The sequence below is a fragment of the Rhinopithecus roxellana genome, chromosome 13 (assembly GCF_007565055.1).
Source record: "Rhinopithecus roxellana isolate Shanxi Qingling chromosome 13, ASM756505v1, whole genome shotgun sequence".
Taxonomy (NCBI): Eukaryota; Metazoa; Chordata; class Mammalia; order Primates; family Cercopithecidae; genus Rhinopithecus; species Rhinopithecus roxellana.
Window position 1 is genome coordinate 25,625,521 of NC_044561.1, and position 71,289 is coordinate 25,696,809.

The following is a 71,289-nucleotide window of genomic DNA, read 5'->3' on the forward strand; positions in this document are numbered from 1 at the left end:
TCATCTATGGCTGGAGGCTTCGTCTATGGCTGGCGGCTTCGTCTATGGCTGCGGGCTTTATCCATGGACTGTGGGCTTCATTCACGACTGGGGGCTTTATCTATGGGGTGGAGACTTTATCCACCACTGGGGGCTTCATCTATGGCTGGGGGCTTCCTCCACGGGCTGGGGGCCTCGTCCATGGCTGGTTTGCCGGATCTCTTTCTGAGCCACAGAAACAGATTATTAAACAGATAATTTTACTGAGTTCCACTTTTATAGTTTTTTTATACATTTTGTTTCAAAAGTTGTTTGTTGATAATTGTATGAAATAACTAAACCAGAATTACCCCTTTTAATTATTTCCTTGTGTCAATATAGAAAGACTGGATTTAAGGAAACACTGAGATGCCCGTCTGTGTTTGTGAACAGGTGTGTTGGGTCTAAAGCCTTTGTCTGGTAGCTTTCCAGAGGATCGCCCCGCCTTACACTTGCTTTCTGCGGGTTCCAGAGGCTTCCATTTGAAAGGAGCCTCTCTCCCTACTCTGCCTCACCCCACACCAGCTCACCTGCCGCCCACTGACTTTGTAAACACTTTCTTCCACCTTCACCTCATTGAATTCAGAACTTTGGAAAATAAAAAATTCTAAAAACGTGGGAGTGGGTATGATCTGGAAATCCCTGCTGTAATATTTTTAATGGAATCTACTAGAAACTATTAGTTTATGTTTTAAATAAAACCATCCCTTAGCACTAGAATATCAAGCCATTTATTTTTTAGCAGAACTTTTAGATATAATTCAAATACCATAAATTTCACCCCCATATAGTATACAATTCAGTGGTTTCTAATATGTTCACAGAGGTCTGCAAAAATTACCACAATTGAATTTTAGACATTAGTATCATTTGTTGACATCCTTACATGCATACAGATGTAGATAAATGTAATTCTAATATCTTGAATATTATCGTATTTAACATTGTACTATAATAATATCTGTTTTTATATTGCTGTTTTATTTTGTTATTCTGAATGACGATGATCTCCAGGTACCTTTATACAGGTTTAAAATACACCTTTTTACAACTCAAGAAATTAAATTGTTTCTAGTAAATCACGTAAGAAACACATATGCTATTGTTATAAAAATGCAAATACTGCTTAGGTCTGTAGAATGAAATGTTATCACCACCAGCGGCCAGCCCACTCAGTCATCCACATCCACTTACACACAGATAGACACGCCCATGTTTTTACATAATGTAATCCTGCTTTGTGTGGTGTTCCCTGACTGGCTTTTCCACATAAAATAGAATTTGGTGATCATTGCTTATCAGCACATATAGGTCTCTCATTTATAGTTGCATCATTATTCGACAGGGTATTTTACCATAACTTGGTCATTTTTCACTGTGGAATTTTTATGTTAGATTCAGTTATCTGTTACCATTACCTACACTATCATGGGCACACCTGTATATTCATCTTTTTGGTATCTTAGTTAAGTGGGTTTTTTCTTTTATGATTGATTTCTAAAAACGGAGGCAAAGTATGAATATTGAATATTTTGATAAAAAATTAAAAATCTATGTTTCAAAAAAAGTAATGATCTTACAATCCCATCATCAGTATATGAGAGTTCCTATTTCCACACACCCTTGATTAATTGCAGAGGAAATGACCAATGTTAATGTTGGCCAATTTTGTAAGAAATATTTGCACTATTAATTTGGATCTTTCCACTTACTGGAGAGATTGTGCATTTCTGTGTATATTTATTGGCCATTTGTATTTCTCAGAATTTCATAATGATATGTTTTACTAGTTTTCTAATTCATGTAATGATATTTTTAATATATTCTGCAAATTTATTTCGTATAATTAGCAAGTTTCTTAAGGTCTGTCATAACTTTTGCATTTGTTTTGAAGAAACGTTCACTTTTACATAGTTAAATTGCTCAATATTTTTCCTATCATGTCTGGATTTTGTAACTTGTTTCCAACAATATGTCCTTTTAGGGCTTTATTGATTTGTTTAAAGAACGTTCTCAACTCCTACATTATTTAGTAATTTACTTTCTCCCATTATAGTACATGGACATCACTAATTCCAACTAATGTAGATCAAATTATCATTTGAATTTCTGTGTAGTAATGCTCATTATAGATATGTTCTGATTTCTTTATTCCCTATTAGATGGATATTAAGGTTGTTTTTAAAAATTCCCACCACTAATGACTTTTCAATAATCATCAATATACATGGATCCCACTGATGTTTTTATATTTCTTCTTTTCTGTAGTATAGGATTCTCATATACTGACCTATGATACATTTTAATTATAATTTTAATTATACTGGCAGATTACTTTCCAAAAAATTGATCAGTTAACAGTGTTATCAACTACATAAGTAAGTCTCTTTCTATGTAGGCTAAATAACACTAAAAGATTTTTTTTTTTTAATAAAAATCCTGGCCGGGCGCGGTGGCTCAAGCCTGTAATCCCAGCACTTTGGGAGGCCGAGACGGGCGGATCACGAGGTCAGGAGATCGAGACCATCCTGGCTAACACAGTGAAACCCCGTCTCTACTAAAAAAAAATACAAAAACTAGCCGGGCGAGGTGGCGGGCGCCTGTAGTCCCAGCTACTCGGGAGGCTGAGGCGGGAGAATGGCGCAAACCCGGGAGGCGGAGCTTGCAGTGAGCTGAGATCGGGCCACTGCACTCCAGTCCGGGCGACAGAGCGAGACTCCGCCTCAAAAAAAAAAAAATAAAATAAAAAAAATAAAAATCCTAATTTGACTGGTGAAAAATCCCACAGGTGCTTTAATCAATTTTTTTCTATTTCAATGAGTTGCCTATTCATAGCCTGTGTGTATATGTGTGTGTGTGTGTTTCTATTTGGCAGTTTATGGTTGGAAACACTCTTAGGAAATCTAAAAAACACACAAAATACAAAAATATATTTGATTAGTAAGAAATTTCTGCATATCCAAAAAATTGCTAAAAATATTAAAATTGTAGTCAAAATAGCAGCTCATGAAACAAAGCAAACAAAAATGCTAAACAAAAGAAACAGGCCAGGTGCAGTGGTTCATGCCTGTAATCCCAGCATTTTGGGAGGCTAAGGCAGGCATATATCACCTGAGGTAAGGAGTTCAAGACCAGCCTGGCCAACATGGTGAAATCCCATCTCTACTAAAAACACACAAAAATTAGCTGAGCATGGTGGCAGGTGTCTGTAATCTCAGCCACTCGGGAGGCTCAGGCAGGAGAATCGCTTGAACTCAGGAGGCAGAGGTTGCAGTGAGCTGAGATCACACCAGTGCACACCAGCCAGTCTGAGGCAGACTGTCTCAGAAAGAAAAGAAACAATAACAAAAAAACTCCCACAGGATTTCCAAGGAGTAAATACAAAAAAAAGACAACTTTGATTTTCAAATTTCATGTGGATGGAGAAGACTTCATAAGAAATAAAAATAGCAAGTTGGAAAGAACAGACGGGCTTTCCTGAATGTGCTGTAGCTATTGTAAACCAGCATATTCCTTGCAGGGACCTGAGTGAAATAAGCTCACCAGCCACTCCAAGAGACTGCATCATTGGATGAAGGAAGTTTGATTTCTTCCTGGTTTACGTGGAACAACTCATATAAAACCGTTAGGGTGATTTATCATGTTTTTAATTTTTTATAGTTAGCAAGTTTTAAGAATTTCCGTTTGATTTCTAATTTGTTGAGACTCAAAATTACAAGCAAATGTTGAATTTTTATCAAATGGTTTTTTGTATCTTAACATCACAGGACTACTGTAAGAAAATCATGAAAATTTGTCCCTGCCATATCCCAAATGCAAAAATGATTTGACTCACACTTTTCATATAAAATGAAAAAGTATAAAGATTCTGGAAAAATATGAAATAGCATCTTTATATCCTAAATGACACATATATGATATATATGTATATTTATATAGTGTGTGAGTGTGTGTGTGTATAGTTGTTTTAGGACACAAAAATACTAATCTTGAGAAAAAAACATTGGTCTACATAATTATTGAAACTAGCTGGCATAGCAAAAGTCCCCTTTAAGAAAATACCTTACAAAGCACGGAAGGATGGAAAATGCTCACAGCGTGTACATGTGAAGAATGTGTAATGTTGGTCCCGGCTGTCAACACTGCCAATGTTGCTGCCGTCCTCACTGCAGACAACTCTGGCTTTTGTTGAGAACCCTCAGATGCTGAGGGTGGCTGAGCTGACCCTGCCTGGGCCACAGACCCTAAACAGGACAGAGGGGAGGGACTGTGGGTCAGAATCGCAGGCCACTGAGGAGAGGGGGTGTATGGAGCAGAGTGTGGATCCCCCGTCCCCAGGTGAGGTCCCCCGTCTCCTGTACAGTGAATGAGGAGGGTCAGGATAGGAGCCCAGGGTATGGTTCAGATGTTCAGATGTGACTCTGCTTCCTGATGCTCTGCTGTGGAGCCTGGGCTCCCTGAAGCCTCCTTACATCTCCCAAAACTTCATGGGGGCAGAGCCACTGTCTTCAAATAAGAGCTTGCCACCTGTCTGCTCCTTGGCCTTTCTGCCCTGGGTTCTCACAGCTGACCCAGTGGGTGGGAGGTGTGTCCTGGTAGGTCAGCGTTGCCACCCAACCTACCCAGTGGGCACCCTGATGGCCGAACTCCCATGGAGACTCTGAGTCATTTCCCAACTGGAAGGGGCCGTCTCAGGAGTGTCTGCCACTGTCCCACACAGTCCTCAGGCTCCAAAGCTGTCCTGCCTCTCTGACACACCTGGGCATCTCAGGTAGAGGCCCCTGACCATCCTGATCTTCCTTTTTTTTTTTTTTTTTTTTGAGTCAGAGTCTTGCTTTGTCACCCAGGCTGGAGTGCAGTGGTACAATCTTGGCTCACTGCAAGCTCCGCCTCCCGGGTTCAGGCCATTCTCCTGCCTCAGCCTCCCGAGTAGCTGGGACTACAGGCGCCCGCCACCTCGCCCGGCTAGCTTTTTGTATTTTTTAGTAGAGACGGGGTTTCACTGTGTTAGCCAGGATGGTCTCGATCTCCTGACCTCGTGATCCGCCCATCTCGGCCTCCCAAAGTGCTGGGATTACAGGCTTGAGCCACCACGCCCAGCTTGTTTATAACCATTTCAGATCATGTTTCCCTCCGTCTCTCTGAGTCAACTCAAGAGTAAATAATGTGGTTTCACTCTGACTTCCAAATCATCTCTACAGATACTTAAAGAATTCCTAGTCTGTTTGCATTTTTTAAGTAAATAATTTTTCCTCTTTGGACCTCATCTGGTTTTTTATTTTTTGTCAGGCTTAAACATTTAATTTTGTCCATGTGTGCATATGAACCCCTTCCATTACTTCCAACAGGTCAGCACTGTTTGAACTATACTTTAGTTATAAACCCTGGTGCTGAGCAGCCAGGTTGCTGCCGATACAATGTTACCAGTGAGGACTTCCTCCTGTGTATTTCCCTCCATCTCTGAGCCAGAGTGGACTTGCTGCGTGGGGGGTGCACACTTAATGTTCTATGTGCTGAGGCACTTCCCTCCGGATGGCTGACCCTGTTAATACTCCAGTTGTGAGCGAGCTCTTCTGAGGCTGCACAGCCTAACTGAAAATTTGTTTTTATTTTTTAAAATTGCAACAGTTGTCAGCTCAACACTCACTGGTTTCATGCCTCACTCAGAAGTAACTGCACGATTCTAGGGCATCCACAGGAACCTACAGGTTTTGCCTGCCTCTGCCCTGGCTGGCTGATCTCCAAACCCTCTCCCTGGCTCCATACACCCCCCTCTCCCCAGTGGCCTGTGATTCTGACCCACAGTCCCTCCCTGCTCTGTCCCGTTTAGGGTCTGTGGCCCAGGCAGGGCCAGCTCAGCCACCCTCAGCATCTGAGGGTTCTGAACAGAAGCCGCAGTTGTCTGCAGTGAGGACAGCAGCAACACTGGCAGTGTTGACAGCCAGGGCCAACATTGCACATTCTGTGCTTTGTAAGGCATTTTCTTAAAGGGGACTTTTGCTATGCCAGCTAGTTTCAATATTTATATAGACCAATGTTTTTTTCTCAAGATTAGTATTTTTGTGTCCTAAAACAACTATACACACACACACACTACATATATTTAGGATATAAAGAAATTGTTTTATATTTTCCTAGAATCTTCATACCTTTCATCTTATACGAAGAGTGTAATTCAAATCATTTTTGCATTTGGGATAAGGCAGGGACCAATTTTCACTATTTTCATACAGTAGTCCTGTGATACTGGAGTGCAGTGGCGCAATCTCGGCTCACTGCAACCTCCGCCTCCTGGGTTCAAGCGATTCTCCTGCCTCAGCCTCCTGAGTAGCTGGGACTATACATGCTCACCAACACGCCTGGCTAATTTTTGAATTTTTTTAGTAGAGACGGGTTTCACCATGTTGGCCAGGCTGGTCTCAAACTCCTGATCCCGGGTGATCCGCCTTCCTTGGCCTCCCAAGGTACTGGGATTACAGATGTGAGCCACAACACCCAGCCTCTATCTCATATTTTAAATAGAAATAACTTCAATTTTTTTTGTACAGGAACACATACTGCTCTCTTTTAACTGGGAAAATCATGATAGCAAATTGTGTAAAAGACATGTCAAAAAAACATGAATTAAAAGCCAAAGTCTTCTGAATACTGTTGCCGAAATCCAACACAATACACTAACAATCTTGATTCCCAGGTGTTTTGGGATACATGTGCAGAATGTGTGGGTTTGTTACATAGGTATACATGTGCCATGGTGGTTTGCTACACCTATCAGCCCGTGATCTAGGTTTTCAGCCCTGCTTGCATTAGGTATTTGTCCTGACGCTCTCCCTCTCCTTGCCCGCAACCACGACAGGCTCTGGTGTGTGCTGTTCCCCTCCTTGTGTCCATGTGTTCTCACTGTTCAACCCCCACTTATGAGTGAGATCATGAGGTGTTTGATTTTCTCTTCCTGGGTTAGTTTGCTGAGGATGATGGCTCCCAGCTTCATCCATGTTCCTGCAAACCACACGAACTCACCATTTTTAATGGCTGCACAGTATTCCATGGTGTATGTGCCACATTTTGGTTTTTTAAAGGAAAGACTGGGGTTTTTGATGTGGATGTAAATGCGGTGGGATGAGGACACGACCCCTACTGTTTAGGGTGCTGCTGGGGAGGGTGGTGAGAAGGGACAGGACCATCAGGTTAGTGGAATGAACATTTGGGGAAAGAGGGTGGAGGACTTGGGTGGTCCTCAGGGGCAGTCCTGGGGTGGGGTCTCCAGGCTGTAGCTCTGGAGGAGTCCCTCTAAGAGGAGAAGGGACTGGACTCTGTGCCTTGTCCCTGCAGGGCCCAGGGATGAAATAGGAGTCTGAAGACACTGATCTTTGGTTTGGAAGAAATGAACACTCTGTACCGGCGCAGCCACTGCCCGTCCTCAGCCAGGCCTTAGTCCAGGTGCACAGACAGTGGCTCAGATCAATACTGAGTGAAGCGGGAAGCTTTATAAACTGAGTCCATTAAGCTGCCACTCCAGGTCAGGTGCCACTTATCAGTTAAAGGTCATTAACTGCTCACCCAGGGTTGGTCAACTGGAGGGAAGCTAAGCGGTTACGTGACAGTTTGGAATGTTGCTGTCTAATACAGTTGGGTATTAGAAAATCTAATAAAATTAGGTGTCAGTTGGCTGCAGGGGTCTGTTGCAGACAACTGATCACTGGGAATATGTAGGCCATGGCAGCTGACTGGGAGCCTGCTAGGAAACGATTGCCCTGTTTTGAATCACCCTCGTCCTTCAAAGGGGCTTCATTTGAGGTACACCACATCCTGTTTTGGGTCTGGGATGGAAAGGAAGAGACAGAGGCCAAGTCATGTGTCCAAGCTCTTTTCCAGGCTCAGGCACCTATTCCAGGGCATCGGCCTTCCCTGAAACCTTGGGTCAGGATGTCTTGAGACAGTCAGGGCAGTTCATGTTTTGGGGGTTCCAGAGCACGATCTGGAGGTCTCAAGGGTAAAGACATCTCTGGCCCCAAGGCCTCAGGTGCATCACGCACCAGTGCGGTGACTGGGAAGTTGGGGAAGTTGCATGACCCCCTTAAAGAGAATGCCTTCAACTGTAAAGTGCAGGCCACAGCTCCCGCTCTGCCTGCCCACAGGGCTGACGTGGGGCTCACAGGAGACGATGGCACGTATTGTCCATGAGTTGTAAAGCCTCCCACACAGGCAAATGAAGAAAAGCCAGCATCCATCCTCCCCTGCCCTGGAGCATCCACGTCCCCTCTCTGGTCACCTGCTAGCAAGTGTGTAGTTTTTCTCTCAGGCATTTAATGATGGAGAGATCATGGAGCATTGAAGAATCAGCCAGTTTTTCTAAAGCTTTAACTCTGTTCAATGATGTTCAGCCTCATAATGCTAACAAGTCGACCCTAGTAAAGTGTTTAGACAGCAGTGCAGAGAACCGGAGGCTGTGGGGGTTGCAGGACTGTCTTGGGTCCATGTGGCTCTAAGTGGGATTGAGCCCAGGCCCTCAGGCCCCAGCCCCCATGCTCAGTCACTCTGCTCAGCTGCCTTTCTGGACCATTTCATCTACATAAAGGCATTTTCCACACAACTTTTCTCTTAGGTGTTTTTAGTGCACACGGAAACACAAGATCTTCCTGAAGCCCAGTGTTGGCTCAGAGGCTCTGTCAGGGAGTCAGTGAACAGTGGGATCAACCATTTGAGCTCTGCATAAATTATGGTCCATTTTCTCTGGTCTTCTGCCAACAAGATGTCAGCAGCTCTCTTTACTGTGAGTGCGTTTCCCAGGATCTTAGCTGATGAATTTGAGGAGAAAAACATTTTCCTTCTTCAAGAATCTATGCAGCCTGAGTCCAGCAGCAGGTCAAGAAAGGGCCCCCGACCAAGCACAGGTGCACCTGCAGATGGTGAGCTGCCGGCACTGTGGGTACTCAACGCTTACGCTGATTCAAGAATATTGATTGCAGGTTTGTTCCAAAGTTGCATCTTTAAAATAAATCAATAAAAATGCTGAGCCATATTGTTATTCATGTAAGAAAATTTTAATTTACTATTCAATTAGTAGTGCTTCAACCACATAAAGATACATTCATAGCCCAGCTTTGGTTCACATTTAATAGCAAAATGCATCTGAAGTTCATGTTTAGACATTAACTGATTGTTAAACATTTGCTGAAGTAGTTCTGCCCCTACAATAGCATTGCCAAATGACTCTTTAATAGACATTATTATTTGGATAAGTTTTACATTAGCAAAAATATAGAGCAGATACTGAAGTTAGCAGGTGCCCTGCCCATTTCCTCCACTTCCCCCATCATTGACATATTAGTATGGTGCATTTGTTATGGTTAATGAACATATATTTACACGTTATTAATTACATTCCTTTTTTTTTTTTTGAGACGAAGTCTAACTCCATCACTCAGGCTGGAGTGCAGTGGCGCGATCTTGGCTCACTGCAAGCTCCGCCTCCCGGGTTCACACCATTCTCCTGCCTCAGCCTCCCAAAGTGCTGGGTTTACAGGCATGAGTCACTGTGCCTAGCCTATTAACTAAATTTCTTAATTGGCATTATGGATTTCTCTATTGTGCATTTTCAGGTTTTTTTCATTTTTTTTTAAATTTGCAATGTCTTGCTCCACCTTGCATGCACTCATGGGGAATCGTTCTGCTGCTGAGAACCCCCTGTGCTTCACCTGTTACTCCTCCTCTCTTTTCCTGCTGAGTTTTTGCTTTTCTCTTAAAAAAAAAAAAAATTATTATTTATTTATTTTTGAGACGGTGTCTTGCTCTGTCACCCAGGCTGGAGTGCAGTGGGGTGATCTCAGCTGACTGCAAGCTCCGCCTCCTGGGTTTACACCATTCTCCTGCCTCAGCCTCCCCAGTAGCTGGGACTCCAGGTGCCCGCCACCTCGCCCAGCTAATTTTTTGTATTTTTACTAGAGACGGCATTTCACCATGTTAGCCAGGATGGTCTTGATCTCCTGATCTTGTGATCCGCCCGCATTGGCCTTCCAAAGTGCTGGGATTACAGGTGTGAGCCACCACGGCCAGCCTTTTTTTTCTTTTCCTTTCTTTCTTTCTTTTTTTTTTTTTTGAGACCAGTCTCACTCTGTCACCCAGACTGGAGTGAAGTGGTGTGATCTTGGCTCACTGCAACTTCTGCCTCCCAGGTTCATGCCATTCTCATGCCTCAGCCTCCCAAGTAGCTGGGATTACAGGTTCCTGCCACCACATCTGGCTAATTTTTGTATTTTTAGTATAGATGGGGTTTCACCATGTTGGCCAGGCTGGTCTCAAACTCCTGACCTCAAGTGATCCGCCCACCTCGGCCTCCCAAAGTGCTGGGATTACAGGCGTGAGCCATTGCACCCCACTGGAAACAGCTGATTTTTTAAATTGTCTCTAGAATTTGCCTTTTTACAAAATGACACATGGTTTGAATCATAGAGTACGTAGCTTCCTCAATAGACATTAAAGGTCATGCCATGTAGGTCCATGGTGCCAGCACCTTGCTCGTGAACGTCCCAGCCTCCAGAACTGTGAGAAGGAAAAATCTGCTGTTTAAACCACCTAGCCCACGGTATTGGGTTTTTTGTTGTTGTTTTTGTTTTTATTCTTTTTTCCTGGAGACAGGGTCTCGCTGTGTTGCCCAGGAAATCAGTCTGTAATCTGGGATCACTGACTTGCTGCTGAAAAATCCAGATGGAAAGAAAGGCAGGGCTTTCCTGCTGGCTTCAGTCTGGAGATCTGACTCCAGCTTCCTGCTGGGCACGAGGCAGGTGTGGTGAGAGGAGTGGTTTTTGCAGGTACAGAACCGTGGCCTCATTGTACAGTCCCTGGAGCAGCCATGTCCCTCTAGGTGGGTGGGTTTGTGTGCATGGGGCTCTGGGGGTCTGCGTGGGTGTCGTGTGGTGTGACTGTGAATGTGAGTTGGAGTGTGTGGGCGGGAGTGTGTCTCCTCAGGGGACGTGTCCTACCTACAGAGCACAGGTGCCGCGTCAACATTCTCCAAGGGAACCCCACCGCCACTGTGTGCTTTCTACACATTGACCGTTCATGGCTCACCACAGCCGTGCCCAGGGGTTCGCTTTCCAGCTGCATAAAATGAGGCAAAGAGAATGACCCACGCTCCTGAGCTTCTCTGCGAAAGAGCTGCAGGGTGAGTGGTGGGGGGCTCATGTGGAAGCTCAGGACGACTGGGTGGCATTCATCACTCAGCAGCGGGCTCACTGGTCACAGTGCAGGGGTGATCCACCCCCATGCCTGTGCCTGGAAATACCTGGGCATGCGGAGTTCCAAGACACCACCTGGTTAAAAGGCGGCCCCTGTGCTCACATAGCCCAGGCCTCTGTCCATATATCACAGATTTGCACCCAGCCATTAGCCTAAAAAGCCCAAGTCATGGAAACAATAGAAGGGCGGCGTCAGAGAGTGAAAAAAATGAGGAAGATGGTGAAAGGCGCAAAGTTTCGGTGATGCGAAGAGTACATTCTGGAGACCTGGCACGCAGGATGGTGACCACAGTTCATAGTGATGAGCTGCATGCTCGAGATCTGTGAGAACGTGCACCTCGAGGATCCTCACCACACATACAAATGGCAGCAATGTGAAGTGATGGGTACATTCATTAGCTTGATGGTGTCATCATTTCTTTTTTTTTTTTTTTTTTTTTTTTGAGACGGAGTCTCGCTCTGTCGCCCAGGCTGGAGTGCAGTGGCCGGATCTCAGCTCACTGCAAGCTCCGCCTCCTGGGTTTCCGCCATTCTCCTACCTCAGCCTCCTGAGTAGCTGGGACTACAGGCGCCCGCCACCTCGCCCGGCTAGTTTTTTGTATTTTTTAGTAGAGACGGGGTTTCACCGTGTTAGCCAGGATGGTCTCGATCTCCTGACCTCGTGATCCACCCGTCTCGGCCTCCCAAAGTGCTGGGATTACAGGCTTGAGCCACCGCGCCCGGCCGGTGTCATCATTTCACATTGTTTGCACATATCAACACTTCACATTGTACACTTTATATATACACATTTTTAAATTTTTCTATTATGCCTCAATAAAGCCAGGAAAAAATCCTCAGAAATATTCGAATTCTGTGAGCTACCCATGAACACTGATGAATTAGAACCGGCAGGACCCCTGGTGGTCAGTGAGGCCCATCAGCCTGGTTGAAGCTCCCTGGTGTAGCTGAGTTAGAGCAGCAGCTCCCAGCCCACACCTCCCTCTGGAAGGAGCCGCCCTTCCTGCCTGTGTGAGCAGGAGGGCCCCTGACCAAGGAGCACACATGTGGGATAGAAACGCAAGCCTGCGAGCAGAGCTATCGCATGGGAAACAGCGGGTATTTTTAAATGACCTGACATTGCATTTTCAAAATATCTTAACTGATTATCTTGAAGAAATAGGCTTAGTGAATAAATATAATACAATGTTTTCTGGGGAATTAGACCCAGGCCCCCAAAGTAAGATTGCTTTCCATCAATCACAAAACCTTATGTGGCAAAGGAGAAATGCACTGGTGGCATATGCAGGTCCCTGGAGGCTGAGATGGTCTAGGGAGATGTCAGGGAGATACTGGCAATTCAGCAGCAGTTCAACGTGGCGGGAGAGGTGAGGGGCGCTCTTGTTGCATCACAGTGTAGAAATGGGCACAGGGGAGATTGAGCATTTCTTGTTTTTTTTTTTGGATGGAGTCTTGCTCTCTCGCCCAGGCTGGACTGCAGTGGTGCCATCTCCACTCACTGCAAGCTCCACCTCCCGGGTTCACGCCATTCTCCTGCCTCAGCCTCCCCAGTAGCTGGGACTACAGGCATCCGCCACCATGTCCGGCTAATTTTTTGTATTTTTAGTAGAGACGGGGTTTCACTGTGTTAGTCAGGATGGTCTCGATCTCCTGACCTCATGATCCGCCCACCTTGGCCTCCCAAAGTGCTGGGATTACAGGCTTGAGCCTCCACTCCTGGCCCATTTCCTGTTGCTTTAGGTGGCCTCTAGCTCCATAGCTGAGGACTCTGAGCCTCATCCCAGTCCTACTCCTCTTTTCTAAGCCTCTTCCACCCAGGAGGATGGCCCAGCAGCAGCTGAGCCCATGCAGCAAACCCACCACACCCATGCACGCCAGTGCTGCGTCCATCTCAGGCTAGGGCCCCGAGTCATCCAGAAGCAACACTGTCAATACACTGCCAGCCAGCCACTCTGTCCTCCTGGCCTGCTGAGAGGCTGCTGGAGGAAGAGTCCCACCTCACAGCAAGGAAAGATTGCCCGCTTTTGTCCAAAATAGACACGACACTTGGTTGTTTTATTTCATTTCCAATTGATTCATGTATGAAAATCAGGCAATATGCACAACATGTGATACCTACTGTTTCCTGACAAGACAGAATCAATCACGAATGGCAGCCTCAGCTAATAAACTGCCTGGGAGAGGGCCTGTCCTCAGCACCTGTACTCCTTTCTTCTGGGACTGAGAATTTTCCAATTGCCGCCAAAACAGACTTGGGAGACCCATCCTCCAGGGAAAGCTCCTGCACGTCCTACGGGTGTCCTCACACTCACTGCGGGGTTTTGACCCAACCACAATTTCCCATCTATTTTTCTAAAGCAACCAAGAGAACAAAAGACCTTTTCCGACAGCACACAGCAGCACCTGAGCCTCAGTTTGCTGTTCTGTGATTATGACACAGAAGCGCTGAGAAGGGAAGAACGTGGTCCCTTTAAATGATATGGAACAGGGGAAGGAAAGTGCTGGGGAGAGGAGGGTGAGGTCCCTGGCTAGGGCTCCACCCCTACAGACCTAGGTGAGGACAGGCACTCCTGCTTTTGTGCCCAAATGTTGCATTTCCCAAGACCATCCTGGCCTGCGGCGTAACCATCCTGTGCCTAGAAAAAACCCCGAGACTCTAGCAGGCACACACACACAAGCGGCTGGATGTCAAGAAGAGCAGATCAGGCAAAAGAAGACACAGAGGCAGCTGGACGCTGAGAGAAGCATATTGGTGGAGGAACACACAGGGGGCTGGACGTCGAGGGGAATGCACTGTCAGGCACCAGCACGTGGGCAGGCTACCTACAGAAGCAGAATAATGCAGAGTTTGGCCAGGGTGGTTGGAGAAGAGTCCCACCACTGGAGAAGAGTCAGGCTGCCAATAGCCTGACTCCAGGGGAAAACCACCTCCCTTCTGGCTGCCCAATCTGCTGAGAGCTACTTCCACTCAGTAAAAGCTTGCACTCATACTCCAAGCCGACGTGTGATCCAATTCTTCCGGTACACCAAGGCAAGAGACCCCGGGATACAGAAAGCCCTCTGTCCTTGTGACAAGGTAGAGGGTCTAACAGAGCTGTTTAACATAAGTTGCCTATAGACGTCAAAGTAAAAGAGTAAACAGTAGCACACGCCAACTGGGGCTTCAGCAGTAAACATCCACCCCTAGACACTGTTGCAGGGTCAGAGCCCCTCAACCTGCCCACCTCTATGCTCCCCTAGAGGTTTGAGCAGCCGGGCACTAGAGAGGCAAACTGCACCCCCATCAGACACCCTGCGAGGGGGACAAGGGAACCTTTCCCATTTCAATTACAGATCATCCCAAGAGTGAGTGAAAATGGGGCATGTTCTGGAATCACTCACTTGCTGAGAAAAAGTCAAGGTGTCATGGAAAGTGGAACTTTCCTTTTGTCTTTAGTTGGAAAAGCCTCCTTGATTTTGGGTTACTGTTGGGGGTGAGGATCAGGAAAGTGGTAATGGAAGTTGATTTTCCAGATAAAGAGTGATGGCCATGTTTCAGGGAGCAGCTGTACTCCCCTTCGGATGGTGGGAGGCTGGCGTATGGGGCAGGTGCTCTGTGTGTGAATGTGTCCGCTGTTCTGAGTGTGCCTGTGTAGTAGTCCCTGGATTCATTTCCCCTCTAGCAGCACAGGCACTACTGTCAGTTTCCAAATGAAAAACTCCAATCTCCATGATTGGAAGTACATACATATTAGGAGATATATTTAACATTTATCCAATCTTACACTTCTTTTTTTTTTTTTTTTTTTTGAGATGGAGTCTCACTCTGTTGCCCAGGCTGGAGGGCAGTGGTGTGATCTTGGCTCACTGCAAGCTCCGCCTCCCAGGTTCACGCCATTCTCCTGCCTCTGCCTCCCAAGTAGCTGGGACTACAGGCGCCCGCCACCGCACCCGGCTAATTTTTTTGTATTTTTAGTAGAGACGGGGTTTCACCGTGTTAGCCAGGATGGTCTCGATCTCCTGACCCTGTGATTCGCCCACCTCAGCCTCCCAAAGTGCTGGGATTACAGGCATAAGCCACAGCACCCGGCCCCAATTTTACACTTCTTATGTGTGCAGTTCATGACACTCCAGGCTGTGGCACAGGGCCAGGGGAGACGAGGGTGGGCTCCTGGGGACAGCGAGGTGTTCCCTCCCCTCTGCTGCAGCTTCCCTAATTTTCCAGCATAGGGTTTGCAGGGCCATGCTCTTCACTCTGCTTACAAGTTGCCCCCAGCTGTGAACCCCTCTAAGACCTGGATGTGACCCACTGTTTAGCCCCCACTAGGGCCTCACAGAATGACCAATACTTGTGCCTGTGCACAGGAAGTGTCTATTAGATGAAAGGTAACACTTGTCCATTGATAGCTACTCTGCAAGGAAAAACCAGGGGAGGGGAGGTGATGTCTCCCGCATCTCTGGATCCCCAGCGCTATGCTCTCCAGGGTGGAACTCATTAGCCAGGGGTGTCTATTTAATTTTTTTAAAATGTAATATCTAGTCCCTCATCATACTAGGCACATTTCCAGTGCCCAGTAGCCCTGCACCCAATGCAGACAGGACATTCCCATTCACACAGAACAGTCTTGCAGCAACAGCTCTGACCTGCCACAGGGTCTGTTTATTGGATCACGGACCTGAAGCCTGCCCATTGCGGCTGTAGCCCCACATTGATAAGGCTGGTGGTGAGAGCTGTAATGATCCGGAGGACAGGGGAGTGGCAGGTTGAAAGGGGGTCCTCTCTAGATGTGAAAGTTTGCAAAAGTGAGCAGTGACTTGGGGAAGGCCTCTGACTCCAGAGAGCTCAGGTAAGTTCTGAGAAGGTAGAGGACGGAGCAGGGAGTTGCTGTGGGAGCCAGCGTGGCCTCTCCTGCAGCAGGGAGGCCGGGTGAGCTCCTCTGGGTAACACCTTTCTTGCTGGTTTGTGTCTCCAGAGTTTGGCCACAGGAGACATGATTCCAGCAGTGACAATGAAGACACTCCAGGTAGATGTGCACACTGGAGAGAGGGCGCCACGAAGAGGCTTCCCAGGGGCAACCCAGCCAGGCCTGCTGCTTCAGAGATGAAGAAGGAAGAGGGGGATGAAATCAGAAAAGAAGGAAATATGTGTAATTTGTAAAATGTTAATGATACAATTTAAAAAGCGATTATGCTTGTGGCTTCTGAGTGTCATGTTTGTCATCTTTTCTTGCTTTACTTCTCAAACATTATCTTTCCCACATGACCTGCTCTTTTGTGCCTCTGCCACCACCAAATATCAAACATTAGGGTTTTGTTGGTTATATCTCTTGAGAACTGAGCATAGAGAGATTGGGCTGGGTTTGGTGCTGGCCTGCATTACAGGATATCCATGGGCACAGTTCTCTCTCAGACACTAGAACCTGGGGACCCAGCTCTCCCAGTGCGCGTCAGGTGGGGGTTGGACGTGGACCTCTCCCATCTGCACTCCCAGGTCTTGTAGCAGCAACTGGGTGTTTCAGTACCGCCTGCTTACTTCTGGTTTAACAACACTCCTGTGGTCGTGGAACTTCAAGAATCAGCCTCAGTGTGGAGCTGTTATAGCAAACTCAGCCCCTTCTATGATGACCTCTGGAGCTGGGCCAGCCCCTCCAAGTCCTGAAGTGGGTGGGGGGCTCGGCCTTCATCCCTGCACACAACTCGGTCATGGAATGCAGGCTATTTCTGGAAGAGCAATTGTGAGTGATCCCAATCCAATTGTAAGAACCATAAGGCATCTCAGATGACACTGGTTGACCAGTAATATTCAGGCATTTGGGAAAGCATGTTCAGCTCTGAAGAACCATTGTGATGGACACCGTCACATCCACTAATGTCCACTCCTTGCACTGCCTAGACACACTCAGTTCATGGAGTAGTTTCTCCAGGAATCTCTTTGGCCTTTTTTCTCAGGAAAAAAAAAAATTGTCAAGAGGTTGTCAGTGGAAGGAGTCACAGGCCCTGCTGGTCTCCAGCTGTAACTGACACTCACTGCTCTCCTCCCCCACTGCCCTTCAAGCTGCCCCTGCCAGACACTGAATGTGCATTCACAAAGCCATGTGTGGATATCCTAACCCCCAGTGTGATGGCCTCAGGAAGCACAGCCTCTGTGCAGTGATTAAGTCATAAGGGCTGAGCCCTCAAAGAGCCTCCTGTAGCTTCTCCCATGCCCACTCTGCAAGGACGCAGCAGAAAGACAGCGGCCCATGAAGGAGGAAGCTGTCCTCATCCGGCATGGCCTCACCCGGTGCCTCCATGTTGGACTTCCCAGTGTAAGTAAATTTCTGTTGTGTGTGCGCCACCTAGTTTACGGAATTTTACTACAGCACCCTGCATGGACCATCTACGTCACTGTGGAGAGACTCGCTGTGTCATGGAGCACAGTAACACCCGGCCTCCTGCTTGGGCTGGGCCGCGTGATGAGAGGGCAGCCTTGTTGCCAAGCAGGCAGCCTAAAATCAGACAGGGACCCCTGGGCCCCGGTTGCTGGTGTCACCTATGAGACCCCGGGCTAATAGATTAGACTGGGCTTCTGTTGGATGCAGTGGGCAGAGCGGCTGGTGATGATGGCCCCAGCACTGCAGCCACAGGGGACTGTGACCGGCCCTCCAGGAGCTGTGGATAGTGATGCTTCCTGAGTCACCACAGCCTGGGAGGTGGCTCCTGAAAACAGATGCGAGACCAAAAGGTCAGGAGAGGAGACGGGGCGGGAAGGCTCAGTGTTGTCTGCCCTCACCCAGCACAGAAGCTCCCCTGAGCTGTGCAGGCAGCCAGGACCATGAGCAGGAGAGGAGGCCGGCCATGGCGTAGATGGCCCAGTACAGTGCTGTTCTGGACCTGCTCCCGCAGGGCCATCCCCAGCTCCCGGGGTCACACCAGGTCCTGCAGGATAGGAGCTTCCAGACAGAGGGCCCGCACAGGTGGGAGAGATGAGTGACAGCCAAGCTCAGTGGCTGGCTGGGAGGCAGGTGCATCCTGGGTGAGTTTATCAGGGCAGCATGGCAGGTGCTGGATGACAGCTATGCAGTTGGAGGGGTGGGAGACAGAGCACAAGTCACTTCTACAGGTTTGGGCTGAAAGGGGCAGTAAAGAGTGAAACTTTTATTTTTTAAAAATCTGGTTTTCTTAGAATACAATTGAACATTTAGAAAACTCCAAAAAGTATAAACAAACTACTTCTTTTCATCCTTGTTTTGAATAATCCATATTTTCCTGTCATAAGTAAGCTTTGTTTGGAAACTGGAAGCCACTGGCATGTGCGGTCTGTCCTCACATCAAGCAGACACCTGATTTGTGCTGAGGTGAGAGAAGCAGCACCTACTGACCCCAAGTTCCACATGAACCCCAAGTTCCATTCTGAAGAGCAAACCCCAAGTTCTGTCTTCAGAATGGTGACACTACATCAAGGTTCTCTGACATTTTAAGGAATTGGGTACTGACAGCTTTTATTTAAGGGCTTTTTACTACATAAAAAGCATTTTTTTGCTAGCTTAATCACCCAATACTATCAAAAGGTTTTAAAATTATTTCACTGATGAGAATTGAGAGGTTCATATCGGTGGATGATTTGCTCATCTCCACAGTGGGGAGGTGGCAGCTCATAGGTGTTCCTTCTATTGGTTAGCCTGCAGATTCATGAAAATTGGAGGGGAGTAGAATTTATTTGTAAATTCCCTAGTACACATTTTATCATGACCACTCTGAAGTAGAACTGACATTTTATTGTGGAGTGGCGTGTTTCACACTGCACCTCCTGTGGCATGTATGATGAAGTGATTATGTATGAGAGTGTACCTCTGTGGATGGCTCCAAAAAATATCTGCTGAGTCAGCCCAGAGGAACCAAACCATGGCCTGGACTTTGACAGTGTTTGAGCTTTTCTTTGCTTTTCTTCTCCCTCCCTCCCTCCCTTCCTTCCTCCCTCCCTCCCTTCCTTCCTCCCTCCCTCCCTTCCTTCCTCCCTCCCTCCCTTCCTCCCTCCCTCCCTCTCTCTCTCTTTTTTTTTTTTTTTTTTTACAGGGTCTGGCTCTGTCACCTAGGCTGGAGTGCAATGGCACATTCTCAGCTCACTGCAACCTCTGCTTCCCGGGCTCAGGCCATCCTTCCACTTCAGTCTCTTGAGTAGCTAGGACTACAGATGCACGCCAGCATATCCGGTTAATTTTTTGTGTATTTTTAGTAGAGATGGCGGGGGTCTCACTATGTTGTCCAGCTGGTCTTGAACTTCTGAGCTCAAGCAATCCACTGGGCTTGGCCTCCCAAAGTACTGGGATTACAGGCGTGAGCCACCACACCTGGCCAAGTTTTAATCTCATTGAGCCTAAAGTTATGCTATTTATTCAGCCAGAGCACAAACTTTGTATACAGGGATAGTAAATCATTTAGGCCTCGCCATATGGTGTCCGCTGCATTCATTCAACCCAGCCCCGGGAGCCTGGAGAGCGGCTGAAGCGGAAGGCGGCGCAGAGAGAGGCACGGCGGCAAGGCCACAGTCACAGGCCCCGAGCTGCTCCCGGGCCTGGGCGCGCAGGGCAGCTGCGGAGACATGAGAGTTCCAGGCCGGCCAAGCTCGGCCCAGCACGGTCGCCAGGGGTCTGCAGGGGCGGCAGGAGCTTGGCAGTCGGTAAGCCTGCGTCGGCGGGCAGGGAAGAGTGCGCTGCAGCAGCGGAATTCTAGGGGCGCCTCCTGCTCCCGAGGAGGCGGCCTCTTCCTCGGGGGACAGGGGACTGTCCCAGAGCCAAGGTTGGGGCTGGGATGTGCAGTGGACGCCGCCACCCTCGCCACCTCCCGTGCAGCGGCCCCCGGGGTCTCCGCCAGAAGGGCTCTCCCCAGGGTGCGTGTCTGCCGCCTCCAAATTTAGCAGAGGCGCCCCAGGAGGCTCGGTGAGGCCATTCAGCCCAGGACTAGTCGGAGTCGGGAGCCCGGACTCAAGATTCCTTGCAGACTAAACGTCTCCGGCCAGTGAAGGAGCCGCAGCGGCGTCCTGGGCTCCTGGAGACGCGGTTCCACTCGGGCTCGTCCGTACCCGGTCCCTTTCGCCCCGGCCCTACTGGGCAGGCAGGGAGGAGGAAGCAGCCCTGGGACGGCTCCGGGCAAGGCGGCGTGGGATTGAACCCTGCGCCCCTCGGCTGCCCGACGCTGCCGGGGACACCTGGAAGCGAGGTGCGCGGGCTGAGGGCCAAGCTGGCGGGTTTCCCTGAGTGTTCTGGCAGAAATGGGGACGTCTTTCTAGAGGCTGGGGCTCCTGGTTCCCGCCTCCCGAGCGCCTGCGGGAGAAACGGAGTCTTCCTCTTGCCCAGGGCCTGACGGATCCGCTTCCCAAGGATCGCCTGGGCTGGGGCGTCCAGGGGTAGGCGCGCAAGTGAGGAAACCTCGCTCACAGACAAAGCTGCGCGGCTGCCGGCATGGGGCGTGCCCCTTTCCTTCTTCTGCTTCCTTCCCCAAACTTTTTTTTTTTTTTTTTTTTTTATACTTTAAGTTCTAGGGTACATGTGCATAACGTGCAGGTTTGTTACATATGTATACTTATGCCATGTTGGTGTGCTGCACCCATCAACTCGTCAGCACCCATCAATTCATCATTTATATCATGTATAACTCCCCAATGCAATCCCTCCCTCCTCCCCCCTCCCCCCTCCCCATGATAGGCCCCAGTGCGTGATGTTCCCCTTCCCGAGTCCAAGTGATCTCATTGTTCAGTTCCCACCTATGAGTGAGAACATGCGGTGTTTGGTTTTCTCTTCTTGTGATAGTTTGCTAAGAATGATGGTTTCCAGCTGCATCCATGTCCCTACAAAGGACGCAAACTCATCCTTTTTTATGGCTGCATAGTATTCCATGGTGTATATGTGCCACATTTTCTTAATCCAGTCTGTCACAGATGGACATTTGGGTTGATTCCAAGTCTTTGCTATTGTGAATAGTGCCGCAATAAACATACGTGTACATGTGTCTTTGTAGTAAAGTAATTTATAATCCTTTGGGTATATACCCAGTAGTGGGATGGCTGGGTCATATGGTACATCTAGTTCTAGATCCTTGAGGAATTGCCATACTGTTTTCCATAATGGTTGAACTAGTTTACAATCCCACCAACAGTGTAAAAGTGTTCCTATTTCTCCACATCCTCTCCAACACCTATTGTTTCCTGACTTCTTAATGATTGCCATTCTAGGGTTCCAACCAACTCAGAAACCTGAGAGGACTCTGCGCGCCCTCTCTGGCCTTCTCCAGACCCACAGGCCTTAGCTGCCTGCACCCCCCTCCCCGCCCCCCGCCAGTGGAGTGGCTTCTACTTAGCAATGTGGGGCGGGGACACTCCAGGGAGAGGCCGTCGCCACTGCCACAGCTGCCAGAGGCCCTGGTGGCGGCAGGGGCGCGTTCACGCCCTCACCGCCCATTCTGCCCGCTGCGCCCAGGGGTCCCCGCTCCGCCCGGGCCAGAAATGGAGGCCTGCCCCACCTGGGGACTGCTGCCCTCGCCCTGAGCACCTGAGCCGCTCCGAGGCCACAAGGGTTCCTCCTGGCCCGCCCTTCCCAGCGGCCAAAGCCGGAACCACAGGCCTGGACGGGGATGGGTTCATCTGGGTACCTGGAGCTCGATGGGACTTGTAACAGAAGATTTTCAAGGCCAACTTGACCTTCACCTAAGTCAGTAGTTCTCAAATTTCGGCGCGCATCCGAATCCAGACGGCTTGTGAAAACTGGTGGCAGGCTCTTCATAAGATTGTGGCCGGACACGGTGGCTCATGTCTGTAATCCCAGCACCTTGGGAGGCTGAGGCCCGCGGATCACAAGGTCAGGAGATCCAGACCATCCTGGCTAACGCGGTGAAATCCCGTCTCTACTGAAAATTCAAAAAATGAGTCAGGCTTGGTGGCACACGCCTGTAGTCCCAGCTATTCCGGAGGCTGAGGCAGGAGAATTGCTTGAACCAGGGAGGCGGAAGTTGCAGTGAGCCAAGATCGTGCCATTGTGCTTCAGCTTGGCAACAGAGTGAGACTCCATCTCAAAAGAAAAAACAGATTAGCTGGGCATGGTGGCTCAAGCCTCTAATCTCAGGTACTTGGGAGGCTGAGGCAGGAGTATCTCTGGAACCTGAGAGGTGAAGTTGCAGTAAGCCGAAGTTGTGCCCCTGCACTCCAGCCTGGGCAACAGAGCCAGACTCCGTCTCAAAAAAAAAAAAAAAAAAGAAGAAGAAGAAGAACACATCGGATTCCTTTAGACAGTAACGCCCTGCTCCTGGGCAGAGCTCTCACACCAGTCCCCTCCCGAGATGGAGTCACCCTATAAACAAGCTCCCTTTGGGGCCAGCACCTTCTTCTTGTGCCAGAATGGTGAGAAGGCACAGGCTGCTTTCTTAGAGAGCCTGTGGGCATGGGACTCACTCAAGTCACACCACTGGGAGCTCCTAATAGAGGAGAAACAGATGCCTGAAAAGGCAGGGGGAGCTTTCCTAGGGGCACCTGTGAAGGCCGGCAGTGATGCAGGTCTCTGCAGCACATGCTCTGTGCACCCTGGAGAGGACTTGCTTGTTTGCCTGTTTCCTTGGACCTGATCCAAATGTTTGGGTTAAGCCTACAAAAGCCGAATTAACAGACCAGTCTGGTTTAAGGAAGACAGATCACATACACAACATACCGCCAGGATGTCTTTTGTCACAATGGCTCCTGGCTGACATTTGCTAAGACATCACCTAATGTACTTTATTTTATTTCTTAGTTTTTAATTCTCATTATTTATTATTTAATTTATTGAGATGGAGTCTGGCTCTGTCGCCTAGGCTGGAGTACAGTAGTGCAATCTCGGCTCACTGCAACCTCCTCCTCCTGAGTTCAAGCGATTCTCCTGCCTCAGCTTCCTGAGTAGCTGGGATTACAGCTACATACACCACTGTGCTGGGCTAATTTTTCTATTTTTAGTAGAGATGGGGTTTCACCATGTTGGCCAGGCTGGTCTCAAACTCCTGACCTCAAGTGATTCGGCCTCCCGAAGTGCTAGGATTACAGGTGTGAGCCACCGTGCCCAGCCACTAATGTACTTTAACAACAACAACAAATAGATGAAGTCTTGCTATGTTGTGCAGGCTGGAATGCAGTGGCTATTCATGGGTGCAATCATAGCTTACTGGCCTCAAACTCCTAGGCTCAAATGATCCTCCCGGCTCAGCCTCCCAAGTAGCTGGGACTAAAGGTAAGTGCTAACACGTCCAGCTACCTAATATAGTTTTGCTGTCCTAGATCCCATGCAGATCCCATGTGACACTGAGTCATCAGGCTGCTCCTGGCTGCAAGAGTTTCTTAGGCTTTCCTTGTATTTGATGACCTGGATAGTTTAACGAGGACTGGTCAGGAATTCTGTAGATGCCCCTTGACTGCACTGTCTGATGTTTTTCTCAGAGGTAGACTGAGGTTCTGTGGAGGAAGATTGCAGAAGTAAGGGCCCTTCTCATCTCATCTTACAAGGCGACATGCCATCAGCATGACTCCTCACTGCTGGTGTTGACCTTGGTCACCTGGCTGAGGTGTGCTTGTCAGTTTCTCCACTGCAGTGTTCTCCTTCCCATTCTGTACTCTTCGGAAGGAAGTTGGGACAGCGACCTTGGTGCATTTAAAATTTTTGGCCAGGCGCAGTGGCTCACACCTGTAATCCCAGCACTTTGGGAGGCCAAGGCGGGTGGATCACAAGGTCAGGACATCAAGACCATCCTGGCTAATACGATGAAACCCCATCTCTACGAAAAATACAAAAAAATTAGCTGGGTGTGGTGGCGGGCGCCTGTAGTCCCAGCTACTCAGGAGGCTGAGGCAGGAGAATGGTGTGAACCCGGAAGGCGGAGCTGGCAGTGAGCCGAGATCACGCCACTGCACTCTAGCCTGGGTGACAGAGCGAGACTCCGTCTCAAAAAAAGAAAAAAAAAATTATATATAGGCTGGGCACAGTGGCTCACGCCTGTAATCCTAGCACTTTAGGAGGCCGAGGCGGACGGATCACCTGATGTCAGGAGTTCAAGACCACCCTGGCCAACATGGCAAAACCCCATCTCTACTAAAAATACAAAAATTATAGGCATGGTGGCAGGTGCCTGGTAATCCCAGCTACTCGGGAGGCTGAAGCAGGAGAACTGCTTGAACCCGGGAGGCAGAGGTTGTCGTGAGCCAAGATCAAGCCACTGCACTCCAACCTGGGTGAAGAGCAATACTCCATCTCAATCAATCGATCAATCAATAAAATTGTTATCTATATAAAACACCATTAAAAATTAACATTATTCTATGCAGCCAATAGTTACTTAGATTTACCCACGTATTTAAACTTTTACTATCTTAGCCATTTTGAGGCAACATGAAGTACATCCTCATGGCTGGGATGCTGATACAGTGTGGATGTTGTCCTCTCCAAATCTCAGGTTGAAATTTGATCCACAGTGTTGGAGGTGGGGCCTGGTGCGAGGTGTTTGCATGATGGGGGTGGACCCCTTATGAATGGCTTGGTGCTTGCGTAAACCGTCAGTTCTGCCTTTATTAGTTTCGATGAGAGCTGGTTGTTAAAGAGAGCCTAGCACCTTCTTTCCCTGCTCCTCCTTCCTTTCTCTCTCCATGGGATGCCTGCTCCCTTTTCCCTTCTGCTGTGAGTGGAAGCCTCCTGAGGCCTCACGGAAAGCAGATTCTGGCACCACGCTTCTTTGTACCAGCCTGAAGAACTATGAGCCAAATAACCATCTTTTCTTTTTCTTTCTTTCTTTTCTTTTTTTTTTTTAGAGACGGAGTCTCACTCTTGTTGCCCAGGCTGGAGTTCAATGGCAGGCACGATCTCGGCTCACTGCAACTTCCGCCTCCCAGGTTCAAGCGATTCTCCTGCCTCAGCCTCCCGAGTAGCTGGGGTTACAGGTGTGCACCACCATGCCTGGCTAATTTTGTATTTTTAGTGGAGATGGGGTTTCTCCGGTGTTGGTCAGGCTGGTCTCGAACTCCTGACCTCAGGTGATCCACCTGCCTTGGCCTCCCAAAGTGCTGGGATTACAGGCATGAGCCACCACGCCCAGCCACCATCTTTTCTTTATAAATTACCCAGCCTCTGGTATTCCTTTCTAGCAATGCAGGAAATTAAGACAGATACCAGCCCCACCATCCATCTCCAGGACTGTCCTGGGCAGAACCTGTGGTCCCCTCTGCTGGCCTCTGTCGCTGCACAGTGGGTCCTGGATTGATGTTACTCATTCCCTTTAGATTCTCCTCTTGGAAGGAAAGGCACCAAGGGCCTTCCCCACTCTCTGCTCAGCATCCTCTAGATAACTGGCCTCCAGGCCACCCACCCTGGGACTGACCTCCAGTCACCTGGGGCCCTGCTGCACCCCCAGGCTCCTCCTCTGAGGTCAGGTGGTTTTCACTTCTCTGGCCTGAGTCAGGGGCTGGTGGGTGGGGCAGTGGCTCCGCACTGGGTTCATCTGTTAAAGGGCAGGGGTGGCGTAGCTCCCTAAAAGGAGGGGCAACAAGGATGGGCACACAGCAAAGTTGTGGGCGTGTCTGTCACAGGCCAGTGTCCCTGGGTGCCTTGTCTTGGGCGGGGTGGGGCTGAGGCAGGAAGCCTGGCAGGCCAGAATGCCTGAGGCCCTGGCCTTGGGCTTGTGTCCCTAGGGATGCAGTAAGCACAGACCTCCCTCTAGGGGGGCCTGCCCACCAGAAGCCCAGCCCTGGCCCCTGCCACCAGCCTGTCCTTCCTCAGCCCCTAGCTCCAGCCAGATCCCCAGAGATCGGCGACCCTTATGACCAGCAAGGCCAGCCCCGCCCTCCTTCATCTCCCTCCTCTTGTCCGCACAGCCTGGACAAGGAGTGAGGTGTGAGGGTAGCTGTGACACAGTCAGCTCCCCTGGGCCAAAGCCCCAGAAACCCTGCTTCAGGGCCCAGGCAGTTCCAGGGGCACAGCCCTCAGCACAGAAGGGCCCAGGCTGTAGGTGTGGCCTGCGGCGGAGGGTGGAGGCCTGGGAAGGGCTTGAGGGACTCAGAGGTTGGGTGGAGGCCTGTTGAGAGCCAGCCGGTGACCACCTGCTCCCGAGCCAGCCCTCGGGCCCTGTTCTGCAATGGGTTCAGCTGCCCTGTGTTAGCCTTCCGGGCCCCAGCCCAGGTGGGAGGATCCTGGCACACCTGCTGGCCGCAGGCTGCCCTTCCTCCTCCTCAGGCAGAGGAGATGCCCACTATGCACTGTGCAGCCAGGAGCCAGGGTGAGCTGAGCCCCCACCTGCTGCCCCAGGGGGACCCTGCCACATCTCTCTTAGCCTAACTTAGCTGTGCATTAAGCTCCCACAACCCTGCACTGGGCTCACTGGGGCCCCCTTGTGGCTGCTCACGGCCTTGGCCCCACAAGTGGGGTCCTGATTTCCACACCGCCTGCTTTTGTCCTCTGTGGACTTTTGTCCTCTGTGCCACCTCCTTGGGTGGCAGCCACCACTTGCTGTGCTGAGCTACTTCTAAACCCCATGGGGGGCCGGGTGCGGTGACTCACACCTGTAATCCCAGCACTTTGGGAGGCTGAGGTGGGCGGATCACCTGAGGTCAGGAATTCGAGACCAGCCTGGCCAACGTGTTGAAATTCTGTCTCTACTAAAAACACAAAAAATTAGCCGGGCATGGTGGCGGGCACCTGTAATCCCAGCGACTCGGGAGGCTGAGGCAGGAGAATCACTTGAACCTGGGAAGTGGAGGTTGCAGTGAGCCGAGATTGCAACACTATACTCCAACCTGGGCAACAGAGCGAGACTCTGTCTCAAAAAGAAGAAAAACAAACAAACAAACAAAAACTAAACCCATGGGGGAAAATACATTTTTTCATTTATAGGGTCTTACTGTTTCACGTGCGGAGCATCGCAGGACACATCTGTTCTGACATGAAGGGCCCCAGGTCACTGGAGGCAAGAAGAGGGATCCTGAGAGGCCACCTGGGAAAGAGAACCGAAAGACAGTGACAGCGGTGACGACGATGACAGCAGTGATGATGACGACTCACACCTCCTGTGTGCTGGGCACCGTTCTGGGCACTTTATACAAACATACAAACCAATGAAGAGAGCAACTGTCAGTGTCAGAGGAGCTCTGGGGACATGGAGATGTCTCACAGTGGGGCTCCTTCCTCCACCTCCCCACAAAGCCTTCGGGTGAGTTTGTGTGGGAGTAGAGTGTGGGGCATGCAGGCCTGAGAGCAGGGGCAAAGCCTGTCCCTTTGGGGGTCACTTCACATTCACAGGGACGCTGGGGCAGGCCTGGGATCCCCCATCACATGAAGGGAATGACCAGGGCTCCCAGAGTTGGAGCACAGTGCCCAGGCCGTGGCCGCAGCATGACCTGGGCTGGCTGGCTTGGACTGGTCACCCCGTACCCGCTGCACCTGGGTGAAGCACAGGCCCTGTGGGCACAGCTGCCCTCCCTGGGGCCCTGGGTGGTGCTGGAGGGTGGATATCGTGGCCTTGATGGTGATGCTGGAGTGTCTGCATTTGCCCTGAGCACACAGATCACCCTCAGATTTGCCCCTGTCCCCTAGAGCCCATACTGGTGTTTGGGAGGGTGGGAAGCAGCTCAGCCTCCATCCTAGCTCCCATGTTGTACCCCAGCCCCTGCGGCTGCCCGGGCAGGCTGCCTTCCTGAGCCCCAGCTTGGCCTGCAGCAATGGTGCCTGCATGGGACGGTGGTTCTTCTCCATCCCAGAGGGTCACAGTGCCATGCCCCCTTTCGCAGCTACGGGGTGCAGTGTGTCGCCCCTCTGCCTGCCCTGAGGAAGCAGGTGTCTGGGGCCCTGGTGGAAGCCAGAGTCTGGGTTTGTGGAGGAGGCTCTGTGGAAAGGATGCCCTACACCAGACGGACTCGGTGCCCCGGAGCTGAGCTCGGTGTTGATGGGGACTTTCTATGAGCTTAAAGGGCTTCAAAAATGGACCTTGAGTCCGCTCGGCCATGGCTGCCCCGCCATGATAGTCATCATGGCAGGGATGACCAAGGCCACTCACAGGGGCCGGGTCATCACTCAGGGTGCTGCGTGGCCAGCCAGGAGGATGGGCTCTGGCCACAGTCCCCAGCAGGAGAGTAGCCTCAGCCAGAGGTCAGTGGCAACAGCCTGTGTGGGCCTCTCAGGGCCCAGGGCCCTGAGGTGGGCAGGTCTAGAGTTTGGTAGGGACGCAGGGAGGTGGCTGCCCTGGCTGGTGGGTGAAAGCTGCTAGGGCCCCAGGGCCAGAGATGCCGGGACTCACATCATATTTCTGGTGTTTCATCTTCTCCCCAAACTTGAACTTACCAGTCTCCAGCCGGTGCAGGGTCCCCCAGGGCTCCTTGGCCTTGGGGCAGAGGAAGTGGTGAGGCTTTGCTGAATAAGCCTCAAAGGCAGGGCCAGGCCCCTGGAGTCCTCCAGCCACCGAGGAGCACGGCCCTTGGCAACCTGGGGAGCAGTCACCAGCCCCTGCAGGGCCACCCCCTGGGGCTGACCCCTGCAATACCCACCCCCACCTCACTTTGTCTTCACTGAGGTGGTTGACGTTGAGTGGCTTGCATCTCTCAGCAAGAATCTTGTTTCCCATCTGTTTCTCGCCTCCCTTCTGGTCAGCCTGTAGGGGACAGGCCCAAAGAGAGGGACTCGGTCTCAACAGACCGCAGGGCGTAGCCCAGGGTGAAGACTGCCACCATGCTCCCAGCAGCGGTATGCACCTTGGCCAGATAGCTGCTGTATTTGGCTCCCATGGAAGACAGAACCTTCTTCAGGTCATTCTCTGCCCTCCTCATGGCGATCTCCTCCTCCTCTCTGACCCTTTTCTCCATTGGAGACCCTGCCCCCAAGACACTCAGGGATGAAGGGAGTGCTGTGCTTTCTGGGCAGGCTTTAAAGACCCACCCTGGGCTTAGAACTGCCTGGAAGGGGCCAGGCGCGGTGGCTCAAGCCTGTAATCCCAGCACTTTGGGAGGCCGAGACGGGCAGATCACGAGGTCAGGAGATCGAGACCATCCTGGCTAACACGGTGAAACCCCGTCTCTACTAAAAAATACAAAAAACTAGCCGGGCGAGCTGGCGGGCGCCCGTAGTCCCAGCTACTCGGGAGGCTGAGGCAGGAGAATGGCGTAAACCCAGGAGGCAGAGCTTGTAGTGAGCTGAGATCCGGCCACTGCACTCCAGCCTGGGCGACAGCAAGACTCCATCTCAAAAAAAAAAAAACTGCCTAGAAGGAAGTTCCAGGTTTAGGCCAGGATTTATTCTCTTGCAAGGGTTTCTGCAGGGCATGGGGTCCTTAGTCAGTGGCTCTGATCTTTGGCCAATGACAATGGGAACCCCAGGAGGAGGAAGGCCTCAGCACCCTGCATTTCTTTGGGCCTGGGGCTCATTAGCTGATGAGGCAGAACAGACCACCAGTCTGTTCTGGTGCTCCCTCTCCTTCTCTGCATGAAACCTCTGCTGCTCTGCTCTCTGCATGGTGCTTCTCCTACGGCCAGAGAAGGCGGTCTGCTCAGCCCTGCCCCCAGCTCCTCCAAGGGTGCCCACCAGCCCCTGTGGCAACCTGAACTGCCCCACTCATGATTCTGTCCTTGAGAGCAATCAGCTCCTCTTCCTCCTTCTGGGCCTCAAAGTGGCTGTCGATGAGGGCCTGGAGCTCCGTTAGGTCTTTGTTCTGACGCTTCTTCTGGATGTCCTGTGGGCAGGGCAGTGGGCATTAGCCCCGTCCCTCTCTCCAACCTCTGCCCTGCCTGGCCTGCCTTGCAGCAGGAGGCCCTTTCCCTTGTTCTAGCAGAGAAGCCCTGTCTCTCTTGGCCATCATGAAAATGGCAAGTGGCAAGGAATGTTTTGCCTTCTCCATATTGCCATGGCTGCTATCCTCATAGGGGCCAAGGGTGGCCTGATTCCAGATCAAAGAGCCGGGATGATGCCCAGTTATAAGGTCCTCAGCACCCTTGAGATGGACTGGCTCTGCCTTGACTCTGTCATCAACCTCAGAGACGCCCTGCATGGACCTGGCAGAGAGAAGGCTGCTGAGTGAGAGAAATTTGTTGGATAAATAGACGGGTGTGTGAACAGATGAACTGATGGATGGGCGGATGAGTGATACAGGATGGAGACAGATGAACTGATGGATGGGCGGATGAGTGATACGGGAGGGAGACAGATGAACTGATGGATGGGCGGATGAGTGATACGGGATGGAGACAGATGAACTGATGGATGGGCGGATGAGTGATACAGGAGGGAGACAGATGAACTGATGGATGGGCGGATGAGTGATACCGGATGGAGACAGATGAACTGATGGATGGGCGGATGAGTGATACGGGATGGAGACAGATGAACTGATGGATGGGCGGATGAGTGATACGGAGGAGACAGATGAACTGATGGATGGGCGGATGAGTGATACGGGATGGAGACAGATGAACTGATGGATGGGCGGATGAGTGATACGGGATGGAGACAGATGAGTAGGTGAAAGGATGGATGACTGGGGGAATGGAGGGACAGATGGATGGATGGAAGGTAGGATGAATGCATGGATGGATGGATGGGTAGATGGGTGGAGGGATGGATATGTGGATTAATGGTAGAGGCTGAGTGGATGGGTGGGTGAGTGGGTGGATAGAGAGGGGGGTGGATGGATGAATGAATGGGTGCATGGGTGGGCGGGAGGGTGGATGAATGGATGGTTGCATGAGTTAGTGGATGATAGGTGGATGGATAGATAAGTAAATGAATCAGTGGGATGGATGGATGGATGGATGGATGGATGGATGGATGGATGGATGAATGAGTAGGTAAATTGATAGATGAGTGGGTGGATAGATGGGTGAGTATATAGATGGGTGGTTGGGTGGGTGGATGGATGGATGAATGGGTGAGTGGATATGTGGCTGGTTGGATGGATGGAAGTAAGGATGGATGGATGAATTGGTGGATGAGTGGGTGGGTGGGTGACTGCATGGGTGAGTAGATGATGGATGGGTGGGTGGGCGGGTGGATGAGTGAATGGGTGGGTAGTTGTATGGGTGAGTGGATAATGGATGGAGGGATGGATGGGTGAGCAGGTGAGTAGATGGATGGAGAGATGGATGGGTAGGTGGGTGGGTGGGTAGATGGATGAATGAAGGGATAGATGGTTGGGTGGATGGGTGGGTGGGTGGCTGAATGAGTGTATTGATGGTAGGTGAATGGGTAGGTGCTTACGTGGGTGGATGGATGGATGGATAGAAGGATGGATGTAGGAGAAGGGAAATGAGATGTTTATTTTTGGAGGGGTTTCCTCTAGTCCAGGAATATATTATGGTAGAATTCCCTGGACCAAGGGGGCCCAGCTCTGGGTGCCTGGGAGGAAGTGACCTTCTGAGGCCTAGCCTGGAGCCCAAAAGCTGGGGTACGGGGAAATTCTGGCCATGTTGAACAGAGTCCTGTAAACTTACATCGAAGTCCACTTTCTCCTTTCCTGGGATCTTAGGAGCAGTGAGTCTCAAGAGTAGACAGACAGGCCTGTGAGCAGAGACCCGGGAACCCATCCCAGAGGGTCAGCCTGGCCCTCTGCTAACCCTGGTGCCCTCCTGCTCTGGCCTCCAGCTGAGGATGCCCCACCTAGCGGCACGTTTGCCCCAGCTTTATGCTTATGAGCTTTATAGCCCACTATCCCAAGAGTGGCTTGAGCCCCTCAAGAAGGCTTCAGCTTCCAGTGCTGCCATCTGCCTTTTGGCTTCTGACTGTTGCAAGTGTTGCTGTACCCCAGCTACCAGGGAGGGTACCTCTGTTTCCTTCTCAAAGAGACAGACGCAGCCAGGTCGGGTGAGAAGCTATGGCCACTGTGGGCGGTAGTGGCCTCCCTGGTCAGGAACGGCTATTGTGAGCCTGTGCCTTTGCCCAGCCCCTCTTTCTCCCCAGCCCCTCATTTCCTCATCTTTCTCTCTGGGGGCTCAAAGGAAAGAGGAGAGGGGGCTGGGAAGAAAGCAATCTGAAGGGGAAACGAGGCCCCCTCTCCGGCTGGGTGTGCGATCCCCTCCTCTCATCAATACATTCCAGATGCAGCAAAGAGTTAAAACAATAAGACATTTTTCCCAACAAACCACAAAAGAATGTGGAACTAAATATCAGTCAAAAACTGGAGGAGGAAAGGGTTTCCTAAGCTCAGAAGCATGAGAAGGTGGCTCTAAGGGAAAAAAGGCCAGATGACTCCACGCAAATGAAAAACTTATGTATGTGGGAAAAAAAAAGGAAAACGGAAAGGCAAAAAAAAAAGACTAAAAATATATATTTCAGCAAATACAGAGAAGACGTATATCCTTAGGCAAACTGATGACTAAGAAAACGCAGAGACGCTTCCACCATGACACAAATGAGCAACAGGCACAGCTGTGAGTTCTCAGAAGAGATGAGCCATCCACAAACACAGGGAAACGTTGGCCCTGAGTGACTACTGGGGCACAAAGCCAAACCGTGAGACGCCGTTTCTCATCCATCGGAGGCTGTGAAGTCAAAGCACGTTTCTGTCCTTGGGTGAGGAGGGTGTGGGACACAGACCCACTCACATCCCACGGAGGAGACAGCGTTGGCCAGGCCCTTGTGGAGAGCAGCTTGGCACTGATGTCAAAGCCTTAAGAACATTCACAGTCTTTGACCCAGTAATTCCAGTTCTGGGAATGTGGCCTACGAAAATAACCCTGAAGACGGAAAATGCTTTCCAACCAGCGTTATTTATGAAAGTAAAATATTGGGGAAAGCCTGCAATAGGGGAAAGGTTAGGAAAGTTATGGTTTGTCCAACTGATGGAATATTATGTGGTCACTGAAAATATTTAAGAAGACTCTGGGCCGGGTACGATTACTCACGCCTGTAATCCCAGCACTTTAGGAGGCCGAGGCAGGCAGATCATGAGGTCAGGAGATCAAAACCATCCTGACTAACATGGTGAAAACCCCGTCTCTACTAAAAATACAAAAGATTAGCCGGGCGTGGTGGCAGGCGCCTGTAGTCCCAGCTACTTGGGAGGCTGAGGCAGGAGAATGGCATGAACCTGAGAGGCGGAGCTTGCAGTGAGCCGAGATTGTGCCACTGCACTCCAGCCTGGGCGACAGAGCAAGACTCCGTCTCAAAAAAAAAAAAAAAAAAGTCTCTGTAAAAACATGGAAAAATACTTATGAATAGTGCTACATTTAAAAAAAGCAGAATTCAAGGCTGCATAGACAGTACGATGTTTGAAAAAACAGCACTGAGTTTAAATTTTCTCGGTACGGGAAAAAGGAAGAAAAAAGGCTTTTTATTTCTTTCTGCTCTTTTCCACATTCTGGCTGGCTGGGTGGGAGTATTATAGATGAAGTTTTTTCTTCATTTGACTTTTATATATTTTTCAAAAATTTTTTTCATGAGGAATTTTGCTTTCATAATGAAAACACACAATTTTTCTAAAATGAGAAAATATCTCATGACCTGGCATTACTTTACTTAAAATCACGGAAAAATAAAGTGCAAAGGGTGGAAATATGCCAGCTATACCCTTTAGATGCCCTCACTCTGCTTCTGAGACTCTGCAATGCTCCTCGAGTGGAGCCAACAGTGAGCGTGTGCTAAGATACTCTAAGACCACACCTTGTGCAGAGCAAAACGCAGGCAAGAGCACTCAAGAGGTAAAAGGATGAATCACGTAGTGGGTGCTGTGGCTCGTGAGTACTGATTGAAAGCAGAAAAGTCAGAAGAGCTGCATTAAAAAAACAAATCTGGCTGGGGATGGTGGCTCACACCTGTAATCCCAACACTTTGGGAGGCCAAGGCAGGTGGATCACAAGGTCAGGAGATCGAGACCATCCTGGCTAACATGGTGAAACCCCATCTCTACTAAAAAATACAAAAAATTAGCTGCGTGTGGCAGCATGCGCCTGTAATCCCAGCTACTCGGGAGGCTGAGGTAGGAGAATGGCGTGAATCTGGGAGGCAGAGCTTGCAGTGAACCGAGATCGCGCCACTGCACTCCAGCCTGGGCGACAGAGCGAGACTTCGTTTCAAAATAAATAAATAAATCTATGAAGTGCTCACAAGCAGGTATGATGAGGACAAGCTCCTCCAAATTCTGCCCCAAAGGGGAACGGGGACCCCTGCACAGCAAGCTATTTTGGACATAGTCAAGGTGTCATTCTGAAATGGGTTTCTGGGCTGAGTCCCCCACCTTTCTCCCACTTCCTGACTCACTTTCCTGTCGATTTTCACATCTAGGGCTCTGGGAGTCCTCAAAGTATGGAGGGGTATGGTGTGGTCCCCCGAAGGCCATGGGGTGATGCAGTCCCCAACTCCCTGCACCCCACCTTCCTTCCTCAACTGTCTCCCACTCCCCTCTCCTCCTTCCTTCCTCGTGGGTAGCCCCCTCCTGTAGGAAGCCCTCCTTGTCTGCACCAGATGACCTTGGGCAAAATCACACCCTGCTGGGCCTCCCATTCGCATCTCCCAGGTGACCCTTGTCCCTCCCACCCTGTGCTCTAAGCATCCCTCTGAGCATCCCTCCCAGTGCAGGCTCCAGGCATCTGGCCCTAGCCGGCTCCTCCGCCCCCACCCGGAACACACTCAGCGCCAGGCCTGCCAGGACCCCCCACTCACTTGGGTCTTCGCTTCTCCTCTGGTCAGCACACCACCACCAGCGTGGGGGAGAGGGAGAGAGACAGCTCGGGTGAGACTGGCTGGCCTGGGGCCCTGGGTCCCCCCTCGCTGAAGGTTGCCCTCCTTTTCAGCTGAGTGTATCCCCAAACCCCAGAAACAAGAGGGTCCTGCTTCTGCTCCAGGCCTTCAAAAGCCCCTGGTGGGGTCGGAGAGGAAGAGCTCAGGGCCTGGGGCTGGGAGGAAGGGTGCGGAGGAGGAAGGGTGAGGAGGAGGAAGGGTGAGGAGGAGGAAGGGAAGAAATAGGAGTGAGACAGGCAGCGTCCTTGAAAGCCAGGAAGGGAGGAGAGGGAGGAAAGAGGCCAGGGGCTCAGAAAGAAGATAGGGAAGGAAGGGGCTCGGGGGAAAGGGGAGGGGGTGCGCACTGCCCAGTCTCTGGCAGTGCTGGCTGGTCCCGCTTGCTCCCCTTCCGCTGTGTGGCAGAAGCTCGGAGCGGTGGCACCCGCAAGGCCCGGGCAGCCCGACCCCTGCGGCACTTTGTGGAGCCGCAAGGCCTGGCCCTCCGAGGCCCCCGTGCCAGGGGAAGAGAAAGAGGACAGAGGGAGCGAGAGGCAGGGCAGCGAGAGACCCCAGCCAGTGCTCTTTTCCTCGCGTCAGCCAGAGCCAGGGTCCTGCACCTCCGGCGGCAGGGGTGGGCCCTTACCTTCCACGTCCTCTTCTGTGGTGTCTTTGAGGTGGCAAAAAGCACAAGCACACGTGAAAGAGAAAAGCCAGCGCGGCTGCAGGGGAGCAGCGGGCAAGGGGCCCACCCCTCTCACTCGGACCCTCTTCCCCAGGGTGTGCCTATGGGGGCCTACAAGTGCCCCGACCTGGGGGCCGGTCAATCGATGCCTGGGGAGGGGGTGGAAGGGACTGGTTGCCCAGTGGAGCCCCTGCCCTGAAGACCTGGTGGAGAATAGGAGGGACACGGGGACCTCACGGGGCAAGGTGGGGGGCTAAGGGCACTGGGTCTCATCTGTCCCCCGGTCTGTCCTCTTGGGTCTGGCAGGGCCAACCTTGGAATCTGAGACCCTCCCCACCAAGAGGGAGTTGCAGCGAGGGTGGGTGCAGCCCCTTCGCTTGGTGCTTTCCGCAGCCTGACCCCTGCCTTTGAAGTGGAACTAGCAGGTCATGGAATGACTACAGCCCTCAGGCCTCAGGAGCCTCCACCGGCAGTGTGATGTCTAACTCCTTGCTGGTCTCAGCCCCAGGAGCCTTCCCTGTTTTGACTGCCTGGGCAGCTGGGAGAAGTTTTGGTTTGGCGGGGATTAGTGGGAGAGCTGCAGCAAGGGCCTGTGTTGAATGCTGATCCAGAAGCCTAATTTAATGATCAGCATACAGCTGGATTAATAAATCCCAGCTGTCGAGGGATGGATGGAGGTGGGCTGCAGTCCGAAGGTGCTCAGCTCCCCAGAAGTCACCACTAAGCTGCTCTAGCCTTTGTGAGGTAGAAGGGAGACTCCACTTCCATATCTAAGGTCTTAGAACCCAGATACAGGGACTGCCCGAAGGCTCTCCTCTCTGAGGATCCGCCAGAATGTCACCATTTAAAATCTTCACATTTAGAGCAAAGGAATAATTTGCCCTGGGGAAGCTGCCATCTATTTGTAACCCTGGCAATCCATGAGTGAAATATCTGATGAGAAGCATCAGTGTCAATGGTGAACTTACCAGGTCAAGGTATCAGGGTCTTTATGGGCTTGACGAAGCCACTAGGCTATGCCCAAATTGCCATTGGCCTTCCCCAAGCTGAGCTGGTTCCCAAGGAAACTGAGCAGGATGTGGGGCTAAGGGAGAGGAGCTTGGGCAGGGGTGGAGTGGGAGGGATGGGGGAGCTGGTGGAGGCCTCCAGAACAAAGGCTTCTGACTCTAGGGAGAGAGGCTATTCTCTCCGGAGAGGGCTGGTGTTTGAGGGCCTTCTGCCCACTCTTTCGGGCTTCTAGGAGGGGCTCCCTTGTAGGAATAGCTCTTCCATGCATGCCTGGCTTCTGGCACTTTCTGCAAACTTGCATTGGACCCTTGACTTCTTCCCTTTATCTTTTCGAGATATGGACCCCAGCTTCCTAGGGGGAGACTCTACTGCATTTCCCTTCAGAGTGTTCCTATCCCCGAGAACCAGCCACTCTCTGAGACTCCACATCTTCAGGGAAGCAGAGCCTGATGGGGACATGGGTCAGGCACACCAGGGAATCCTGTCCAAAACAGAGCTCTCAGGAAACAAGGTCCACTCCCTCCTCATTCCTTTAGGTCTAATCTCATTATGTTTGGACCACGTATGACTTGTTTCCTCACAACCTGGGCAGCTAAGCACACTTCTCCATCACCTCTTCAGAAACCCAGTTTCTTCTACAGGCAACAAATGGACAGTCTCTGATATGAAGTCCCCCAAATGAAAAAGGAAGCGAGACGCAGAGCCCTTCCTCTGAGACCCATGCGATCATTTTAATAATGTTCCCGTTGTGCTAAGGGCGAGCAATACCAAGCATAATCTATTCAAATGCACAGGAGAATCTCACTTTGGAAAATTAGGAATCTGCATTAAAAAATTCCCAAGCCCCGGACCTTCTTTATAATAAATTAGAATTTTTTTTTCAAAGCAAGTTCTTAACTTGGCAATTTCATTTTTGAAGTTTGGGGAATAAAGTTATTAAAAATGAGGGAGGCCTTTTTTTTCTTACCATTTTAGTAGAGAAGCATTCATGGTTATGGCCTCGTGCTATTTGGGCACAAGCCAAGTGATACAATGGTTAAGCGGCTTCTAGCCCCTCGGTTCTGTTGCAGTCCATCCTGGAGAAATTTTGTGATTGCTTGTAAGGTCGTCACTCTGTTGATTGTGCACCGAAGGATGACTGTATGTTTAGAAAGTGCAAAAGCAGGGCCGGGCGCGGTGGCTCAAGCCTGTAATCCCAGCACTTTGGGAGGCCGAGATGGGTGGATCACGAGGTCAGGAGATCGAGACCATCCTGGCTAACACAGTGAAACCCCATCTCTACTAAAAAAATACAAAAAACTAGCCGGGCGAGGTGGCGGGCGCCTGTAGTCCCAGCTACTCGGGAGGCTGAGGCAGGAGAATGGCGTAAACCCGGGAGGCGGAGCTTGCAGTGAGCTGAGATCCGGCCACTGCACTCCAGCCTGGGCGACAGAGCGAGACTCCGTCTCAAAAAAAAAAAGAAATTATGGTGTATATATACATATGATGGAATACTACTCAGCCATAAAAAGGAACGCCAGCTAAATCTGAATTCTAGATAAAGAGCAAATTATTTTTTTAGTTTCAATACCAAATATTGCATGGGATATACTTATACTAAAAATTATTCTTTATCTGAAATTCAAATTTAACTATACATTCTGTAGTTTTCTTTGCTAAATTTGGCAATGCTAGGGGGGACAAATTCGCCCTGATTTCCTCCCACCTGTGTTGTAAAAATTTGTTTATGCAAAAAAGAAGGAAAGCAGTCATGTTATTCCAGACGGCATTCGTTCCATTTGCCAAATAAATAGAACTTGCACTTTCCTTTTTAAAAAATAAAAATAAAGCTTTGTCACATTTCTTTCTTTCTTTTTTTTTTTTTTTTTCCAGAGACTTGGTCCTTCATTTTATGCTGACACCTTAACTCTTTATCAAAGGCCATTCCAATCTGTAATGGAAGGCATTCAGGGATGCCTTCCCTTTCTGTGTGCATTGTATAAAGATAGAATTGGAGATTTGCTGGCAGAAATACCCTCAGCTACCTCTCTGATCTTTTCCAGCAACTCCCAGAAGGGCCTTGATCTCAGGGCTCTTGTCTGCCCTAAGCCTGGGAAGCTTTACTCAGGGAAAGAAGAACAGAGGGAACTGGGCTGCAACAGAGATGGTGTTAATTGGAGCAAAAGATTTCGCTTACTGGAAATAGTAGCTGTAAGCGAGATCAGATCCAAAGAACCCAGTGCAACACTACGGACCCTCCTGCAGCCTGGCTCCCCCAGGGAAAACAAGACTGAACCCCCATTGAGGCAAGGCAAAAAAGGCTCAAAATGAATCAATTAACAGCACATACAAGACAATAAATGCCTGTATTTTTTTTTCTTCTGTCTCTGTGTGAATGTTAAAGTCTTATTCGAAAAGGAGAAATATTTGCTCCACAGCCTCAGGATCTGCCAATTCAAGCTTCAACACTGAAGGGTCATGGAGGATGACCTCGGCTGGGAGATGTCACCTTACTGTCTGCAGCCTGCTAGAGCTGTGCTGGCCCCTGGGTTGGGTACTCTGCAGACCCCCGAGGGGTTGGTTTTGGTTAGGTCTGGCTTCCTCAAGGCAACGTCTTCCCCTATCTCAGGAGCCTCCCAGCTGAGACCATCCCACTTCTGAACCCCACAGCACAGTGCTGCACCTCTCTTATGTAACCTTGCACCTCTCAGCCATTATCAGTGGTGTGCATCAAGCCTACCAGACACGTGAGGGTGGGAGGGGTAAACAGTGCCCATCCCATCATCCTTTCATCCATGCATTAGCTAGCCCAGTGCATCGCTCTGAAATATTTGATGGATGAATGAGTGAAGAAATAGTGACAACCGCCTTCCCTTTAAATATACATGCTTACTATCTCCTTCCTCTTTCCCATTGCCTCATCGGAGCAGAAGGGCTACAATTATTAAGCTCATCTTGCAGCCTAGAAAACCAGATTGGGAAAAGTGACTTTCTCAAATGGGTTTTAACTCACTTGTGGCAAAGCCAGATTAGCAGTCCCCACCCTGGAGTCCTGCCTGGGTGTTCTTTCCTGGCACAGCACTGCCTCTTCGCCAGGCTGCTGAGAGGAAGACACATTGGAGATAAATCTCCCAATGCTTGAGAGTTTATCAACAAAAACATGGAGACCTGATATGGTCCATCTCTGCCATAACAAATAAATAATACATAGTAATAGTTGTATCAAAATATTAGGGAAAGGACAGAAACTGCAATGCATGTTTTCTGGGTAAAATACACAGACTGTATCCTTTTGAGTAAAAATTGTAGTCAGCTAGAACTTGTTTCCCAAAAACGAAATCAAAGCTTTCCAAATCAAACAGCATCTCTTTGGGGCCCATTTATTTATTTAGACGTTAAGTAAAGACTTGCTGTGTGCCTGCTCTGGGCCAGGCATCACTTTAAAGGCTGGGATAGAGTTGGGGAGTGAGTCAGGAGGGCTTTCTGTCCTCATAGAGTTTCCATGCTGGTGTGGGGAGATGGAAAATAAAAAACAAACCCAACAAACAGGCAACACAGTGCCAGGGTGTCATCAGTGCTATGAAGAAAATAAAGCAGGGTAGTGCAGGAGAGAGGATGAGTGAGGGGCTGCTTTAACCGGGTCTGAAAAGGCCTCTTGGTGGAAGTGACATCTGATCTGAGACCTGCCTGACAGGAAGCAGCCAGCCCTAGGAAGATGTAGAGCAAGAGCATCCCAGGCAAAGGAAACAGCCAGTGCCAAGGAACCGAGGTGGGGACAACCTCAGGGTCTCTGAGAAACAGTAGGTGGAGTGGGATGAGCAAACAAGGAAGCAGAACAAGAGATGACATCAGAGAACCCAGCAAGGGCCAGACCCCAGGAAACTCAACTACGTGGGCCAGGATAAGAAATTTGCATCTTATCCTCGGCATAGTAGAAAGACCCTGGAGGGTTCTGAGCAGAGGAGTGCATGGTTTCATTTATGTCCTAAAAATACCATTTGACTTTGTGAAGAGTGGATTTAGGTAACAGGTGAAGGCAAGGGGATGAGTGAAAAGAAGATTTTGCAATGTTCCTGATTGTGAAGATCGTCGCCTGCCCTGGGTTGAGAGAGAACAATTTAGAAGAACGTAGACTATGTTTTTAAGCAAAGTCAGTAGGATTTGTCAATGAAAGATATCCAGGGAATAGAAGGATGAGATAGATTAGAATTAGGCTTCTGCTTGGCTTGAGCAACTAGGTATATGGTGGTGGTGGTACCATTTACTGAGATTTGGAAAAGAAGTTACAGAAGGAAGCAGAGCCTCCTTTGGGGATGTCTGAGGGTTGGGATTCCTATTAGATGAACAAGTAGAGGTGAAGAGAAGACAATTGGGTACCTGAGTCTCAAGATCATGGAAAAGGCCAGGTGTACACACTTGAATAATTTTGGAGTTACTGATATAAGATTAGTAATTAAAACCACAAGGTAAAGAAATTTCCCCAAAAAGAGGAAGTGTTTGTAAAGGAAAAAAGAGAGCCCAGCACGATGCTGTAGGTATTCCAACATTCGGGTGGGTGGGAGGAGGAGTGAGTGAGATATGGGCAGTGAAGCAGGAGGAAAATCAGAAGAGTCCAGAATCCAAGAGAACTGGGAAACTAAAGATATCATAAAAGGCTTCCTGCAGTAAGTGGTATTCAAACCAAGCCTTGGAGACTGGGTGGTGTTTAAATCAGTGTAGAGCAGTGAAGGGCACTCTGGGTGGATGTAAAGGTGTGAGCAAGGCCTTGGAGTGGGGCCCAGGCACTGAGGATCTGTGGACAGGAAGAGGAGCAGGTGATAGTTACTAGGATCACTGCCCTAATGTTGGGGGCCCCAGGTGAGAGACAAAGCCAGGGTTGTGTGAAGGCAGGAGGAAACCAAAGCTGACTGCATCTTCCACACCCCTTGTCCTGCCTGCGCTTCAGATACCTTAAATACCCTGGGAGTCGGGCATGGGCATCCAGTGCTGTTGCTTTTTCTCTCCTCCAGGCCCATCAGCAAAGAGCCATGCAGCAGGCTGTCCAGGCCCCAGGGTCCTTTGCCCACTGTGCAGCCAGACCATCAGCTTCCCTGGCTCAAACCTGCTCCTTTTACTGCTATCTGCTTTGGGGAGGGATGCCATGGGGAGTCTTTAACCCAAGAATTCAGGAAATTAGCTCTACTTCAAGCTCCACTCTCTCCAACCAACTTTATATAAACCCCTCTCTGCCCCAAATTAAGGTGCTTTCTTAACTAAGGTGATCTCCTAGTTTCTCTGTAAGCAAGTGTGCTTTGTTTTCCAACTTTCCTTCTCATCTACTTCTAAAAATTTGCTTAATGGTCTCAGTTTCTCTAGATTCCTCTTATTTTGAAGAAAACTTAGCCTTTACCCAGACAAAGAAGCTGAGTCCAGCCTGGGCAAAACACACATCATCGGCAGTGTCCTCTAACACTTGTGGACTGGAAAGATGCTTCTCATCTTGAAGTCTGGAAGCAAGGAGAAGTCTAGAGCTGGAATGGAGCTCCAGCTCTTCTGGAGGAACCTGCATCTCACAGGGAAAGCCAGCCAGACCAACACAGGGATGAGGTCTCATGGGTTCACAGGGAATACTTCCTGGAAGAAGAAAGACAGCAGATTAGATGATTAGCGCATGGGCATCTTCAGCCTCCCCCAACAGAAAGGAAGCCCCCACAAGTGTAAGCACACACATAGAAACATGCACACATTCTGCACACAATTATTCTCACAAATCATAAACTCATGCATACAAAACACCTGAGTAATGCTGTTAGAGTTCCCTCAAACATGACCCCTTGGTAATTTTCATTCTTTCACATATACATGCATACGGTTGCACAGTATTCACTTTTAGTATTGTACAGCATTCACTGCCTGCAATTAGGGAGGACACTGGGTTTTCTAATAACTAATGCTTTATCTACAATGTACCTCCTGCTGCCTGGAGCTCCCCCTGCACCCCCACCCTCATCATCACCTGATTTGGCTGACTCCATGTGTTTGGGACATCCTGCTCTCAGCTCTGTCTGTCCTGTCTACTGACATTAGCTCTTCAGCTGTAACCATTTGCACATGTTAATGTCTTATTTGTGTCTCTTCACGGGTCTTTTAAACGTGTATGTTTGTCCTAAATACTGGTCTGTGGCAGAAACCACATTTCTCAAATTAGGCCAGGAGGCCTGAGATTCCCCCGGGTGCAGATTGTCTTCCACCAGACTTGAGACACCTGGTGATGATGTGCCTGTCAACCCACCTGAGCTGGAGGCTGCTAGAAGGCTAAGGCCTTCACTTCTATTTCACTGGCACCCTCTGTCTGGCACACACCAGGGCTTGGCCCACAGGGGATGCTCTGCAGGCGGCACAAGACTGTTTGAGGTTAGTGGAGTTATGGGCCTCCTTCCTCCTAAGTACTGGTGTACTGGCCATCCTCTTTTCAGCCAGTGCACACAGAGGGGTAGTTGTCACAAAGACCCAGCCCTACTTGTTCTCCACCACCAGGTCTGGAGATGCAGGACTGCATAACCTCATCTGCACACATCGGTCCACATAGATCCAGTGTCAGAAGCATCAGGAGGACCCACTGGATGCTCACCCACTGGTTGCTGGTTGATGACTGTTTTCTCTTCTACCACTTAAGACACAGAGGGAAAGTCTCCCTTGGAAGGTGTCACATTGACTCTGATATTATATCCCTAACAGGTCAGCTCTCATCCTGGAGCTTCTTCGTGCGAGGGGCTGAATATGAGATCTCTGGGGGCCTGGTCTTGGTAGTGGTGATGGTGAAAATCCTCCAGGGAAGGAAGGGTGAGTTGCAGATGAGAGGCCCAAACTGAACCCTCAAACTGTATCTGTATTACTCAAGGTTTGCCAGAGAAACATAACCAATGGAATGGATGAATGGATGAGTGAGTAGATGGATAGATAGATAGATAGATGATATATATGATAGATAGATAGATGATAGATAGATAATAGACAGATAGATGATAGATAGATGATAGATAGATAGATAGATAGATAGATAGATAGATAGATAGATAAGAGTGTATTTATTATGAGAATTGGCTCACGTGATTATTGAGTCAGAGAAGTCCCATATGCTGTTGGCAAGCTGGAAAACCAGGAAACCCGGTGGTATAATTCATGTGATGCCAAAGGCCTGAGAAACTGGGGGGCCACTGGTGTAAGTCCCAAATCCCAAAGGCCCAAGAACATGGAGTTCTAATGTCCAAGGGTAGAAAAAGATGGATGTCCCAGCTCAAACAGTGATAGCAAATCCACCTTTCCTGTGCCTTTTTGTTCTATCTGGCCCTCAGAGAATTAGATAATGCCCACCCACATTGACGAGAGCAAATTTTCTTTACTCAATCCACTGATTTAAACACAACTGTGTTCCAAAAACAACCTCACAAGCATCCTGATAAATAATGTTTTGCCGTCTATCTGAGTATGCCTTAACCCAGTCAAGTTGACATTTAAAATTAACCATCATGATGTCCTATATACCTTGGTTCTTGCACTTTTTTCTTTGCTTTATTGTCTCTCCTCTACTACCACTTTCTCTCCTATAGCCCACCTAAAGTGAAATAAAGACTATCTGGAACATACAAGTTGGTAGGGGCAAGTAAGAGTGACTGTTGTTTCAAGAAGGGATTCAGACTCCTAAACAGCCAACAAAGAACAGCTAGAATGTATAGACCAGAGTGGCCTTGGCCGACCTCCTTAGCCAGGACATCAGCATCCCCCTCTTCAGTGCTCCCATACCACTTTTACATTGCTATTACAGAAGCTCAGACAGGGCACTGGAGGTGGCTGTTGATCAGCACCTCTGCTGGATGGCAAACCACTTAAGTAGAAACTGGGTTTTATTTCTCTTCATATTCCAAGCACCTAGCACAGAACCCAACATGGCAAGCACTCTTAAGTTCTCACAAAAGAATTATGAACAGGAAGAAGCTTTTATGGGTCAGGTTTCCCAGAAAGCAGACTCTGAGATTAAAACTGGCAGCAGGAATTTGTTGGAGGGTGTTTTTGGAATCCACAAGTTCCCCTGACAGGAGTGGGAGAAGGAGGATTGGGCAAACAGAGTAGTTGAATTGCAATGCAGTGACTACAGGGAGTGCTGGAGGTGAAAGGGCCCTTCAGAATTACCCTGTCTTCATACATCTTCATCCAGCAGTCTCTACACGGTGGACCAGTGTACTAATGCCCCTAGCAGTTGGGGGAAGGAGTGCTTCAGTGCTGGACAGGGGGTCTGGGGCACCATGACATCCATCACAGGAAACTTGATGGAATATCAGTATTTCAGAAATGGAAAGAAATGTGCTAGCAGAAGAGCCATAGAACCCAAGTCAGGAGCCCTGTGCACTAGTCTACATGTGTTTTCTGATCTTGGACAAGTCACCAAGCTTCTCTAGCCTCTAGTTTCTTTTATACTGGTGGCACATTAAAATCTCCTGAGAAGTTTTTGAAAGTTACTATCCCTGGTCCCCATCTCATGCCAACTGAATCAGGGTCTCAAAGGGTGGGTGTCTAGGCATCAGTGTTTTTTAAAACTTCCTGGTGATTTTAATAAGTAGCCAAGTTGGAAAACCAATGGAAAAATATATGGGCCTTAGAGCCTCTCCTCAGTGATTTCTAATGTCTATGGTACTGGATTTCTAGTGTCTATGCTCTGTAGCCAAGAGCTGGCTCCCCTACGAATAGAAGGACGTACATGACTTCTGGTTGCAGAAGCTTCCCCAAATTCACTCCTTGTTACGTCTCAATTGCATCCTCACAAATTTTGTATGTTGAAGTCCTCATCCCATTCAAGTACCTTGAAATGTGTCTGTATTTGGAGATAGGACTTTTAATTAAGTAGAAATGAGGTCACTAGGGTAGGCCCTAATCCAATGTGATGGGTGTCCTTATAAGAAGAGGACATCGTTATGTACGGAAGGATAACCATGTGAAGACACAGAGAGAAGATGGCCATCTACAAGCCAAGGAGAGAGGCCTCAGAAGAAATCAACCTGCCAACTCCTTGATCTCCGACTTCCAGACTCCAGAATGGTGGAAAAACACATTTCTTTTGTTTAAACCCCCCATTCTCTGGTATTTGTTACAGCAGCCCTAGCAAACTAACAGAGTCCTCAACTCCAAACCCCTCTTCTTTCGCTCAATTTCTCCCCCCAGTTTATTCTTTCACTTCTCCCAGAGACCAAAGTTCATAAACACTCTCAAAGTCTCCCAGCTCAAATGCTGATATCACAGGATAGAGCTAAGGAAACTTTCACCCTTGTGAAAAATCAGTGAAAGCAACTGCAGAACTGTTTCCCTGGCATTCTCTCACCTTTCCCTCCAGTCTATCAGTGAAGAAAGCTGATTAAAGTCCTTCCAGAACAGCCAGCCCATTGGGCCCATTCTCAGAAAACTCATTGAGGGATTTATGAGGAAAAGAGGGCAGTCATAAGAGAAGTTCTTTTCTGTGTGGAGTGGTGGTATTATTAAGAGTTGAGGAAAGCCAGCCTGCCCATAATAATCCTCCTACCAGCCTCTGGCCAGTTCCTGAAATTCAACCATCCAGGACATTCTTGTATTAGTCAAGGACTCTGTTAAAATGCCAATGCCAAAGAGACAGGAAAACAAAACCATTATATGCTGTTTATACTTTAGGCTCAATTTGCTATTGAAGTTGTGTCCTATGGGTTGGTTTGATTAATAGTTGTTAAGAGAGATTTGAGGCATTAGTCACTTCAAAGAAAAAGCTGGACTTGTAGAAGGCCTGTTGCCTGCAAAAGCTGCCTGCTTGACAGTATTGGCCACTATTCCCTTTCTTATTTCACCATAAGTCCCCCAGCAAATAATCAGGGAGTATTCCCCAGCCTGCGTTTGCACTAAGCAATCTTAGACAAGCATTCCTAGGTTTCTCAGTTACACTCAAAAGGACGCCAATCAATTTGTCCAAATAAATATCATAAACACAAAGTGTTTTAAAAGCAAAGGGGAATGGGAGGAACTTCTAGTCAATCATCTTCCACCGTAAAAAAATACTGGTTTCCAACCCATTCCCTCAATGACCTAAAAAGTCCTGTGGACACAACAATGTATTTCCTGGGGAGAGTTTCCCCCTAAGAACGCAATCTCCTAACCCATTCCTTTGCCCAAACAGGAATGAAGTGTGAAAAATAAAAATGCTCTAAACAGGATTTGCAATTATTTTAGGTTCTTTCCTACAGGAAAAGAAAACATCATCCTGCTATAATTTTCTCTTTACTTCCCTCCCTCATTCTCTCCTCCTCTTCTACCCACTGTTTAATGAGCCCCAGAATTTTCCTCCAGAGAACTTTTCCCCATCATATAACACAACCTTGGAAATAAACACTGGCTCCAGTTGGATGGTGTGAAAAAACAGGGTGGGCCGAAAGAGAATGCATTCACTGTAAGGGAACAGAGCAAGTCTGTGCATTGGATAAGGCTGGATGGTTTCTGCTTTTTTCCATACCCTTATTCAGGCAGTTCCCATGTTTAAGAAAACATTCTGAGACTGATGTTCAGCCTCGCCCTAGAATTTGGCCAACACTGAGCTTAGAGAAGGAGTATTTCAGAAGTGTATTTTAAGACCCTGGGACTCAGCACCGTGAGCTTTAGTATGAACCAGACATTGAGCCCTGGGAGCCCTCTTGCTTGATTCTGGCCATTGCCTTCTTGTCTTGCTCTCATGCATGAATCCCTGTCTCAATCATCAATCTAGTATCCAGACCTTCCCTGCTCCAGACCCCAGTGGCCAGTCACGGAGATGGCCCTTGTGTTGACTAACCCCATGCTTGCCTGCTGAGTTTGCCTAAATCGGCTTCCTGTTGTGTTCCTCAGTTTCACGCTGCCCACTGTTAGGGCCATGCTCTGCAGAGAAGCAGTAGTAGGAAGTTGTTAAGGGCATGAACCCTCCAATCAGCTAGCCTGGGATGAGGTCCCAGAACCATCTACCAGCTGTGTTACCTGGGAACATCATTGCTTTACTCTGCCTTGGCTTCCTCATCTGTAAAAGAAAGATGAGTACCACTTGCCTCCCAGGTGGGCAGAGAGGAGGAAAGGAGCTAGCACATGCAGAGTGCTAAGAATAGTGCAAGATGCACAAACACGTGGGGACTGTGAGCTTCCTCACAGTGGTTCCCCCTTGGGCTGCTTGCTTGAACAGTCACACCCTCTGAACACTACATTTTGCATCCACTGGAGTGTGCTCCCCACAGTATCTGCTGTACACATATGGGCCCATCTAATTCCAGAGCCCACTAAGATACTATAAATTTAACAGCAAATAACAAAAATCATTTATTGAGCACTTACTATGTGCCAAGCACTATACTGGATATGGGGTATGCAATTAATAACTTATATTCTCTTACTTTTTTTTTTTTTTTTTTTTTTTTTTTTGAGGCGGAGTCTCGCTCTGTCGCCCGGACTGGAGTGCAGTGGCCAGATCTCAGCTCACTGCAAGCTCCGCCTCCCGGGTTCACGCCATTCTCCTGCCTCAGCCTCCCGAGTAGCTGGGACGACAGGCGCCCGCCACCTCGCCCGGCTAGTTTTTGTATTTTTAGTAGAGACGGGGTTTCACCGTGTTAGCCAGGATGGTCTCGATCTCCTGACCTCGTGATCCGCCCGTCTCGGCCTCCCAAAGTGCTGGGATTACAGGCTTGAGCCACCGCGCCCGGCCTCTCTTACCTTTTTAAGGAGCTGGGGGTCTAATACATTTATAGAATGTCTCTAAAATCAAAATGGAAATTAATAGGAAAAAGAATCTTTGCATCCCCCTGACATGTGACCAGTGCGTACAGTTAGATTCCCCCGAAAGCTTGATGCTTTTGTTTTTCAGGACTCAGTTCTCTGGGTTGGATGGGGGTTGAGTGGGTGGGGAATCGAGTCAGCTATCTCAGCATCCCATGAAGACTGACATTCTCTGGATTGTGGGGTGAATGGATCTCCAGGGAAGAGATTCTGGGGAAGAGTCCCTTTGGTAGTTTTCCAGTTCTTAGATATAAAGCTCTTGCCACCACCAGGGGATTGTGTTTACCGTGGCTATTCAGGGAGGCACAACAGGGTTATAAAATTAGAAAGCAAATCAGGTGGATGATCCCCACCCCTTCTCTAATTCATTCCCTCACTGTCTCTATCACCCCAATCCTTAGGAATCCAATATGTTCATATGCATTCATGCTTGTTTTCATCTTCCCTATTAGGCATGAAAGGTATGCAGTAAGCATAGTTACTCTGTGGAGACAAATCGGAATGTGTTTTCTGTGCTGGGGCCTTAAGCCAGCACCAACTGAGGATGGCTCAGGGTCCCAGTGAGGAGTAGGGCCCATGCCAGCCTTCAGAGCCCACCGGCAGGGTGGGCACAGGCACTGGTTGCCTCGGCAGAGAAACTATAATATATGTGGAGGGATGAGGGGCTCAGGCTGCAGCATTTCAGTCAGCACACCCCTATAGGACTGCCTATTTAGTGCAGTAATCATGTTTCCCATAGAGCCCTGGGAGCCCCAAGGCAGAAGGTAGGGTAGTTCTAGAAGCCTTCCCAGAAAAAAAACAGTGCATAAATTAGACTTAAGGAGGGTCCCAAAGAGGGTGATGTTTAACCCAAATGATATAATGTTTAAGCCAAGCAAGAAAAATACCTCGGGCAGCCTTTCACAGAGCCAAGAGAGAGTGATGGGCAGAGGCACGGAGCAGGGAGACCTTGCTGGCAGCCCTAAGCTTTGCCCCAGATGCACTGCAAGGATATTTAAGATTGCTCTGCAAACAGGCTATGTAAACTGAATGAAAAATCAGAACCTGAGGTACAGGGTGCCCTTTAGGAAGCTGGTTTCCCAGGCCTCAGCCTCTAGGGATTTCCCTGGAGGATTGGCCAAGTGTTCCCTGTGTGATGCCATGAGACCTAAGTGGTCAGCATGTCCTTCCTGCCTTCCCCTCCTCCAATCTGCCCCTCAACCCCCAGGAGTTGCCGCCAGGTGGGTTCCTTTCCTGGGTCTACTTCCACGAGATGGGTTTTCAGGAGGCAGCACAGAGGCCTGAAAGGCTGAGCACTTCAGCTCTTCCTTCTTTGTCTTTTAACATCACATTAAAATTCGCCTGTACCTGGGAAGCCTGTTTATGCAGCAGCAGCATCAAAAAGCCATTTCCCTACTTCCCTGATGCTTTTTCTGAAACACAGAGTAGCTCACAGGAACTAGAGCCAGAGCTCTTCCTCCTTCTGTCTGTGAGCTTGGTGTGTTCATGGCTTCCGTGTCAACATCACAGAGACTAACAGAAACACAGGGTCCCTCCGGGTCCCCTGAGGCGGCCCCTCCCTGTCACACACACACATACACACACACACACACACAGTCCACCGATGGTCTCTTAATGAGTCCTTCCTTCCTTTTCCTCTCCCTCCTTCCCTCCTCCCTTCTTCCCAGCACTATTTTATGTGTGACTGTCACTCTCATCATGGTGTATGACAAGTATCCCTTCGCTTGCTGGGCTCCCCTACAGACAGCCACAAGCCCCAAGAGAGCCACACAAAGGTACCCGGTGTAGATGCTTGATCCGTGTCAACTGCTTGTTGCCTTCACTCACCCATCTTCTTCTCAAGGAGGTCTTCTTCCTCGAAAAATGCAATCCAGTTTCATCACTCCAGCCTCCTAAGACCTCACAGGTGTTATTTAGAGAGTTTATCCCTTTCAAACCAATACAGATTATCCCCTTCACTATATTAGTTTGCTATGCCTCCCTCCCTTTTAGGGTCGTGTCCCCACATCTAGTGCAGAGCCAGCTCATGGTGAGAGTTCAGTATTTGTGGGACGAATGAATGAGTGATCGTGTCTTCCATGGCAAGTGGGCCCCAACAAAGCAAGGGCACCATTTCACTTTGGTCTTGACCTGCCTTCAGTACTCCTTACATAATTCTACACATAAAGACACTCAACCACATTAGCTAATGGTACTTGCAAAACCATTTGGATGTGTTTCTTTTGAGAGATGCCTGCATTTTGTGCTCTCTACCTCTTCAGATCTCACCTATCCCTGTCCTAGCCCATTTCCCACCTAGACAGCACTGCCTGGGAGTCTAAGAAACACTGCCATCCTATTAAAGTCCTGGGCATTTGGGCTGTTTCCCCTGCACAGAGGATGGGCCCCCCAGTGTAGGTGTGCAGTCTCTACCGCCTCAGCTGACCCCCAGGAAAGAGGGTGTCCTGGGCTCATCATGAACTCTGAAACTCCTGGTTGACCTGAACTGAATCACAGCCGCAATTCACTTCCCACAGGCTTCTTCAAGGGGCCACTTCTGAAACCTGAGAGCTATGGCCCTTGGCCTCAGTGACCACAGACCCTCCCTCCACAAGGAACCAAAGGCGACTGAAGAAGTCATTGCTGTGCAGCTGAACTCCTCTTTATGCTGGAATTCTGTTTGGATTTCTGTCTATAAAAGGGAGTGCCCTTCTGAAGGCAGTATACTTTCGTTTGATTTAGAAAACTCTTCACTTGCTGGGCTCCTCTATAGATGACCACAAGCCCTGAGAGAGCCACACACAAAGCTACCCAGTGTAGATGCTCGATCTGTGTCAATTGCTTGTTGCCTTCACTCACCCACCTTCTTCTCCAGGAGGTCTTCTTCCTGGAAAAATGCAATCCAGTTTCATCACTCCAGCCTCCTAAGTGGGTTTTCTAAATCAAACCAACCTATACTGCCTTCAGAAGGGCGCTCCCTATTATAGACAGAAATCCAAATTCCTGGTCACACTCAAGGTTTTGTGTGTCACTAAAGCCTGATGGCCCTTCACTCCCCCACCCCCACCTCCCATCTCTTCCCCAGATGCCTCTGCCCTTTTACTGTCTCAGCTCTCTTCTGGGGACAAAACATGCCCTCAATGGTCATGTGCTCTTCCGGTTCTGTCCTTGGCAAATTCTTACTCACTCTCAAACCTCCCAAACCCCTGAAATCTCCCTCTATTCCCCCAGCAGAGTTTGTCTCTATCTGCCCTGTTGTAAAACTACACCCTATGCCACATTTTCCCATACGATCATTCATGCAGGTGCGGAAAAGAAATGGACTCTGCCTAAAGTAATCCTGCAGGAAATTGACAAGGAAACCACCTCTCCCTCTGACATAAACCCACATCACTCAGGGCTGGTAATGCTGAAGACTGCCCACAAGGGACAGGGAGAAGCTGAACCTTGACCACCTGCACCTGCCACTGAGCCAGGCTGTCCTGGGGAGACTCTCACTCACTACCACATTCACAGCCAGGCTAGGCATACACACATCTTACCTGCATTCTGCCCAAACTGGAACATAACCAGACTCAGGGTAAAATAAGCAAAATAAGCTAAGAGGTTTGGCACCACTGGGATAGCCTTACAAAACAGGATGCTGGTGTGAGGCAACAGAGCCCACCACATGGGGCCTAATTCAAGTTCACTGTGACCCTCACAAGCTCCACGGCCAAGGGAGCAAGGCAAGAGAGGCCCAGCCCACTCGAAGTTCCCCTTTCCTGCAGATAATCCACTTCTCTGCAGTCAACACTGGAAATTATGGCGCCCTACAAAGGGCATCCAGGTGTGTCCTTGCCCGATGACCTCAAGAAACCAACATGTATTATCCAATAATCAATAAGCCCAACATTTATCTAAGGGGAAGACACCTTCACTGAGGCAGGTGGAGGGAGGGAAATCATGTTGTAATCCTTTAAAATTCAAAACATTTTAGTAAAGGAAATGTTGCTTTTCTCCCACTAATCCACCAGTAGAGATGTCTGCTAAATCCAAATTGCACGGGGACAAGCTCTATCATGTGAATTTGGGTTTGAGGAAGGAAAGCTGGGGGATCTGGGTAGGAAACTGCCCACCACGAGGTGACAAAGCCAACAGAATACACAAGTTAGTCTGATGAACTGAAGGAACCCCTTGTCACTTTGGGGTGCCCCCTGGAAGAGAGACACGCACCCTGAGTGAGAACCAGGGACTCCAAGAGCCGTCAGCCGCGGGGGCTGCGGGAAAGGCACTGACCTCCGCCTGGGGACCCCAGCCTTTTCTTCAGCCTCGCCGCTTTTTTTCTGCGGCCTGCCTCAACCTCTCCCTAGAACCTCGGGCGCCTGTCCCTGTTCCCCAGGAATCTTCCTGCCACTCTGGGGTGCCCTGCGGGGAGAGACACTCACCCTAGGTGGAAACCAGGGACTCCATGACCCGCCCGGGTCAGGAGCGGGGGCTACCGACAAGGCACTGACCTCCGCCGTGGGAACCCAGCTACTTCTTCGGCCTCGCCGCTTTTTTTCCGCGGCCTACCTCAACTTCCCTCCGGAACCCTGGGCACCTGTCCCCATCTCCCAGGGAACCTCTTGATGCTTTGAGGTGCCCCCGTGGGGAGAGACACGCACCCGGGATGGAATCCAGGGACTCCAAGACCCCCCAGGTTCGGGCGAGGGGTCGCCCCAGAAGGCACTGATGTCTGGTATGGGAACGCAGTCTTTGGCCTTGCCGCTTTTTTTCCGCGACCTGCCTCAACCTCCCCCTGGAACCCTGGGTGCCTGTCCTTGTCCCCCGGGAGACTTCTTGCCGCTTTGGGGTGTCCCCGCGGGAAGAGACACACACCCTGGGTGAGAGTCAGGGACTCCACAACCCCCCCACCCACCCACCCACCCACACCGGGTCGGGCGCGGCGTTTACCGGGAAAGCACTGACAGTACATCCCGGAATAATGAACCTATTCCGCCAGCTTTTTACCATTCTGGCTGTGCTGTATCCTCCCTCACCGCCAGGAACCGCAGCAGCGAGGCGAGCCAGCTCAAACTCCAGCCTCCAGCATGCGCGGCGACTGCCTCCCCCTTCTTCTCCTCTAAACCAGGAACAGAGCAGCTACGGGTGCCGATGCAGAAAAACCTGTAATCGCAAGCCTCCCCACTTGGCATCCCTTATATATAAGGTTTACTGCAAATGTAGTTCCTGGACTACATGTTCTGATTGGATGAGGGAAACCTCTAGGCCTATTCTGATTGGACTTTGTTGTCATGTTCTGAGTGGATGAGAGGAAGCATTAGCACACCCAATGAGAGCATGATAATAAAGTCCAATCAGAGTAAGCCTAGGGGTTCATCTTATCCAATCAGAACAGGTAGTCTAGGAGCCGCCATTGCCTAACCGCAGTATATAAGGCATGCTGAGGCGGAGGAACACTCTAGGCGTCTCTGCGTTTTCCTGCCCAGGTGTTCCGTGTTAGCTTAGGAAGCCAATTGCTGCACGTTCTGCTAATGGCTAATGCATGCTGGAGGCTGGAGGCTGGAGGCTGGAGGCTGGAGGCTGGAGGCTGGAGGCTGGAGGCTGGAGGCTGGAGCCGGGGCCACCAAGGCTCGCCTTTCGCCTTGCTTCGCTGCGGTTGGCGGTGGCGACCGAGACTGTGGCGCCCTAAGAACGGTAGGAGGGCCTCCGGCAGCGGGGGGTGCTCCTGTCCCAGCGCTCCGTTCCCCACGTTGGAGGATGGGGCCTGTGATACCCACCTTGCCTGGCTGCAGTTGGTTGCGGCCACGGAGACGGTGCAACTGGAGTGGTAGGAGGGGAGGAAACAGTTTTGGGGTAGATGGAGGGGTAAGAAGAGGGTGGTGAGTGCCAAAGGGAAAAAAGGATGGCGAGCAGGAGTAGGCATTGCAGACAGGGCATGGGGAAAAGATGGTGGGAAAATAAGTTTTTTGGTAGATGGAGGGGGAGAAGAGGGTGGTGAGCAGCAGGGGTGGGGAGAAGGCTTTGGGAAAAGACGGGGGAAAATATTTTTGGGTAGATGGAGGCGCAAAAGAGGGTGATGAGAGCGCAAGTGGGGAAAAGGTGGTGTGCGGGAGAGTAGAGACGGCTTTGCGAAAAGATGATGGCGGAAAAATGGTGGGGAAAAAGTTTTGGGGTAGATGGAGAAAGAAAAAATGGTGGCGAGAGGGAGGGGGCCGAAGGCAGTCGGGAAAAGAAGGTGGGGAAATAATGGTGGGGGAACAAAGGTTTTGGGTATTTTTCTGGTTTTTAAATTAGATGATTTGTGTTTTTGCTTCTGAGTAGTTTTGCTTTCTATACTTTGTATCTTAACCGCCTGCCTGATGCATAGTTTGCAAATACTTTCTTCCGTTCTCTGGATTGTTTTTTCATTCTACTGATTGCTTCCTCTGCTTTTCAGAAGCTTTTAAGTTTAATGTAATTAATTCCATTTGTCTATTTTTGCTTTTGTTGCTTGTACTTTTGATGTCTATTTGAAAATTCCTTGTCCTAATCAATTTTATTAAGCATTTATCGTATGTTTTCTTCTCTAGTAATTTCATAGTTTCAGGTCCTACATTTAAATCTTTATTTTGAGTTGATTTTTGTAAGATAACGGTGTAGATGTATTCTTCTACATGTGGGTGTTGGGTTTTCCTAGCACAGTTTATTGAAGAGATTGCCCTTCCCGAAAGTGTGTTCTTGGTGCCTTTGTTAAAAATGAGTTGACTGTAAATGCGTGAATTTATTTCTGAGTTCTCTATTCTGTTTTGTCTGTCCGTCACTCTGTCTCTCCCCTGCCCGTTTTTTTGACAGTACCCTGCTGCTTTGACGTTATACTGTAGATTTGCAGTTACTATGGATTTATAGTATATTTTGAAATCAGGTAGTGTGATGCCTCCAGGGTTTGTTTTTATTCAAGATGCTTTTGTCTATCTTAGGTGTTTTGCATTTCCATGTGAATTTTATAATCTTTTTTTTCTATTTCTATGAAGAATGTCTGTAGGTTTACCTGAATTGCGTTGTTTCTGTAGATCACATTGAGTGATACAGATATTTTAACAATATTCTTCCAGTGCATGGACATCGGATATCTTTCCATTTACTTGTGTCTGCTTTGATATCTTTGGTCTATGTTTTACAGTTTTCGTTGTAGGATCTTTCAGTTTATTGGTTAAGTTTATCCCTAGGTGTCATCATTTTGTGGGGGGTGGGTAGCTGCTGTCCTGATTTCTTTCTTATGTGTTTCACAATTGGTGCATCTGTGTGCTACTCATTTTTGTATGTTGATATTGTATGTTGCAACTTGACTAAAATTATTTCTAGTAGGTTTTTTGTGTGCAATCTCTAGGGTTCTCTATGTATATATGACCATGTTACCTGCAAACAGAGACAATTTGACTTATTTTTTTTTCCAATTTGGATGGCTTTTATTGCATTCTCCTAATTGCTCTAGCCAGGACTTGTAGTACCATGATGAATAAAAGCGGTCAAAGTAGCCACGCTTGTTCGAGTGGCTTAGAGGAAGAGTTTTACGTATTCCCCATTGATTACGATGTTAGCTGTGGGTGTGTCATATATGGCCTTTGTTGTGCTGAGATATGTTCCTTCTGCATTCATTTTGAGTTTTTGTGAAGGAATGAAGGAATGTTGAATTTTATTTTTTTAGCATCTGCTGAAATGATCATATGGTTTTTGTTCTTGATTCGCTTGATGTGATGTATGACTTTTATTATTTGTGCTTATTGAGTCATCTTCATATTCCTCCAATGAATCCCCCTTCATCGTGGCAGATGATCTTTTTACTGTGTTCAAATGCAATTTTCTTAAAGAATTTTGTTGAAGACTTGCGTCTATGTTCATCAGGGATATTTGCCTGTGGTTTTCTTCCTGTGTTGTGTCTTGGTCTGGTTTTTGTAGCAGGGTAATGCTGACCTCATAGAACAAGTTTGGATGTATTCTTTCCTCTTCAATTTTGGGGGAATATTTTGAGTAAAATTGTTATTACTTCTTTTAAAAATGTTTGGTAGAATTCAGCAGTAAAACCGTAATTCTTTTGTTTTTCTTTGATGAGAGATTTTTATTACTGCTTTAATTGCATTACTCATTATTAGTCTGTTCAGGTTTTTTTTTTTTTTTTTTTTTTTTTTGAGGGGGAGTCTTGCTCTGTCTCCCAGGCTGGAGTGCAGTGGCACGATCTCTGCTCACTGCAACCAAGGCCTTCCAAGTTCAAGCGATTCTCCCGCCTCAACCTCCCAAGTAGCTGGTATTACAGGCGCACGCCCGGTTAATTTTTGTATTTTTAGTAGAGACAGGGTTTCGCCACGTTGGCCAGGTTGGTCTCAAACTCTTGACCTCAGGTGATCTGTCTGCCTCGGCCTCCCAAAGTGCTGGATTACAGGTATGAGACACTGCGTCTGGCCCAGGTTTTTTATTTCTTTATTCTAGCTTGTGAAATTGCTATGTTTCCAGAAATTTATTCATTCCTCTTAGATTTTTCCATTCTTTTGTATATAGGTGTTTTTAGTAATCTCTTATGATTATTTGCATTTCTGTGTTGTTGTAATGTTCCCTTTTTCATCTATGATTTTATTGCAGTTTTCCTTTTTCCTAGTCTCATTATAGCTGGTCAGTTTTGATTAAAAAAAAAAAAAAACCAGCTTTTTGTTTCTTTGACTTTTTGTATTATTTTGGTTTCTATTTAAAAATTTTTTTCTGTAATCTTTATGATATTTTCTATTAATTTTAGCATTTGATTTTTCTTGTTTTTTTTATAATTATTTTTATTGTTTTATTTTTATTTTTTGATTATACTTTAAGTTCTAGGGTATATGTGCACAATGTGCAGGTTTGTTACGTATGTATACATGTGCCATGTTGGTGTGCTGCACCCATTGAGTTATTTACGTTAAGTGTCTCTCGTAATGCTATCCCTCCCCCCACCCCATGACAGGCCCTGGTGTGTCATGTTCCCCTTCCTGTGTCCGAGTGTTCTCATTGTTCAATTCCCGCCTATGAGTGAGAACATGCGGTGTTTGGTTTTCTGTCCTTGCCATAGTTTGCTGAGAATGATAGTTTCCAGCTTCATCCATGTCCCTACAAAGAACATGAACTCATCCTTTTTTATGGCTGCATAGTATTCCGTGGTGTGTATGTGCCACATTTTCTTAATCCAGTCTGTCATTGATGGACATTTGGGTTAGTTCCAAGTTTTTGCTATTGTGAATAGTGCTGCAATAAACATATGTGTGCATGTGTCTTTATAGCAGCACGATTTATAGCCCTTTGGGTATATACCCAGTAATGAGATGGCTGAGTCAAATAGTGTTTCTAGTTCTAGATCCTTGAGGAATCACCACACTGTCTTCCGCAATGGTTGAACTAGTTACTTGAAGTGTACTGTCAGGTTGGTTATTTGAGAACTTTCTACTTTACTGATGTGTAGGCATTTATGGCTGTGCGCTTTTCCTCTTAAAACTGCCGTTGCCGCATCCCACAGGTTTTGTTATGTTGTGTTCCTATTCTTGTTACAATGAGTTTTTAATTTCCCTATTCGTTTCAATGAATTTTTTCATTGGTTGATTGTGAGCATGTCTTTTAATTTTCATATATTTGTACAGTATTTAAAGTTCCTGCAGTTAATTGATTTCTAGTAGTATTCCACTGTGTTTAGAAAGGATAGTTGATACGATTTCAGTTTTTAAAAATGTGTTGTTACTTGTTTTCCAGCCTAACACATAGCCTATCCTGGAGAATAATCCATGTGCTACTGAGTAGAGTGAGCATTGTGCAGTCGTGAAGTCGTGCAAAGCTGTGTAAATTTCGATTGGGTCCATTCGGTATAGAATACAACTTAACTGGTGATTTTTTGTTGTCTGGATGACCTGCCCATTGATGATAGTGGAGTGTTTATTATAGTGGAGTGTTGAGGTACTCTATTATTATCAATCTTTTTTTAGATGGAATTTCTCTCTTGTTGCCCAGGCTAGAGTGCAATGGTGCAATCTCAGCTCACTGGAACCTCTGCCTCCCGGGTTCAAGCGATTCTCCTGCCTCAGCCTCCCAAGTAGCTGGGATTATAGGCATGTGCCACCACGCCCTGCTAATTTTTGTATTTTTAGTAGACACTGGGTTTCTACTAAACCTATATTGGTCAGACTGGTCTCGAGCTCCTGACCTCAGGGGATCCACCTGCTTTGGCCTCCCAAAGTGCTGGAATTACAGGTATGAACCATTGCACCTAGCAGGAATCTTAAAAAGTTTAATACACGGAAGCAGAGTAGAATGCCGGTTATCAGGGACAGGGAGGTGGGAGAAAAGGGGATCTGTTGGTCCAAGAGTACAGAGTTACAGTTATGTGATTATAGTTAATATTTTGTATACTGGAAATTTGCAAAAGAGTATATTTCAGGTGCTGTCATCTGATTATTTGAGAAGATAGATGTGTTAATTTGACTGTAGTAATCGTTTATGTGTATACGTGTACATAGACAAACATACAGATATTCATACATAAGAAGTAAAACAGGCTGTCCACTTAAATATATACGATTTTATTTTAAAAATAAAAATATGAAACAAAGAAAATAAAGTATGCAATATAGTCTTAATTATCTATATAAGTAATTGCACTGTTCCTCAGAACAGTGAATTAAATGTCAGTTGTATTTGTTCATATCGTAACGTTTCCTTTTATTTTCATGTTTCCTATTTATAATTACACAAATATTTAATGAGTTTACAATGCAACTATATATTAAACATCCTCAACATATTTTAGAGGTGATGAATGTTACAAGTTTTAGGTTATGGTTACTGTAAGAAGGTTCCCTTGGGAAGTGTTATTTTCTGTTGGTTTTTATTTTAAAACATTCACCATTACCAAGAGATAGTCTGGGTTTTTCTAATGTTTACCCACCATAAATAAATACAGAACGCCTCTGAGGATCTATCACTATGGGCAATTAAGCATACTTGTGACAGATAGCTTCTCAGATGTGGAATTGCTGATCCAAAATCAATGAACATGTTAAAATAGGATAATTACTTTTCACCCTCAGATATGCTGTTAAAAATCATATTTTCATTAATTTTATGTAACAGAACCAGTACCAGTTTTCCCACACTTCACACTACATTTAGGTACTATACATTTCATTAATTCTTATCTGTATTACTGACAATAAAATCACCTCATTGATTTTTCAGGTTGGAGTTGCTGATTACTGTAGCTCCAAGTGTATGGTGTTGTATTTGTTATATAGTTCATATTACATTTTGTGAACTCTACCTTCAGTCTCCTTTACCACAAAAAGGACTATGTGTAGAAACAAAATTGGTTTTATACAAGAGTATCTTTTCCTTGTCTAAGATCTGTTTGAATTAGGAAAAAAAAATCACATATTCACCCAAACAGTACAGTGTCTGTATCTGTTTCACAATAGCAATCCAATGTGAATAAAATCACATTCACATCTCTCATGGCAAAACTAATGCCTTATGTATAACAATCTTTCATTTTGCATTGAAAAATCATTTTTTTTTGCACTACATATGGTCAGTTTTCCTTTTTATGTTGCATAGCTTCCGGTTGCATCTAGGAGTCTTTTATTTTTCAATAATTTTGGGATACAGGTGTTTTTTGGTTACGTGAGTAAGTTCTGTAGTGGTGATTTCTGAGATTTTGGTGCACCCTTACCTGAGTGGTGTACATTGCACCCAATATGTACTCTTTTATCCCTCACCCCTTCCCACCTTTCCCTCTGGGTCACCAAAGTCCATTGTATCATTCTTATTTTTTATTGATTTGTTTTTGAGATGGAGTCTCACACTGTCGCCCAGGTTGGAGTGCAGTTGCCTGGTCTCGGCTCACTGCAAGCTCTGCCTCCCGGGTTCACGCCATTCTCTTGCCTCAGCCTCCCGAGTAGTTGGGACTACAGGCGCCCACCACTACGCCTGGCTAATTTTTTGTATTTTTAGTAGAGACGAGGTGTCACCGTGTTAGCCAGGATGGTCTTGATCTCCTGACCTTGTGATCCGTTCACCTTGGCCTCCCAAAGTGCTGGGATTACAGGCGGGAGCCACCATGCCCGGCTCATTGTGTCATTCTTATGCCTTTGCATCCTCATAGTTAGCTCCCACTTTCAAGTGAGAACATACGATATTTGGTTTTCAACTCCTGAGTTACTTCACTTAGAATATTGGCCTCTGGCTCCATCCAAGTTGCTGCAAAGGTCATTATTTCATTCTGTTTTATGGCTGAGTAGTATTCCACAGTGTATATATACCGTATTTTCTTCACGCACTTGTTGGTTGATGGGCGTTTAGTTGATGGGCATGGTTGATGGGTTTCGTATTTTTGCAGTTGCGAATTGTGCTACTGTAAATATGCATGTGCACCTGTCATTTCCATGTAATGACCTCTTTTCCTCTGGGTAAATACCCATTAGTGTGATTGCTAGATCGAATGGTAGTGCTACTTTGAGTTCTTTAAGAAATCTAGGAGTCATTTTAATATAGATAATCGAAGTTTACTCTCCCTCCACTTTTCCACATTGGTTACTTCTGCCGATTTGAGGCCATTTTTTCATTTATATTACTCGATCATTTTCTTCACTGTCACATCTCTAACAGTATATGTTGTTTCCAAAGCATATGTGAACAGTTGAAAATTCTGAAAGTATAATGATTTCCTGAAGCATTTGGAAGTTTTACACAAGCCCTTATATGATCTGTGTTTTGATTTATAAATCATCATCTCTTATATTTTACCTACGTTTACTTTTTTTCTTGTGAGATTAATCTTATGCAAACTCTAGATAGAAAGATGTTAGGAAACTATCACATGGTCTGTTATGTTCAGTGTATTATTTTAATAGGCTGAATTCATAGATGAAAAGAAATCTTGATAGTTTTTTAATTATGTAGGAAACTTGACATTTTATCAGAAAACTGTACATTGAAAAGATTGCATTGTTGTCTATAGATAGCGTGGCATGTACTCAACTTCATATGCATAAATTACATTTGTAATGTTCGAATAGTGAATTACAATTTTAACAGGCTTTCACTCCATTTGGTCCTCTTAGGTAAGCAAGGGACCTTGTGTGTTGGTGGAAAAGCAGTTACTTTGGGGCAAGAAGGAAGATTAATTGCTTATTAGGAATTTTAATAAGTTAGCAAATTGGATGCTGTTTTCAAATCTTAGATTCCAAATTGGGCTAACAATAGTTATGTTTCAAGGTTTCTATGAGGACTAAATGAGAGAACTTACTAAAAATAAATTGCATTCAGTATATGCTTATTGTGCCATTATCTTCCTACTCCCTTTTTAGGGTTTATGAATCAAGTCTCATAGAAGTTTACGTCACTTGCCAAATGCAAACTATTTCAGAATCAGCAAGGACCCATGGTTTTTATTCTAAAAACTGCTTTGTAAAATGTGGAATAAATGATCAGTGCCATTATCCAGTCCAATTTATTTTACATCAAAGAAATCTGAGTCACAGAAGGCATATTACTGTATCAGCCCATGGCCAGGCCATTAGGTTTTGAGTAGGTTGGAAATTGTGATGATACGTACTTTTGTGTTTTGAGATGTATTGATATTGTGAGTACAAAAATGATGATTTGATAACAGCACAGAGTGTGGTAATCCAGCAAAATACGTTATATTTTGAAATAGTGAAGAATATTATTGGTTTGGATTTTTGTTTTAAGAGAAATATTGCATCTCACATTTGCCATATTTAAAAATATATGCATATATACTCAAACATTTATTTTTTTCTCTGAATAGCACCAGGTCATCTAACACAGGTGATGTTCAGAGGAGAAACAATATATGTTTGAGTGAATGTGTATTTTGAGAAGATTAATATTTTAAAATAATTGATGAAATTAAAACAGTGTTGCATAGTTTAATCCATGCTTTCCATACGGATTAACCTACGTGCTTATATTTCAAAGCAAATAAGCAAAACAAGACAAGATAAAAACTGTTTATTCTTGGAGTATATGGCTGATCAATCTTAAGTGCTAGATGCATTTTGTAGCGTTCATTAACCTTGTCCTCTTACAAAAATTCCTATAGGATGAATTGATAATTTAGAATCTATTACTTGCCCAAAAGTGACACTTTTTGCCTTGGTGAAAGAACTAGATATGCAGTTATGTAAGAAGTAAAATAACCCAACACATCTTTACAGGAAATGTGTTCTGAGAAGAAATAACGGTGTTAATTAAAAGTAAATTACTGACGTATTCACCAGTTTTTCATTGCTGTATTTAAACAACAATAAATTAGAATTGGCTTATTTGTAGTACAAGTTTACAAGTAATCATATGTGGGAAGATTTATAGAAAGCACCTTAATTAAATAGACCGACAATTATAAAATGATATGAAAGGTATTTTACAATAAACATTTACTAGTCAGAATTTTCACTTATAACTTACTATTACAAAGATAATTTGATCCAAGAGACCAAATTTAGAGGAAAAGCTTTATTCACATGGTAAGCATTCTTAAAGGAATTTTTATAAGAATTATTGGGGATATTTTTGAAATTAAAGTTAATAATTGTGTTAAAATATTCATAACATGAAATTTATCATCTTAATAATGTTTAAGCGTGCGCGCACTGTTCGGTAGTGTTAAGCTTGTTAATGTCACTGTGCACTCAGTCTCCAGAACTCTTTTCATCTTGCAAAACAGACTCTGAGTTCATTCTACAACTGTTCATTCCCCTCCCACCCTCAGTTCCTGGCAATCACCCTTCTTTCTGTCTCTTAACTTTAGGTACCTCATGTAAGTGGAATTATACAGTATGTGTCTTTGTGACGGGTTTAACATAACGTAATGTATTCCATGTTGTTGCGTGTGTCCGAATTTTGGTCCTTTATAAGGCTAAATAACGTGCCATTGTGTATCTATGCTATGTTTTGTTTATCTGTTCATTCATTGGTGGTTACTTGGTGGTTTCCACTTTCCAGCCATTGTGAATAATATTGCTCTTAACGTGGAGGTAGAAATATTGTGTGATTCTGCTTTCAGCACTTATGGATAGATTCCCGAAAGTAGAACTGCTGGATCATATGTTGATTCTGTATTTAGTCTTTTGAGAAACTGTCATGTGTTTTCCACAGTGGCTGCACCATTTTATATTTCCACCTATGGTGCACAAATGTTCCAAGTTCTCCACATCTTCAATAATACCTCTTATTTCCTAGATTATCCACCTGGGGACTGGTGTCTAGATGGAGAATGACAGTCACCTGCAACCTTGTATTCTCCTGAGGTATAGCTGTGAAACTGGGTAGTGAAGTCTACTTAGAGTCCACTGTCTGCCTGGGGCCTAATACCCACCGGGGCCTGATGAAAACCTGGGACCTGGTATTTACCTAGGCCTGGGAGTCTACCTGGGGCTTGATTTCAGCTGGGGCCTGAAGTTCTCCTAGTACCTGGTGTCCACCTGAGGCCTGGGTGTCAGCCTGGGACCAGATGTCCCCCTGGGGCCTGAGTGTTTCCCGGTGCCTGAAGACCTCTGGGTTTAGATGTCTACATGGGACCTAGATGTGCACCTGGGGCCTGATGTTCACCAGGGACCTGATGTCCATTTGGAGTCAGGTATGCAGCTGAGGTGCCATGTCCACCTGGAACCCAGGTGTCCATCAGTGGCCTGGTTTTGACCTGGGACCTGGGCATTTACCTGGGGTCTCAGTGATCACTTGGGGCCTGACGTCCACTTGGGTTTTGGTGTCCAGCTGGGTCCTTATGTCCACTGGGTTCCTAGGTATCTTCCTGAGGCGCAGTGTCCTGTAGGGGCCTGGTTTCTGCCTGGGATGGGGGTTATCTACCTTCTTGCTGCTGATTACCTTGGTCCCTGGTGTATACCTGGGGCCTACGTCCACCTTGGACCTGTTGTTTCTTTGTGACCTTGTGTCCACCTGTGCCCTGGGTGTCAGCCTGGTACCTATTATCCACCTGGGGCCTCCTTAGCCACCTGGCACCTACTGGTCCCTTGAAGTCTGGTGTTCTGGGTCCTGATGTCAACCTGGGGTATGTATAGGTATCCTGTGGCCTAGCTGTTCATATGGGACCTAATGACCTCACATATGGGGCCTGGGTGTTTACCTGGGGTTTGGGCAGTGTCCAGCCTGAGGCCTGATGTTCACCAGGGGCCTAAGTGTTCACCTGTGTGCCTGGGGTGCACTAGTTTCCTGCTGCCTACCTGGGGCCTGGGTATTAGCTGGTAGCCTGATACCACCTGCGGCCTGGGTGTTCACCTGGCTTTGGGTATCAGCTGGGAGCTTGGGACCACCTGCAGCCTGATGTCCACCTGGAACCTCATCAGGCTGCCTGGTCTCTGGTGTCCATCTGGGGACTGGGTGTCTACTTGAGACCTGGTGTCTGCCTGGGGCACAGTGTTCACCCAGTGGCTACTGTCTACCTAGGGCCTGTTGTCTACCTTGAGACTGGGTGTTCACCTGGGGTTTGATACTTACCTGGGGGCTGATGTTCCCTTGGAGCCTGGTGTCTTCCTGAGGCCTCATGTCTGTTTGTATCTTGGTGTCCTTCTGGGACCCGGTGTCTGCCTGGGGCTTGGTGCCCTTCTGGAGACTGGATTTTCACCTTGGACCTGTTGTTGAAGTGCGTCCTAGATTTCCACGTGTCGTCTGGTATGCACCTGGGGCCTGTTGTTGTTTTTGGGCCTGGTGTTGACCTGGGCCCGGGATGTCAATCTGATACCTGCTGTGTAGCTGGGGCGTAGATAGCCACCTGGGGCCTGCTTGTCACTTGAGGTCTGTTGTCCTCCTTGGACCTGATTTCAGCCTGGGGCCTAGTGTTGATCCAAATTTTTGTATCCTTGTGAAGCCTAGTGTCCTTCTGGGGCCTGAGTGTCCCATGTGGGGCCCAGTGTTCACCAGGGTCTCATTTATGGGCCTTGTGTCCAACTGGATTGTACTGTCCACCTAGGGCCTGCTGTTCACCTGGTCCCTGGAATTCTTTTTGCCCTGCTGTTCATCTGAGGCCTGGATGTCAACCTGGGACTGAACGTCTACCTGGGGCCTGAGTGTCCACTGGGGCCTGATGACTTCCTGGGGCCTGGGTGTCCACGTGGGATCTAAAGCCTGGACATCTGGGGTCTTGGTGTCCACTTGGGGACTGGGTGTTCACTCGGGGCCTGATGTTCACCTTAGGCCGGATGTTCACTGGGGCCCGATGTTCACCAAGGGTCTGGTGTTCATCTGGGCCCCAGTGTCCACCTGGAGCCTGGGTGTCAACCTGTGGCCTGATGTCTACCTGGAGCCTGGTGAACATTGGACATCAAACACCAGGTGGACACTATGTCTTATGCGTATGCCAGTTCCCAGGTGGACTCCAGTTCCCAAATGAACATCAGGCACCAGGTGGACATCAGGTTCCCAGTTAACAAATAGGTGCCAGGTGTGCACCGGGCTCCAGTTGAACATCAGGCCCCAGGTGGATCCCCAGGCCCCACATTGACACCTAGGCCCCAGGAAGACATGAGGCACGAGGTGGATACTTATGTTCCTGGTGAACGTTAGGCTCCAAGTGGACACCCTGGCTCCAGGTGGATATAGGGCCTCAGGTGGCCATCAGGTCCCAGCTGGGTGCACACTGGACTTGAGGTATACATCAGGCACTGGGTGTACACCCAGGCCCCCGTTGGACAGAATGTCACAGATGGACTTCAGGCCCAAGGAGGATACCGAGGCTTTGGGCAGATACCCAGGCCTCATGTGGATATTAGGCCTCGGGAAAAACAGGCCGTAGTTGCATACTTAGTCTTCCAAGTGACATAATAACGCCCCAGGCAGACCGAAGGCTTTAGACTCCAGATGGACATTAGGCCCCAGGGTGACATCAAGGCTCCAGGTGGACACCAAGCCCTGGGTGAACTCCAGACCCCAGGTGGACATCAGGCAGCTTGTGGATACCTACACTGCATGTTGAATCTGGCCCCAGGAGGACACCAGGCCTCAAGTGACCACCAAGCCCTCAGGTGGCTATGTAGGCCCCAGGTGGATATCAGGCCCCAGGTTGTCTCTCAGGGCCCAGGTGAATACCAGGTTGCAGATGAATAACAGGCCCAAGGTGGACATCAGCCCCCACCCCGTGAACAGCAGGTTCCAGGTAGATACCTAGCCAGATGTCCACCTGCAGACTAGAGTTCACCTAAGGTTGGGTCTGATTTCTTCTTGGGGCCTGGGTGTTTTTCTGGGACCTGTAATCTGCTTGGGGTCTGGTGTTTACTTGGGGGTGATGGGTATTTACCTTGGGTCTGGTGTCCACCTGGGGTCTGGATATGCACCTGGGGCCTCTGTGTCCACCTGGGGCCTGATGTTCGCCTGGGGCCTTCTGTTTACCAATGGCCTGATTTCCATCTTGAGACTGGGTGTCCATCTGGGATCTCTGTCCCCCTATGACTTGGTGTCCAACTGGGATATGGTGTCTGATATACAACTTGAGTCCAGTGTCCACTTGGGGCCTGATAGCTACCTTGGGCCTGTTGTTCACATGGGTCCTGGTGTTGTGTTGGGCTCTAACGTCTACTAGGAGCCTGATGTTCTCCAGGGGGTCTTGATCCCCACCTGGGGCCTGAGTGTGTGTGTGTGGCCTGATATACTTCTGTGGCCCAATGTTCACCTGGGGCCTGGTGTCCGTCCACCTGGGGCGTGGGTTTTTACCTGCAGCCCAGGAATTTACATGTGCCCTGGTGTTTACTGGGTTCCTAGGTGTCAACTTGTGTCTTAGTTTCCACCTTGAGCCTGGTGTTCACCTGGAGCCTGGGTGTCACCCTAGGGCCCGAAGTTCACCTGGGATCTCGTATTTTTCTGATGCTAGAGGTTCACTTGGATCCTAGGTACTCACCTGTGTCTGAATTTCACCTGGGGTCTGATGTTCATTTGGAGTGAAGTGTCAGGTTTACTCCTCCTGTAAACCTGGGGCCTGGGTGTCAACCTTGGGCCTAATGTAAACCTGGGTTCTGTGTCCACATTGGGACTGGCTAGTCACCTGTTGCCACATGTACACATGGGGCCTGAGTATTTACATGGGCCTCATGCCCATCTGGGACCTTATGTCTACCTGGGGCCTAGGTATACTCGTTAGGCCTGATGCCTACCTGGGTTCTGATATCCATGTCGGGCCTGGTGTTCTGATAACTAGTTGGGGCTTGGGTGTCCTCCTGGGGCTTGATGTTCTCCTGTGACCTGGTGTGCAACTGGGGCCTGGGTGTCAGCTTGGCATCTGAGTTCAGTGTCCACTTGGGGCCTGGTATTTAGCTGGAGCCTGATGCTCTCCTGAGGCCTGGGTATTTAGGTATGGCTTGTGATCTTTTCGTGACCTGGGTGTTTATCTGGAGCCTGATGTTCTCCAGGCCACCTAGGTATTTACATGGGCCAAATTTCTCTCTGGGGCCTGATGTTCATTTGTTACCTGGTGTTCACCAAAGGCTTGGGCATCCACCTGTTGACTGATGTTCAGCTGGGGCATAGATATTCACCTGGGGCTAAAGGGTCCACCAGGGGCCTGATGTCTGCCTGAGGCTTAGTAATCCACGGGGGGCCTGTGTTTGCCAGAGGCCTAGGTGTCAACCTGCATCCTATATTCAGGGAGGGGCTGAGATGGTGCCACTGCACCCAGCCTGGGCGATGGAGTGAGATTGCATCTCAAAAAAAAAAAAAAAATTTTTTTTGGAGACTAACATGATAAATCAAACCAGACTAATTTTAGAAACAAAAATAAAATACTGAATTTATTACTTGAATACTAAAACCGTTTTTTAAATAAATATACTGATTTCAAAATAAAAATGGTTATACGTAATTAATATTTAACAATCAATTTTTTTAGTAAATATTTCAATATTGAAAGTTTTTTATACATTTTCTTAATGAGTTTTATATGCCATCTTACATGAGTGGATCAAGAAACATTCAGATGGGTAAATGAGAGGATGCAAAAAATGTAGGCATAAAATTACACCACATAGGTAATGGAAAACAATGAATGTTTGTATCTACTATTATTCCCTAATATACATCCACGCTCATGAATTCATAACACTTTCATTGATGAGACATCAGTTTTACATTCAGCTAAACTCTCGTCGTAACTGTACCTTCTCAATTACAAGATAAGTTAAAGAATGTGATAAATGTTTGTAATTTAATGATGTAAGTATAAGTGTATCTTGTACTTCAGAAACTCTCATAGTTTATAACCAGTGTTTGTTAGCCATGTGTGAGATTCATAGATGCCTTATGATAAACGGGCTCTAGATGATGCATTGGTTTATAAAATTTAACTTGTGTGTTTTTACTTTTTTCTTTCTTTAAAAAATTTTAAATTCAGTGTTTTTGTTGATAAAGGAGAAAACAGTTGCATATTTACTTTCTGTCACCTGGGATTTTGTACGTTTCTGATGTAGTTTAAACCTGGACTGTATATTTTTTTTACTTGTGAACAATTAGCTCACTTACGGCTATTGTTTTTTACAGAAATTTCTGATATATTTGTCCAAAATTTCACAAGTACATTTTCAGTATATTGGTGCATTAGAAAAAGACTACATCATTATAATTTTTTTGAAAATATGTTGAATAAAATGTCTTAACTCCATGTCTGTATAATTCATTAACACAGTAGTTGCACTTATCTTTAAATGATTAGACATAACTTTCATTGATATAAAAGTACAGATATCTTCGAAGAATGTTATTGATGAGTAATTTATCCTGGAAAACAAACTGTTACAAATTTGTTGAGTCAATCAAAGAAAGTAATAGTAAGATATTAATTCCCAAAAGCAAATGAGCCTTGATATTTAATTAAACTTACATGGATAAATGGCAACTGTCAGACATAGTGTGTGTTTTGGGGGAGAGGAAGACGGGACTGATTCTCTTTTTGGGAAAAAAAAAATCATACAAGCTTTTTACGAGTCTTAGGTCGGGGTTGTGATAAGGAAACAGAGCCACTCATGACCACTCAGGAAATAGAACTGATGCTGCTTTTTCTTTTTCCTGGGACCCTCTTTGCAATTCACTAAGAGCTTTTCCTGATAGCCTTGTCTTGGCTGGTGTTTGTGCTTCTCATTAGGGTATACAAATGTCAGGCCAGTTTTGGCGGGGCGCAGTGGCTCATGCCTGTAATTCGAGCACTTTGGGAGGCTGAGGCAGGCGGATCACGAGGTCAGGAGATTGAGACCATCCTGGCTAACACAGTGAAACCCCATCTCTACTTAAAATATAAAAAATTAGCCGGGCGTGGTGGCGGGCACCTGTGGTCCCAGCTACTTGGGAGGCTGAGGCAGGAGAATGGCGACCCCAGGAGGCGCAGGTTGCAGTGAGCACATGCCACTGCACTCCAGCCTGGGCGACAGAGCGAGGCTGTGTCTCAAAAACAAACATCAGGCCAGTTTTGTCAGTCCCGTCCAGCTTGTCAGTGTAGTTTTGCCCAGCTTCGTCCTTTCTGGAGCTGAGGAGAGAATTCAGGGCACTGGGCATTACACAGAATTGCCGATAACCTGAGACAACAGAGTCCTACCGAGAAAACAAAGACAAAGCATGTTCTTACCCGCTTCTGCCATAGCGTGTTCTAACCTGCGGTCACCATCTGTTGGCTAGGAGGTTGCACTGCACACCCTATTACAAAATTTGCTGACTCAAGTACAGATAGGGAAATGATGTAGGCTTCTTGAGACCTCCACTTTCTCATTTCGGCAGCAAGTTGAGGGCCTTCTCACATGCCCAGTATGCTGCCATGAGAACTAGCATTTGGGACAACCCACCATACTAAATGTGCATATAACCGAAACATACAGAGGCTGACTCCCCAGACAGCACGCAGAAGCAAATGGCCTTCCTCAGCATCCATTAAAGTCACATCCTCAAGGGTGATAACATGTCTCAATCAAGTGAAAGTACACTGAAATAGAATCCATAATTTTTTTTCATAATGTCATTTTTGGAAATAGTGCATGTAAGTCTTTTCATGTCTTGTCTTTTCTTTTTTTCTTTTCTTTTTTTTTTTTTTTTTTTGAGACAATCTTGCTCTGTCACCCAGGCTGGAGTGCAGTGGCGCGATCTCAGCTCACTGCAAGTAAGCCCTGCCTCCCGGGTTCACGCCATTCTCCTGCCTCAGCCTCCCAAGTAGCTGGGACTACAGGCTCCTGCTACCGCGCCTGGCTAATTTTTTGTATTTTTATTAGAGACAGGGTTTCACCATGTTAGCCAGGATGGTCTCGATCTCCTGACCTCGTGATCTGCCCGCCTCGGCCTCCCAAAGTGCTGAGATTACAGGCATGAGCCACCACGCCCGGCCCCATGTGTTTTCATAGCTTGATAGTTGATCTCTTTTTGGTTCTTAATACTATTTCCATTGTATGATTGTACCACAGTTTATGCACTCACCTTCTTGAGGGTATCTTTGTTGCTTCACAAATTGGTTGAATTTTTTCATGCATGTTCATGAAGCAGTTCTCTTGTTTGTAATAATAACTGGTTTTGATTTAGGGGAATGTTGGCATTCTACAGTGAGTTGAAATGTACTCTGTATTGGGCTGTTTGTGTATTGCTGTAAATACCTGAGATTGGGTAATTTATGAGAACATAGGTTTCATTGGCTAACAGTTCTACAGGCTGTACAGGAAGCATAACATGGGGCTCTGCTTCTGGGGAGGCCTGTGGAAGCTACAGTCATGGCAGAAGGCGAATTATGAGCTTACACATCACATGGCCAGAGCAGCAGAGGGAGAAGTGGGAAGTGCCATGTCCATTTAAATGACCAATTCTCATGAGAATCACTATTATGAGGACAGCACCAAGGGCATGGTGCTAAATTATTTGTGAGAAATCTCCCCTCATGATGTATTCACCTCTTACCAAGCTTGACTTCCAACACTGGGGATCACATTTCAATGGG

The 71,289-nt window shown here is 47.8% G+C and overlaps 1 protein-coding gene and 1 long non-coding RNA gene across 3 annotated transcripts; both read right to left on the bottom strand.

The window, feature by feature from the left end:
- Window positions 1-27,502: 27,502 nt before the first annotated feature.
- On the bottom strand, window positions 27,503-35,858 carry LOC104674028 (troponin T, fast skeletal muscle-like). The gene is made up of 10 exons (XM_030915307.1): window positions 35,823-35,858; window positions 35,547-35,622; window positions 34,847-34,865; window positions 31,681-31,726; window positions 29,796-29,927; window positions 29,641-29,704; window positions 28,954-29,072; window positions 28,754-28,853; window positions 28,503-28,591; window positions 27,503-27,760 (listed from the first exon to the last, which is right to left on the bottom strand). The coding sequence occupies exons 1-10, from the start codon at window positions 35,856-35,858 to the stop codon at window positions 27,503-27,505; spliced, it is 939 nt and encodes a 312-aa protein (XP_030771167.1).
- A 2,220-nt stretch (window positions 35,859-38,078) lies between these two features.
- On the bottom strand, window positions 38,079-53,498 carry LOC115892918. Of its 2 annotated transcripts, none has more exons than XR_004052850.1 (3): window positions 53,328-53,498; window positions 50,136-50,211; window positions 38,079-42,185 (listed from the first exon to the last, which is right to left on the bottom strand). It is a non-coding gene; the product is annotated as an uncharacterized LOC115892918 (long non-coding RNA). The 2 variants fall into 2 exon arrangements; XR_004052849.1 differs by having other exon boundaries at window positions 50,136-50,207; window positions 53,328-53,496.
- Window positions 53,499-71,289: the final 17,791 nt, after the last annotated feature.

Bases quoted from the DNA above. Each gene is read 5' to 3' on its own strand.
- LOC104674028 (XM_030915307.1), bottom strand. From the start codon at position 35,858: ATGAGACCCAGTGCCCTTAGCCCCCCACCTTGCCCC. The intron at 35,623-35,822 runs GTGAGGTCCCCG...GCTCCCCTGCAG, and splicing joins TTAGCCCCCCACCTTGCCCC to CCGCGCTGGCTTTTCTCTTT. The intron at 28,592-28,753 runs GGGGGTGGGTAT...ACTTCCTCTGCC, and splicing joins CAGTGAAGACAAAGTGAGGT to CCAAGGCCAAGGAGCCCTGG.